Source organism: Spinacia oleracea, chromosome 6 (genome assembly GCF_020520425.1).
Source record: "Spinacia oleracea cultivar Varoflay chromosome 6, BTI_SOV_V1, whole genome shotgun sequence".
Lineage (NCBI taxonomy): Eukaryota > Viridiplantae > Streptophyta > Magnoliopsida > Caryophyllales > Amaranthaceae > Spinacia > Spinacia oleracea.
Window position 1 is genome coordinate 98231787 of NC_079492.1, and position 72089 is coordinate 98303875.

The 72089-nt window shown below is 36.7% G+C and overlaps 4 protein-coding genes across 10 annotated transcripts in view; 1 reads left to right on the forward strand and 3 right to left on the reverse strand.

Annotated features, from left to right (window-relative positions):
• Positions 1-10464: 10464 nt before the first annotated feature.
• On the forward strand, positions 10465-42459 carry LOC110804279 (probable cytosolic oligopeptidase A). 5 transcript variants are annotated; one of them, XM_056833644.1, is made up of 19 exons: positions 10488-10933; positions 11033-11200; positions 12828-12951; positions 14849-14925; positions 15692-15835; positions 15994-16224; positions 16295-16385; positions 21671-21792; positions 24372-24482; positions 24566-24811; positions 26791-26847; positions 26996-27084; positions 27166-27283; positions 39785-39944; positions 40048-40079; positions 41377-41442; positions 41625-41696; positions 41807-41908; positions 42322-42459. In XM_056833644.1, the coding sequence occupies exons 1-18, from the start codon at positions 10490-10492 to the stop codon at positions 41885-41887; spliced, it is 2433 nt and encodes an 810-aa protein (XP_056689622.1). In that variant the 5' UTR covers positions 10488-10489; the 3' UTR covers positions 41888-41908; positions 42322-42459. The 5 variants fall into 5 exon arrangements, with proteins under 5 accessions (XP_056689623.1, XP_056689622.1, XP_056689621.1 ...); XM_056833643.1 differs by lacking the exon at positions 42322-42459 and adding an exon at positions 42010-42110; XM_056833646.1 differs by lacking the exon at positions 42322-42459 and adding an exon at positions 42010-42110 and having other exon boundaries at positions 24375-24482.
• On the reverse strand, positions 30848-32230 carry LOC110804280 (uncharacterized). The gene is made up of 2 exons (XM_022009851.2): positions 31576-32230; positions 30848-31473 (listed from the first exon to the last, which is right to left on the reverse strand). Exons 1-2 carry the CDS (start codon positions 32213-32215, stop codon positions 30848-30850), a joined length of 1266 nt encoding a protein of 421 aa, XP_021865543.2. The 5' UTR covers positions 32216-32230.
• Positions 42460-44970: 2511 nt separating the features above from the next.
• On the reverse strand, positions 44971-45946 carry LOC110804291 (ethylene-responsive transcription factor ERF021-like). The gene has a single exon (XM_022009866.2). The coding sequence runs from the start codon at positions 45615-45617 to the stop codon at positions 45081-45083; it is 537 nt and encodes a 178-aa protein (XP_021865558.1). The 5' UTR covers positions 45618-45946; the 3' UTR covers positions 44971-45080.
• A 24801-nt stretch (positions 45947-70747) lies between these two features.
• Positions 70748-72089, reverse strand: part of LOC110804289 (protein BRICK 1) — a 2475-nt gene continuing 1133 nt past the window's right edge. For all 3 annotated transcript variants that reach the window (XM_022009864.2, XM_022009863.2, XM_022009862.2), the window contains exon 3: positions 70748-71051. In XM_022009864.2, coding sequence (XP_021865556.1) covers positions 70930-71051 — 122 coding nt within the window. In that variant the 3' untranslated portion in view covers positions 70748-70929. The remainder of the gene's footprint in view (positions 71052-72089) is intronic.

A 72089-nucleotide genomic window follows, 5' to 3' on the forward strand; every position in this document is an offset into this window, starting at 1 on the left:
TCAGTACCAGCCAGAGCCTCGCACCTACTTCAGGAGGGGGCGTCGAGACACGGGGAGGCCCCAGAGTGGCCCGGTAGTAGAGGAGGAGCAGGGCTCCATTGATGAGCGACTGAGCAGACTTGAGCTCGGGTTCCGGGAGTTCGCAGCTGATTACCAGAGGACCATGTTCCCATTTTATGATCAGTATGCCAGGCAGGGCTATATTACCCCAGATTACGAGCACCCTACCTGGTATACCTATCCCGCGGAGGGATATGGAGCTCCGGGTTCTATGGGCACCTTCACACCCACCCAGTACGGAGGGTGGGGAGCGGGTCCTAGTGGGCATGCTAGCCGAGATGATGGTGATGATGATGGTGATGAAGGCCAAGGCCATCAGTGATGCCGAGATGATGTTGATGATGAGGTTCGATACCCTTGAGCCAATGAGGACATTGTCTGATTTGGTTTGGGGGGGGGGGGGGTTTCACACTACTTATACATTGTAGGTATGTCTTTCTTTTATTATTGCATTTCTTTATTTTGGTGTGTTTATTTTGGTGTGTTTAATGCTTTCTAGATTAGTTTATTGCTTTGAAAAAAAAAATACAAAAATACAAAAATACGTTCCGATGAATACAAAACCATGCTTCCCTGTGCCCCTTGATTGTAAACTGTTTTGATTCTTGGTTTTTGATGACGAGCATTGTTGATTTGTTAACCATGATTTGAGATCCGATTACTTTGATGCCTTGACATGAGTCAACTCTGACCAACTACTTGTGGACTTGGTGCTTGACTAGTTGACTTGGTTAGGATGTGTGATAGCTTCCTGGTGTGCCATTGATTTTGAGTATTGGTTTGCAACTATTAGTAATGTTTTATGACTCATAAACATGCACATTGTGGAGGACGAAGGCATTTTTTCTATTTAGGTAGCCTTCAGATGAAATTGGATACGTTTGTTCCCTCTTTTTCTACCCATGTTGTGCCTGTGCCATTTATTCGGTGACTAACCACATTACAAGCCCGTAAATTCCCCGTTGGTTACTAGTCCCAAGCCTAGCTTGGGGGAGCTAATAGTAGTGAGGTGAGGGAGTTGCAGTGTGGTACATTTTGAGCATATTGAGTATTGAAAAGGGAAATTCTTCTTATCATGATTGTTGTTGAAAAAAATGAAATGAAAGAATGAATGAGATGAGGAGAATAAAAGAAAAAAATCGTGTGAAGGTTCCAAAAAAAAAAAAAAAAATGAGATTGAGCAAGAAAAAAAATAAGAAGGAAAAATCGTTATTCTCAAGAAAATTCAAAGCATTGTTTCACTCAAGTATTGTAATTTCTTATCTTTATGAGTGATTGATTTTAATTGTGAAAGAAAGGCAAGAAAGTATAGTGTGGCTTGTTTGTTGTTTCATCATGTGTTGAGTGGGAAGTTGTGGTTGTGGTCATCATTTGTGGTTGACCATGGTTTTGCTAGGATTTATGCTCCCCAAAGCCAAGGCTTTAAGCTCACATTTTACCCAAATTTACCGCACCCTTACCTAAGCCTAACATTACAAGCTTGAAAGACCTTCCGACCTTTGTGCATAGAGTTGTATTAATGTGAAAGTAGTTGTTTATCAATGCAAGTTATGACATGACACATTTCGAGTCGACTATTAGGTTGAGTGTATGTTTTTCTAGACACACGAGTGTTGTGAGTTTGGGAGGGCATTGTTCACTTATATGTTGGGAGGAGAGCGAACGGGTACATCTTTTATCCGCCACATAAATGAGTGACGAGTATGTGAGCACTAGTCTTGAATTCCAATGTGCATTTTGGTTCGCTTTGCGTGACGATTGTTAAGGCGGATTAGCGATTGGATGGATTTGATTGGTTGACATTGATGCATGCTTGTTGGATTTTGCCTTGAATCGTATCCATTGTTTTAAGATGTGTTTGGGGTGAAGTTGATTTATGTATTCATCGATGATTTCTTTGCTTAGGGGCAAGCAAAGATCTAGCTTGGGGGAGTTTGATATATGCGTTTTATATAGAGTTTTTACCCCCGTCCCTTAGTACTTTTATGTATCAAACGTGCTCTTAGGAGCCGTTTCTAGTACTAATGTGTGTTATTGAGTGTGCCTTGAGTTTCAGTTTTGATTATGAGAAATTGGTCGTTTTAGACCCGTTTCATTGTTGATCAAGGCCACTATATGAGTCCGAGAAGTTCGGGACTTCCATCGTCGACTTTCGGGAGCCTTAGATGCTTATGGTTGAGCCCCGGGAGTTAGACTTGGTGATACGGGCGAGATACATTGAAGATTGCAAATCGCCCTGGAAGCTGAGGGCGAAATGCAACCATCGGGCGGAATTATAAGCAAGCCAAGTTCATCAACGCGCGCCCGATCGGGCGCAGCTCGCCCGATCCGGATCGGGCGGTCAATCTGGAGGCTTTGTGGAGATTTCGCAATCCGCCCGATCGGGCGGATTTTGGACCGATCGGGCCGACTATCGAGTGATTCGCCCGATCGGGCGAAGCGTCGCCCGATCGGGCGACGCCAACCTACAGCAGTTTTTCGCGTTTTTACTTCCGTTTTTAGGCCTTATTTTGGCAAAACTATTTAAGCAAACTTGTTTTATTTTTTAGGGACATCTTATTTTCCAGCACTAAACCCTTAGTTTATTTTTCTAAGTTTTATTTCCTCTCTACATTAATTCAAACACTTAGTTCGATTTATACAAAAACACAAGCTTTCAATTTCCATTGTTCGAGAATTAGGTACTGCTTCTTACTTTAATTTATTCTATTGCTTTGATCATGTTTTCCATTATGTTAATCGCTTTGTTATTAGTTATCATGAGTGATTAGTTTAATTTCTAGGGTTTAGGGGATCCATGAATGCATGATTGGGATTATATGTGGACTTGATTATTTGGTCGATTAATTATAATTTCTATAGCTTATTACTATTGCTCGTCAATTCTGTTCGGCCGGACTATTTTGATTTGAGTTTGATTAACCTTAGATTATGCGCCGAGAGGTATAAATCTGATGTTTTTGGTCTGTGGCTATTAGATAGGAATTATTTCTAGTACGTAGCGAGAGCCCGCTAGTTATGCTATCCTAAGGAATTCATAAGATTCGAGAGATGCATGTTTTCCTAGTTATGATTGTTAATTAATTGTTATTGTCCGTTGTCCAATCCTGGTCTGCATTTGTGGTGAACCGCTGCCCTAGATTCCCTTAATATTGTTATATTCCAGTTTGATTATTTTCCTTAGCTTAATATACAAACCAATCCAATTCTTTGTTACCAGTAGTCTAGATTAGTTAATTAATAGTAGAAAGAACATTGTTTCCCTGTGGATACGATCCCTGCTTCCCTTGCTATATTTTTAGTTGGTGAACGTTAGGTTTATCTTTGATAGGAGTGCGATTTAGCCTGTCACAATCCCACGCAACGCACGCCCATGGGCCACACGCACACAACCATCGCTGGCCCTGTGCGCGCAGCCCATGCGCTGCGTCGCATCGCTGCTGCTCACCATCGCAAGGCATCACGCGAGCTGGTGCTCGCTGCGCGCGCCAGCGCTCGACGCAACAAGCATGCTGCCGCAGCCCATCGCTGGGCGCAGCGCTCGTCGCACGTCGCAACAAGCAAGCTGCTTGCCATCGCTGGGCGCAGCGCTCGTCGCACGTCGCAACAAGCACGCTGCACGCCATCGCTGGGCGCAGCGCTTGTCGCACGCACGATAGTGCTCGTTGCGCGCGAGCGATCGATGCTGGGCGTAGCACTCGTGGCACGCGAGCTTGCGCTCGCTGCGCGCGAGCGATCGATGCTGGGCGTAGCACTCGTGGCACGCGAGCTTGCGCTCGCTGCGCGCGAGGCTCCACACGCTTGCGCGAGGCAGTGCGCGCTGTGGCGAAGCTCGCTTGCTGCCCACACGCGACTGCTCGTGCCTTGCTCTCGCCCTCGCCCATTCGCCCATCGCACACAGCCCACGACACAAGGCAGGGCTGCTGCCTTGTGCTCGTGCACCATGGCCTTGCTCATTGCATTCGTACCGCATGGGCGACGAGCTCCCTTGCTCGTCGTCACATGCCCGCACTATACAACACCCCTTAAGGGTAACACGTAGCGTCCATTGCTTTGTGCGTGCAAGTTATATGAGCGAATCGCATAAAAATTTAAAATTTATATTCAAAATTAATGACAAATTAATAAATAATATTAATTTCATAATTTTAGGGCGAAAATCGAAAATTTATTATTTAATTGATTTCCGATTAACATGGATTCAAGTCTAGGTCATAAAAATTTAAAATTTAACATAAATTTACAATTTTTATGGTGGTTTTTAATCATAGGTATCTAATTAAATTATAACTAATTATGAAAATCAAATTAATTCTAAATTATTCCAATTTTCAACAAATTAATCATAATTACAAATTAGATTGCATAATTAACAAGGCTAGGCATTCAAACTTGTTAAACATATACAGTAGGTCAATCAAAAATTCAAGATTTATCAACAAGAATCGCAAATATTTAATTTAACATCTTAAATTTACGAAATTTTGCATTCGAAAAACTAAAACCTCCGAAAAGTCATAGTTAGGCTTCGAATATGAGAATTCTGGGTTCGGCCGAAAAATACTCCTTTTGTCAAAATTTTAGAATGCCTTTTACATGCGGAATTGACACAAAAATCACTTGATTTGGATGAGTAACGAAGAAACTGCCGAAAAACTGCGTACGTATAAATAAACGCAATTTGCAATTAATTAACAATTACGAAAATTAATCACCCCTTTTAATTCTTGCAAATTTGTAATATTTAACCATGTTCATGCAATTTAGATTATGAAAATAATAAGAGGCTCGTGATACCACTGTTAGGTTATGATACATATGACAATACATAAATCATGCGGAAAAACCATAAAGCCAGGAAAGCATATTATTTACACATAATCATTTAGCATAGTTTAGATGCATACACTTTGTTGCTTGCCTTCCCTAGCTGCGCCCGAACCGAACAAGAACAAGTCTTTAGGACTCCAAGCGTCGTCCCTCCGTAGATAGTCCACAGCACGTCCGGATCCGCCTTAAGCTTGACCAACTAGGATCGCCCTTAAGGTACTTAGAATTTTCGGCTAGTATAGGCAATTATATGACTGAATTTTTTGCTCTCAAAAATCACTTTGAATACTTGAATACTCTATACAAAATAATGACCCTAGGCCTTTATTTATAGAGGTATGGAAAGGGAATCGTTATCCTATTAGGATACTAATTAATTAAACTAGAATCCTAATAGAATTCTTATTTAATTAATTCATCCTTTTAGGTTTAGGAATTTAATCATTAGTCGAAACCTGATAGCTTTAGGATTCGTATACCACACCAACATACACGCACGCACAGCAGCCCACGAGGGGCGCCATGCGCGCGCGCAGCCCGCGAGCTCGCAGCCCATTGCTGCGAGGCCCACACGCTGCCACAGCGTTGGCGCGCGCTGGGCCTGCCTAGCGGTGGGCCTGGCGCAGCCTTGGCTGGTGCGTTGTGGCGCGCTGGCTTGCTGGGCGATGGCCCGACTTCGTGCTGGGCCTTCGTCTGGCAGGCCTCGTCCGATGCTAATTCGTACGATACGCTTCCGATAAATTTCCCGATTCCGGAATTCATTTCCGATACGAACAATATTTAATATTTCCGATTCCGGAATTAATTTCCGTTTCGAACAAATATTTAATATTTCCGTTTCCGGAATTATTTTCCGATTCCGGCAATATTTCCGATTCTGACAATATTTCCGTTTCCGACAATATTTCCGATTCCGGCAATATTTCCATTTCCGATAATATTTTCCGATACGTACCATGTTTCCGTTTCCGGCAACATCTACGACTTGGATAATATTTATATTTCCGATACGATCCATATTTCCGTTTCCGGCAATATCATCGTTTCCAGAGCATTCATTTCTTGCCTGTGACGATCTCAGCTCCCACTGAAACCAAGATCCGTCGATTCCGAATATCCATAGATGGAGTATTTAATGCCATTAAATACTTGATCCGTTTACGTACTATTTGTGTGACCCTACGGGTTCAGTCAAGAGTAAGCTGTGGATTAATATCATTAATTCCACTTGAACTGAAGCGGTCTCTAGCTAGGCATTCAGCTCACTTGATCTCACTGAATTATTAACTTGTTAATTAATACTGAACCGCACTTATTAGACTTAACATAGAATGCATACTTGGACCAAGGGCATTATTTCCTTCAAACAAAGCTCCAGGCATTGATGGCCTGAATGGTCTCTTCTTCAGGAAAGCTTGGGATATAGTGAAGGAGGAAGTGTATGCTGCTGTTATTCATTTCTTTCAGACAGGGAATATGCTAAGGCAAGTGAATAATACTGTGGTTACTTTGGTTCCAAAGATTCAGAATGCAACTCAAGTTAAAGATTACAGACCTATTGCCTGTTGTACTATGATTTACAAGCTGATCTCAAAAGTTATGACAAATAGAATGCAGCCAGTCATTGGGGAAGCTGTGAGTTCAGCACAATCTGGTTTTATACCAGGGAGAGTCATTTCTGATAATATCATCATGGCTACTGAGTTGGTAAAATGCTATTCCAGGAAACATGTGTCCCCTAGATGCATGATAAAAGTTGACCTTAAAAAGGCCTATGATTCCCTAGAATGGCCTTTCTTGAGAAGTATGTTGCAAGAACTGGGATTCCCTGATAAATTTGTCAAATGGATTATGGCTTGCATGTGCTCAGTGTCTTATTCTATTCTGGTAAATGGTTTTCCTTCCAAGCCAATTCCTGCTCAGAAAGGGTTGAGACAGGGTGATCCAATGTCACCATTCCTATTTGCAATAGGAATGGAATACCTGTCTAGATGCTTGTCCTTACTTGGCAAATCAAAAGAGTTCAAATTTCATCCAAGATGTAAAAGAATAGATCTGACTCACTTGATGTTTGCAGATGATTTACTAATGTTTGCTAGGGGAGATGATGCCTCTGTTTCTCTCCTTTTTGAAGCTTTCTCTAAGTTTTCTGCTGCTTCTGGGTTGGAAGCTAACATGATGAAGAGTGAACTGTATTTGGCTGGTGTACCTGAGTCTGCAGCCCTCAGTATTCTAGCTAAGATTGGCATACCTAGGGGTTCTTTTCCTTTTAGATACCTTGGTGTCCCCCTCTCAACTAAGAAACTGAGCTTTACAGACTGTAAACCCCTGATTGAGAAGACTGTAGAAAGGGTAAAAAGTTGGTCTGCAAAGCTTCTTAGTTATGCTGGAAGGTTGCAACTGATTAGATCAGTTTTATTTGGCATCCAGTTGTACTGGTGTCAGATATTCATTATGCCTAAGAAGGTGTTGAAAGAGATACAAAGAATTTGTAGATGTTTCTTATGGACTGGAGCTGAAGGGAATTCCAGGAAAGCACTAATTGCTTGGGATCAGCTGTGCTTACCTAAAATCTGTGGGGGTTGGAATCTTAAAGATTTACCTTTGTGGAACAAGTCAACTGTTGCTAAACATTGTTGGGCTTTGTCTTTGAAAGCTGATAAGCTGTGGGTGAAATGGATTCACACATACTATGTGAAGCATAATGATTTTTGGACCATGCCAATCCCTAATGGACTATCTTGGTCTTTGAAGAAGATTTGGCAGCAAAGGGAGACACTGAGTAGCTCTGGTGATTTGCAGAAGTTTGTAACTGTAGGGAAATTTAAGATTCAGAGAATGTATAATCATTTAAGACATCAAGGGGAATCTGTGGGGTGGAAGAGAATTGTTTGTAACAGTCATGCTAGCCCTAAAAGTGTGTTTATTGTGTGGCTGGCCCTGCAGGATAGACTTGCAACTAAAGAAAGACTGAGAAGATGGAATGTTATAGCAGATAGTGTGTGTTGCCTTTGTCACAACACAGATGAAAGTAGGGATCACCTTTTCTTTGATTGCAGTTATTCAACTGACATATGGAGTCAGGTTCTGCAGAGAAGTGGCATACATAGACCTGCTGGAACTTGGAATGAAGAGGTGCAGTGGGTGCAGAAAGCAAGCAGGAGTACTAGAAGCAAAGCTAGAATGTGTAATAGTTTGTTCTGTGAAACTGTGTACTCTATCTGGCTAGCTTGGAACTCTAAAGTTTTTTCGAACCAGTTAGACAGTAGCTTAAGTATTGTAAACATAATTCTTTTTAGGGTAGCTTGTAATAGCTAGTTGTTGCTTGGCCTGTTGTGGCTGTGGATTGGTTGTACTGGTGTTAGGGTATTTGCCCTCTTGGTAATTAATAAAATCTTATTACTTGCCAAAAAAAAAAGATTAGTATCAGACAGACCTATTAAACTTTACTGTAAGAGATGAAAATATGTCATAAGTAAATTTCATTATCTTATTAGACACTAATCCTCAATACCTGAGTGATTTTAGATTACTTGTTTGAGAATTGATTACTTTGATGTTGTCAACAATCGCACCATAAAAGGAGACTATAACGGTAACACTCGGGTAAATACCTATCAAACGAACTCTAACCTCAAGATCTCAAGGTTGGGATTATCCTCCCATAAATCGGGATGAGATGCCAAAAGTTGTACAAGGCCACTCGGAGAGCTAGAAGCTGTAAAATGCATGGCCGTGCTCAGATGAATCATACACTATGATTATCTGTTTATTTGATCAGTTGAACTCTTACACCGAGAAATACCTCTGGACGTAATAAGGATGACCAGTCTTACCTTATGTTCATGAGCAGACATCAAGCGACAAAGGAATTAGTAAATGCACATTTGTCCCTAAGGACAAGTGGGAGACTGAAGGAAATATTCCCTTGGTCCAAGTTTGCATTTAATGTTAAGTCTAATCAATGTGGTTCATTATTAATTAAGAAAGTTAATTATTGAGTGAGATAAAGTGATCTGAATGCCTATCTAGAGGCCGCTTCCGTTTACGTGGAATTAATATGCCACAACTTGCTCTTGACCGAACCTATAAGATCACACATGAACGGATGAAGTATTTAGGTGAATATTATATTCAGTAAATACTATAATTATGGATATTTAGAATGATGGATGTTGAATTCAGTGGGAGCTAAACAAATCATCAACAGGAAAAGAAAGAATATTTTCTGAAAATAAAGATATTGCAGAAAACAAAAATATGGTTCATAACAGAACTATAAATTTTATCGAAGTCGAAGATATTACCGGAAACGAAAATATGATTCTTATCGGAAAATATTACCGGAAATAGATATATTGCCGGAATCGAAAATGTTGCAGGAAACAGAAACATTAACGGAATCGAAAATGTTGTCGGAATCATAAATAATTGTCGGAGTCGAAAATATTGTCAGAATCGAAAAAATTATCGGAATCGGAAATATTGTTCGAGTCAGAAATAGATTTCGGAATCGGAAAACAAATCGGAAGCAAGACGAGCGACAGGCCATCGAGCAAGGTCGGCCCATCGCTCGACGAGCCAGCCCACGAAGTGAAGCGTCAGTGCCGAGCACGGCCCAGCGCCATCGCGCAAGGCACAAGCCCAACGCACAACGCCATCGCCTGGTCCATGGCCCATCCTGCAAGCCAACGCTCATGGGCTGTGCAGTTTGTGCGAGCAAGGCTTGGGCGCCAAGCTTACTTGCGCGACAAGTAGCATGGGCCACAAGTTGGCCGATTTTCCTAAATCCTAGGTGTTTGGGATTATCTCAAACTTCCCTAATCATAGTTGGATTTGACTACCTAGGTTTTCCTACTTTCCTATAAATACGTGACCTATGGTCATGAATTTAATACAATTATGCTTTTGCCTACCACATAGAGTGAGATCCGAATACAAAACACCTTAGATTATATCCTAGTTGGTTGAACCCAAGACGGATCTGAACGTGCTGTGGACTTTCTACGGAGGGACGACATTATTCGTTCTAACTTGTTCGGTTCCGGAGCAACTAGGGAAGGTATGCATCACAAAGTATGTAATCTAAATTGTGCTAATTGATAATGTGCAATGGATTCCGGCAATTTATGATTTTTTCGGCATGACATTAGATTGTTCATAACCTAATATGATTATGTTCTAGGCTTTTAGTATGAAAACTGAAAAGTAATACTTTTAGATATAGATTGTATAATCAATGAGGTTTTGGCCTAGTGATTAAGATTGAGAGTCTGGGTATGATATGTTTCAGGTTTGAATCTAGCAACCCCATTTGTAATTTGTATTGCCTTTATGGCTTATAAACTCAACTGAAAAGGAGCGTAAACAATGGTTTTGATGTAGATAAAGAAACTAGCAATGAGCCAATGACATAAACAAACGATCCCAATTGATGAATTTCATCGCCATTAGTATGTTACTTCAATACTTTAACCAATTAACGTAGTGACATGAATAATGTCCTTTGCATCGAATGGCTGTCATGCCAAAAGACAAAAGGTCCCTAATAAGCCCAAACAAAACACACACACAAAAACTAGAACACGAAACCACGATGATGCGAGGCGTACCGTCCAGGCCAAAGCAACAACACCAGCTCAGATTTGCACCAATACTTATTATTATACTCAACCTTTTAATGGCGTCTTCCTTTTCTCTCTCACGCACTCTTTCACTTTCTCTCCTCCGCCCTCGTCCACCCTCACTCTCTCTCCTTCGCTGCCTTTCTTCTTCGTCACGAAACCATTTCCGCAAATCCTATCCTTGTCCTCTCTGGTCTTCTTCCTTTTCCTTCTGCCTTGACCATTCTCGCCGTCGCACCACCTCTCTTTCTCTCTCCTCCTCATCTTTCTCTTCCATGTCTACCACCGCCTCCTCACCAATCGCTGCTGTTGTCGATGATTCGTCGAATCCTTTGTTGATTGAGTTCGAATTCCCGCCTTTCGATTCGGTCAAACCCGAGCATGTTCGTCCTGGAATTCGCGCTGTGTTGAAGCAAGTGGTATTGCTGTTTGTTTACTTTATCCTTGATTTTGTTGATTTTTGATTTTAAGTTTTTCTTTGGGTAATTTATTCATTTTGTCACCTCTAACAATTGCAGGAGAGTGAATTAGATGAATTGGAAAAGACTGTGGAACCTAAATGGGAGAAATTGGTGGATCCATTAGAGAAAATTGTTGACAAATTGAGTGTTGTCTGGGGACTGGTCAATCATCTTAAGTCTGTGCAAGATTGCCCGGAACTTCGCTCTGCTATCGAAGAAGTTCAGGTTAGATTATTGTTTATCCGAAACTTTTAAGATAATGTTATTATTACAACCTGCTATTCTATAATTGATTTTTGCCATACAATAATACTAGTCCGAATTGGCAACGAGTTATACATCAATAATTCAAAAGGCCAAATAAATTGCAACACGAAAGGTTAAATAGATACGGAGTAGATAATACTTGTTGTATGGAATCAATGGAGTGGAAAAATAACAATAATGCCAAGAAAAACAAACGGATAATACTTTACTGATATCTGATTTTTAAGTGCGGAACACATAAAATGATGATGAATAAAAATGTTGGTAATACAACAATGTGGTATAAAAGAGTCCGGATATCAGATATAATGATAACAATCTCATACTCGTAGTCTATATCTTGGCTTTGGTGTTACTTTTCTGATGGGATGGGGAACTTATGGGATCACGCGAGAATTTTCTCAGTCTCAAGCTGTCTCTTTGAGTGGCATATTATATATCACTCGCAGACTCACTTGACCTTGATTTTGACTTCTTTGCTAATCGCTGTTTAAAGGCGCTAAAGGAGACGAGTTGATCAAGTGTACCTTATTTCTTGTTGCTTCCCGTCAAAAGGATTTAGCCATCCTTGGATGAGAGAGCATCAGCTAGATTTCACCCTCTACTTTCTAGTTCAATCTATTTGTTGTGGTGTTTGTGCAGTATTCTTGGAATTGGCATCTGTCATTACATGTCCGTCTCATACGTGTCATACCAGTTTCTTAATTTAGTTTGGCATGGAGCACCTTAGTTGCATCCAAAGCTCTTTGCTTCACAATGTTAAGGCCTCAGCATGCACAAGTTCCTCTCCTCTATAGGTTTCTTGGGAGCAAATTGTCCAATGTTTCTGCTCGCTACCTACTTCTAGCTCACAGGTTCTTTTTATTCACTTCACATTGTGGCATGACTGGCATCGAATGTCTAATCTTAATACTTTGTGCAACTTCCACCACCTTACAAATGCTAACTACTACTTACTTTTATTCGTCAACACCTCCACAACAGTTAGGTGTGGCTTTTGGGTAATTGAATGTTAGCAAATTGAGTACACTGATTATGGGCCTGTTTTTTTGCCATAAGTGTCTTGAGACTCTTTGACTCTTGAATGATTTTGATTGGTGTCAAAGAAGATGGAATACTTGTAACTGAAAATAGCAAAAAGTCAACTGCTTTTGAGTCTCAAACCTCGAGTTGTTTTACCTCTGGTATTTTCCAGCTATGTTTCTGGTTGTTATTGCTCACACCCTTACAATAATAAGTATTATGAATGAAAAAGATAAGTCACTAAAAAACTCTTATTTTAGTATTCTTGTAAGTTGTAACTTGGAAAGACAAACTGTGAGAGAAGGTGTGAGATGGAGTGACACATTGAGGGGAAGTTAATGTCTTTAATCATTGTGTATTGCGTTGATTGATTTTTTTTAATGGTTTTGCATTGAGTTTTTTATTTACACTTACGTGCTTATTAAGAAAAGAATAAATTGTTGATCAGTTGGTTTCAGAGCTCCCTTCATTGGACCATATACTGTATTTTGATGGAGAGTCCATGCAATTAAGCTTGGGTTTAGGTTTGGTGCTAACTTTCTTTGTTATTCCGTATTTGCAGCCAGAGAAGGTAAAACTTGAGCTGAGGTTGGGCCAAAGTAAGCCACTCTACAATGCGTTCAAGGCTATCCAAGAGTCCTCTGATTGGCCGAAGCTGAATGAGGCTCGTAAAAGGATTGTTGAAAGTGAGTACCTAATTTCGCAGTTTTCTCTCATCTTAGATTATGCTTCCTCCGTTTCTATTTAGTTGATGAAGTTTAACTTTAGCACTATTCATACACCCTCCTTTGGCCGGGATTTTGTTATTTATGCGTAAAGTAAAATATAGTCGTGTGAGATCGTGTTAAAATATTCTTGATAAATATTTTAAAAATAAAAAACTTTTTTATATTTTTTCTTTGGATTTTTTGGTGTTTACTACCTTAAAAATACACTACTTTTGTATTTACTACCTTATGAAACTTTTATTCTAAATTACTACCTTAAAGTTCCAATTTGTTTTTATTTACTACGATTTACAGTTTTCTCATTTTAAAACTAAGATATCTCTTTCTTTTCTTAATCGTTTAAAGTGATTCAAAACCCATTCTTCTCATTTATGTGTAAGGATTCCATAGAGATCTTTCTTTTAACATTTTGTAAAAGGTAAAATGAATTAAATATTATTTGTAAAATTTTGAAATATTTATGAATTATCAAACGAATTGTTTTGAAATGTCGTTCTCAATGAAATCCCTATAGAAAAAGGAAAATAATGAACTTGAATCCCTTTAAACGATAAAGAAACGAAAGAGATATCTTAATTTTAAAATGAGAAAATTGTAAAGTGGTAGTAAATAATTTTTCTTTGAACTTTAAGGTAGTAATCTAAATAAAATTTTCATAAGGTAATAAATACAAAAGTGGTATATTTTTAAGGTAGTAAATACCAAAATTTCCTTTTTCTTTTAACAGAATGAAAGATATTAATGATAAAAAATATGCATTGGAAAACGTGGATAAAGAAATGTGTCGACTAGATAAGAATGGAGGACGTAATTCGTAGGTTCAAGCTAAAAGTATGAGTGGCCTTAAACTAGTAGTTTAATAACTAGGGACGAATTGGAATTCTGATTCATTAGTAACCTTTAAATGCTCTAGTTCAGGGTTCTTGATATACAGCTCAGAAATGCAAAGGCTTGGAGTCCTTACATAACCAATTTTTTTTCCTTTTGTGATTCTTGTGTTACATTTGGCGTGTTTGTCAAAAGTACTAACTATTGTTTGTTATACTAGGGTATGTTTGTCAAAGATGTGAACTATTGTTATATGCAATACCTATGGTGCTCTAAACCCTAATTGGTTACTACTAATTTGCTACTGCCTCCGTATTTTTAGTTGAACCCTATTGACTTTTATATTTACCAATACCCAACTTTGACATATAGAAATATAAATTGGGACTAATCTAACAACATTCCACATTACTTATGTATAAATAAAAAAGATGGTCAAAGTACGTGAGTAGTGCAAAAAGTCAATTGGTTACAACTGAAAAAAGGGAAATAGTCACCTTGGGTCGTTATTTTGATGAAGAGACCTAAGAAAGCAATCTTTCTTTGGGGTGCCGATTAGACCAAAGTCAAACTGAAATGTGTTGAGAATGATAATCCAAATGGACTAGACACATCCAAAGTTCAATTGAGTGAAAAATGAAAACCAGTACAAAGTGCACTGAGTATTAAATTGTTGCTTGCTTCAGAATTTGACGAAGTATTATTATACATAGAATGGATAAAATAATACTTAATGCATTACAATCTAACAATGTTAATTCATTACAATGGCCTAAATAAATACCAATGTCAATTCTTGCAATCTAACAATGTGTAATCTCATACTTGAAGAATATGAACTATGTGGTTCACAAATATTTTTGTCCTTAATGAAAAAGAAGGCTTTGCAAACCAGCGGTCCAAAAGCTTTTGAAAGGAGTTAGGAGTCTTATCCAAATACCAATAAACTGGGCCAATTTGGTTACTCTCAGGTTAAATTTTGATTTTGATTTTGTTCTGATGTTTGCTCCTAATTTTCTGATCTCAGATCAATTGAAGGAGGCCGTTCTCAGTGGTGTTTCTCTCGAAGACGACAAAAGAGACCAGTTTAACAAGATTCAGCAGGTGTGCTCTCTTTCTTGTCCTGTTCTCTTCTCTTTATCATTTACTACATTTGGGGACCTATAACGTTTTTGTGGGTAGTGGAGGGTCTAGCCGTCTAGGTACTGGGTAGCCAGTAGCATGAGGTAATTGGACTGTGATTGATAGTTGTGGGCTATTTTCTGTCCTGCATTATTGTATATTTGTCTGATTTTCTATCTCCGGTTCTTCTGTTCTTGGTTTTGCGAACTTCTGTCCTGTTTACTGTTTTATTCCTTTCACTGTCATTGCCACTGATTTGTATGTTCTCTGAGTTTGCTATTAAATTCTCATTGCTGATTTTGCAACACCTTGCAAAATATTTAAAAGGGTTTAGATCTGAAAGTTGATGATTATTGCATGAGAAAGTAGCTTTGCATTCCTCTTTACTGCAAATTCTTTTTTTATGATGCTTCGGTGTAGGATGTAGAGTTGGTATACTTAACACCAATCTGGTTTGTTCCAGAGTTCTGGTCTTTACTGGCCCCTCCAAACATATTTCCGTCCTTTAAATTTGACTTATTTTGTTTACTCTTCTTTCCTCGCTGGTGTTCCAGTTTTGTATCCTTTTTACCCATTGATCTATCCAGGTTGAAGGTAGCAGGTGTTCTGTAACCAGTGTCCATTGAATCTCTCTAATCTTTCCTATTCCTTTTTTTTGCTTCGACTGTTAATACGGAATTTACGACATTTTTGTTTTCTATGCTCATAGTTTTATTATGGTGATTTTATCTATGCAAATTGATTGCAGGAATTGCAAAGACTCTCTCAAAAGTTTGAGGAGAATGTTCTGGATGCAACCAAGAAATTTGAAAAGTTAGTCACTGACATAAAAGAAATTGAAGGATTGCCCGCAACTGCTTTAGGGTTGGCTGCTCAAACAGCTGTGTCCAAGGTATTTTGCTTGAAGATTAATATTTCAAAATTTTGTTGTCATTGATTTTCCATTGTATTATATTCAATGCTTGAGTTAGGGCTATAGTGAAACGTCATTAGGCACTATCTTATTTTCATCGTCTTATATCTTCTAATTCTTGTATAATTGTGTACTAGGGACATGAAAATGCTACTGCTGAAAATGGCCCATGGATTATAACATTAGATGCTCCAAGCTTTACGTCTGTTATGCAACATGCTCGAAATCGCTCTCTACGTGAGGAAGTATACAGGTCTTATTTGACCCGTGCTTCAAGTGGTGAACTTGATAATACTGAAATTATCAACCAAATATTGAAGCTTCGGCTGGAAAAGGCGAAGCTTCTTGGATACAACAATTATGCAGAGGTATTTGTTTGTTCAGGAAATTCGTGTAATATTCGGTGTCATTTGAACTTATTTAGGTCCATTCTGCTAGGTGAGCATGGCAATGAAAATGGCAACGGTTGATAAAGCAGAAGAGCTCCTAGAAAAGCTACGTGTTGCTTCCTGGAATTCTGCTGTTCAAGGTAAATTTTCAAAACAAAATCTTTCTTAAGAAGGTCCTAAGTTAATTATTCATTTATTAATTATAACATTATTGTGAGGTTCACACACTACAAACCTGTTATTAGTGCAATATTGGACTTTTCATTTCAGACTTCTCAGGTTTCTACTTTGTCTTTGACCAACACCCTTTTTGTGTTTTCCCTTGGTACAGTATAACATTGTCTTATATTATCCTAATCTCTCTTTCTATTGTTCCTCTTGTTGAGTAATTGGTGAATAATGACTTTTCATTTTGTGTTTGTCTTGGTTATATCTCTATTCTATAAGGGAAATCATGAGGTCAATTTAGTAATTGTACTTTTGGTGTCCCCTACGGAATAGACTATAATACCCTTAATGATAATTTAAATTAAAAGAAAACATAAAACTAATTTAATTAATCATTCCAATCATGCAAAAACATATAGTGCTATAAATGTTATATTCATCCTTTTCCTATCAAATATTCAATCACTCCATTATGTTGATTAATTATCCTAATCACGCACAAAACTCACCTATAATTCCCAATAAGTAGCAAAAAATTCCAATCAAATAATAAGTGATTAGGAAAGAAAACAAAAAGGTTTAAAAATATCCCAATAATACCTCAATTTTTCCATATCATCCTAATCACATATCTCAATCACGATTAAGTTGTGACATCAACAAAACACAGAAACTTAAGTAAAGGAGGGTGAAAGTATGAGAAGAAAAAAAAACAAAGAAGCTGCAAATCGTATCAAAGAAAAATGCCTCAACTTACTTAAGGAAACTACAATTATGCAAATCATAAATGTCACCATAACGCTCAGTCAATTAGTAATTCAAATAATTTTCCATGAACTTCAGTGGTATGCATGAGAACATTCAAATCATATATGGAAAATTTCTCGGAAGTCAATTAAAACAATCTTACTCCCAATTACACCCAAAAAACTTGAAATTAAAATAATGTCATATTAAGTATCAGCACACAATATTAACGGAATATGTAAAATAATAAACGCACAAAATCAAGAAACATCCAATATTAAAATAAAAAAAATCAAAGCATAAAAGGCTTGCCATTTACTAAAAATAATCTTTTATTTTTAATCAGCTCAAATTGTATTTCAAATAAAAGATAAGTGTTTACAGTTTTGCAGCCGAAGTAACGAAATGGGTCACGAAAAAAAAATTATCAATCTGGATACAAAACTTTTTCGTGCGTGTTACCTCTTTATCTAGAAAATTATTATGTTGTTGGTTATTTGTTTAAATCGATTCGACTCAGAAGTGAATGCGGTTAGCCGAACATGTTGCAGGAAATATAATAAAAACAAGTGAAACACTATTTTTTAGCTTTATTTTATTTGTTCGGTATTACATTGTTAAACTATTTCGATGTTTGCTACATAGATAATATAGATCTGATCAAAAGGCGGGTGGGTTCGTGCCTGGTCGGGCCAAGCTTTGGGCCGATTTTGTGTGCCCAAAACCCCCTATTTCGGGCCAAAAAGTATTGGCTTTTCCGGCCTTTTTTGGGCCGGGCCAAAATTTATAAGTAAACATGTAATTTTTTGTTGTCCAAAAGCTGCCAAAATTTTTAAAAATTCGGGTCGGGTCAGCGGGCTGAGCCCATGTTGACAGCTCTAAGATAATGTCTACTTTTTCTCTAGAAGAACTTTGCGAAACATTTTTTCCCCTTGCATATTCTTTGATGTTATAAGATGCATGTAGTATCGCAATTTTGTTTTCTATTTACCTTCACGCGCATCACGTGCATATAAGACTAGTAACGTAATATTGCATGTTTCTAGATGTATTTTTTTTAATTTTTTTTTTGAAATTTACCTCTTTATATGATGAATTCTCAGAGGAACTCTCACTCTCACATGAAAATGTGAAAAAAACGGGAGAGGTTTATAATTGTAGTTCGTCCATCAACTTAATAGCTCAAATCTATGATGCTTGGACATCATTTAAAAACAAAAATGTTTTCATTTATTATCTTATGATTTTAAAAGTTGTCTATGATATAAAATGCTCCTTTGTCTCAAGTATGTAAAACAATATCCTCTTTTGGTTGTTGACTTCAAAGTAAATTAAACTTTTCCTTTTTAGTTTAGATAAATCAAAGATTCCATTCTCTATCTATCTTTATCTTCTTCCTTACTAAGTGTGTCTAGACTCTAGAGCAAGTTTTTTGTTAATTTTTTAACGGATGGAGTAGTTAGTTACTAATTAGAATGGATATTGGTACAAAAAGAAACTACACGTTTCTGACATTAAAATATGAAAAAAGAAGTAAATTTTAAATTTTAATATTGGCCTTTGTGACTAAAATATTAACATTAAAAGAAAATGTGAAAAAAATGAGATAGGTTTATAATTGTAGTTCACCCATCAACTTAATAGCTCAAATCTATGATGCTTGGACATCATTTTAAAAAATTGTAATATTTGTATATTTTCATTTATTATCTTATGATTTTAAAAGTTGTCTATGATATAAAATGCTCCTTTGTCCCAAGTATGTGAAACAATATCCCCTTTTGGTTGTTTCAAACTTCAAGGTAAATTAAACTCTTGCTTTTTAGTTTAGATAAATCAAAGATTCCATTCGCTATCTATCTTTATCTTCTTCCTTACTAAGTGTGTCTATAGCAAGTTTTTTGTTAATTTTTTAACGGATGGAGTAGTTAGTTACTAATTAGAATGGATATTGAAACAAAAAGAAACTACACTTTTCTGACATTAAAATATGAAAAAAGAAGTAAAATTTAAATTTTAATATTGGCCTTTGTGACAAATTGACTAGCCCCCCCCCCCCCCTCCCCTTTTTCTCTTTTCTTTGGTGTAACTTTGTGTGGTTTTCATCAGTCACCTTCCTCTCTTCTTCTCCTTAATTGCAATACACTAAACTCTTGTCCATTTATCAACCACCCACCCGCTTAGTTTTAAAAAGCGCGAAGCGCACTGAAGCGCAAAAGGGCCCTGGAGCTTAAGCGCAAAGCGCAGGCGAAAGCGCACGCTTTTCGTAGGCGAAGCGCGCCCGGAAAGAAATAATAAAATTTCAAAAATCCTGAACATACAGAGAAAATATGGAAAGAAAAGATGAAAAAAATAGATAAATCAAAACGATGAAAGAAAAATTCAGAATCCGACGGGAGAAATCCGGCGAGAAGGCTAGAGAAATCCGACTACGGGAGAAAATTGCACTAGGGTTTTCAAAAACTTCCCAAATATTCGCTTTTTTAAAAAAGAAATCACGTGATACTTTAAAAAAGAAGATTAGAGTCACGTGGCTTTATTTTTTATAAAAAAGGAGGGTCTGAAGTGCCTAGACTACAGGAATCGCAAAAGCGCTAGGAAGCGCAGAAGCACCGAAGCGCTAGGAAGCGCACGCTTCTTGTATGTCGCTGGGCTTCGGCTGGTAGAAGCGTTTTGGTTTGAGCTTCTGAGCTTTAAGCGCAAAAAAGCGCGCTTTTTAAAACTAAGCCCACCCGCAATAAGTAGATTCTCCCTAGGAAAGGCTTTTGTTGTCCCTTTCTTGTCATTCGATGGTTAGAATTTCAGATTTAGGATTATCAATATTAACCATGGATCTGAAATTTGAAATGTTGTTGGATGTTGCTTCAATTTTATAGAGAGGTGTGTAAGTCTGATTCACTAGTTCAAAAACGTTGAATGCTTTTCTTTCCCCCAAATGCCTTTATCGTTTGCTCTTATCTAGTTCATGTTTTGTTGAAACGCTTATAACATAGCTGCATGGTGAGTTTCGTTCTCAAGATTTGGTTTGAAATGGGTTTAGCTCATTATCATGATTGGCTATGTCCTGCCTAAGAAGTTGCAATCTTAGTAGTCCAAACAAAGTAGCTTTTCATTGGAAGCAAGTGATTGAGATATGTTAGTAAATAAGAGAGCAGTAAAATAAGATCTTAGATTAAATGCCAAATAACTTTACTCGGATTGAATCCCAAATAACTTCGCACTATTAGGATTCGACCTTGAATGATGTTTCTAAGGTAGACATCTTAAGTATGATCACCATAAATTTTGTTGTCCCAATCAACCACAACTGCTCATTCTTTTTTATTTTACTTTTATTTTTTCACAAAAACCATTTAAAATAGAAAATTCATTTATGAAAAAAGTATAACAATATCTGATTTTGGAACCTAAATGTTTAGAAGTTCAATAATTAAGATAATTAGGTTAATTAATCAATAAGTAACTTAAATTCTCTCATTTTTCCCAAGCTAACCCACGATGAAATATGTACACATGATTATTTAGGCTCTGTTCTATACTTTTATTCACCTTATTTTCACTTATTTCAAGTCTAATAAGATAAGATAAAATAAGGACCAATAGGTTTTGATAAGATAAGATAAAATAAGGGTCAAGTTCAAAATGCACCTTCTTATAACTTCCAATGACGGCCAATAAGATAAGATAATATAAGTTCAGGGCCAATAAGATAAGATAAGTTTATATAAGTGAAATTTAGGCGAATCAAACGGTACCTTCTACAAAAATTCACACTTGTAATTGTTTTATGGTTGAAAAAGTTAAAACCCTTACATTGAAAAAAATGTATATGACTATTTAAGTGAAAAGATTAGTTAGGGACAATTGGGACTTAATTTTACCACTAAGGAATTACCTTAAAGTGAAGAAGGGCGGTTTGTTAGTGTAATAGGAAGCAACATTGGCTGTCTGATGGGTTGCATGACATTAGTTCAAGATTGCGAACCAGGGTAACAAATCTAGGTAGTATATAGAAAATGATTAGTTAACTTCTTGACAGCAACTAATGTTTCAAAGTAGTTTTAAAGGCGTAGGCAGAATGTCACTGGCAACTATCCATCCACCTCTTTGGCTTCGAAGTTCAATTTTTTTTTCTTTCATATTTATTTATTATTTTGGTATCATCTAAAAGAAAGAGCAAGCCGATGATCTATCGGTCTGCATCTAAACTCAGAAGTAATTGTTTTGTGGTGAGACGACTGTTGCTGGTGGAGCAAGCCAATGAGCAAGCTTTTTTAACCTTGTCCTGTTGGTAGACAGCTTTAAGAAAAAGTATTCTTGACTTCTGTTCTTCAAATGTATCTTACAATCTCACTGAATCATTTGGTATTCTGGTTACAATTGTGGGCATCTCCATTTTTATTTTGTTCTGGTGTGAGCTGTTGGATAGTTTATAATTTCGTTTGTTATATTGAGTAAACCGGATATACTATGACTAAGTTAGAATGTATAAATTTTTTTTTAATCTCAGATTTGGAAGACATTAAAAGTTTCTCTAAGCAGCAGGATGCTGCTGAGGCTGACAACTTGACCCACTGGGATATCAGCTTTTGGAGTGAAAGGCTTCGTGAGTCCAAATATGATATAAACGAGGTTGGTATTTCCTTGTGAATCTTCGACTATGCTCTCATTTTCTTTTTGTTTCTTAGAAGTGGAAATTCTTTCATCTGGAATTGGCTTATCCTTTGTGGTGTGTTAAGATATTTTGGCTAGCTAGGAGATCTTGAATTTACAATTTTTTTTCCTTAAGGGTGTTTCGGTACTCCATTTCCATATAAATCTGTGAATCAACCATTGTCTTGGTGAATTTCAATTATGGATTTGGTCATCAAGGGTGTTGTGAGATATTTTATTAGAATCAAACATTTTGTATGCAAGTCTAAGAATTGCATGTAAGGTGCTAAAAGTGGAAATATTAAGCATGAATCAAACATTAGTAATTTTACATTTTATTTTTCCCCTTAAGGGTGTTTCAGTACTTCCATTTCCATATTGTGTTGTCGAACTTCTATTGTGCATCTGGTCATCAAGGGTGCTTCTTAGATATCTGATAGTTCAGTAGGAACACTAACAAGAGGGGGGGTGAATTGTTTTGAGGAACTTAGTACGTTTCTTGCGGAATTTAAACGTTAAAGGAACAACGACAAATAAACAAGAAGAATGTGAAAATGAGGAACCTCCTTGACATAATCAAGAAGGAAAACCTCAACCTCTTTATATATTGTAATGCCTCGAATACAATACACTCAACAACTCGAGTTCCACTTGAACACGAGTTCCCCACAGCAATCCCCGTTGATTACTGTGCTTGCTCCTTTCACACTCTCTCGCTGACTCGACTCTAAGTCACTTTAAGGATCACTCAACCCTTACACTCAAAACTCAAGGATCACTTGATCCTTAACCCCACAACTCAAGGATCACCCGATCCTTAACCCCACAATTACAACTCGAATTATGAAAACTCTAGTATTTAATAAAGCTTATGTACAATAAAGGAACTTTAGGAACACGCTCTTTTGCAAACTGACTTTTATAAAAACTCTTAAGTTCTTTAGAAATATTGCACATTGTCGGTTGTATTTTGAGAAATGAAAATCCTTTTCCTTTTATAGAAGAACTTTCTTGGTCAGTTTCCCATGTTCCCATCAACTGCCACTAACAGTTACTGGGAGCAGTAACGTGCGTTGATTGAGAGAAACAGGGAGACTTCTTCAAACCACTTTTAACACGTTCAATTTCAGAGAAAATAGTTGGAGTAGTTTTAGGAACAAGTAAAAATCTTTTCTTGGAAAACAAGGAGTTCTGAATCAGAATCCAATGTTGATTTTATAAAAATCGTTTTATTTATTTTCCAAAAGATTTTTCCTTTATAAAACTTTATTTTATTTACAAAAACTATTTTCTCAAAACGTATTAAAACGCACGTGTTCCTTTTGTTCCATATTATGCATAAATAATATTAAAATACTTACACAAAACCTAAACATAAACTCATATGTTGTAGCTTTCATGTTGGCACCTTTTGAAGCTTCGCTTGAACGCTTCATGCATTGTTCCTTCACTGGAACATTGATCATTATAATATATGAGGAACACCCTTAATAACTTGTTTAGGATCAGCCGTTGAGGATCAACCTTCTTTAGGATCAACCATCTTTAGGATCAACCACTTTGAGGATCAACCACCTTGAGGATCAACCACCTTGAGGATCAGCCACTTTGAGGATCAACCACATTGAGGATCAACCATCTTTAGGATCAACCACTTTGAGGATCAACCATCTTTAGGATCAACCACTTTGAGGATCAACCATCTTTAGGATCAACCACTTTGAGGATCAACCATCTTTAGGATAGACCACTTTGAGGATCAACCATCTTTAGGATCAACCTTCTTTGAGGATCAACCATCTTAGAGGATCAACCTCTTAGAGGATCAACCTCTTTGAGGATCAACCTCTTTAGGATCAATCTCTTGAGGATCAACTTCTTGAGGATCAACCATTGATAACATTTGCAAACTGATATTTTCTTTAGGAGCTCCTTATATTGCTTGGTGTTTGTTCCACATGCTTAGTTTGTCCTACTCAGGCACTCCCTAACTTAGCATTACAATAACACACTTAAACAATAATTAGGAAGTTTGCGTTATCATCATCGAAACTCAGAATCAACAATATCTTTTTGGGAGCATAACTTATGTATGCAAGCAGCAAGCCTAGGAATTGCATATAAGGAGCTAAAAGTGGAAATATTATGCAGAAATTAAACATACTAATTTTACATCTTTTCCCCTTAAAATGAATCAAACATTAGTAATACTGATCGATGCATGATTTTGTCATGCATTCATAAATTAATACCATTTCAGGAAATGTATTTAATGTTTATATGCATCTCTTATGGGTTATTAACCTATTATATCATAACCATTCTTTTTAAACATACTGGTTAAAATCTTGTTTTGTTATTGTATTATGGTGTGGTGATCCCAATATTGTTATTGGTTCTCTTACCTTCTTTCTCTCAATCTTTTCTAAATATGGTTGGCTTACTAATTTAGTTATATGTACAACTCGATGTTTTTCTTTTTGGTTATGTATTGGTAGCTGGCATATTTTAGTTGTGTAAAAGGGTACATATAATTGTTTTCAATTTTGTTTTTCTAGGAGGAGGAGCTACGTCCATACTTTTCATTGCCAAAGGTGATGGATGGCCTGTTTTCCCTTGCAAAGAAGTTATTCGGGATCGAAATTGAGTCTGCTGATGGTCTAGCTCCAGTAAGTCGCACTATTTTTGTACTGGCTTTTTGGCCTTCAAAATGTTATACTGTATTGATCCTAACAACATGTGGTTGTCACAGGTGTGGAACAAAGATGTTAGATTCTATTGTGTCAAGGATTCCTCTGGTTCTCCATTATCATACTTTTATTTTGATCCATACTCTCGTCCTTCAGAAAAAAGAGGTGGTGCATGGATGGATGAGGTTGTTTCTCGAAGCCGTGTATTGTCCCGTGATGGTTCCTCTGTAAGGCTTCCGGTTGCACATATGGTTTGCAATCAAACTCCACCATTTGGCGACAAGCCAAGCCTTATGACATTCCGTGAAGTAAGTTCAATGTCCATTGTTAACTCAAGTTTTCTTATAGTAAATTGGCTGTAAACATGCATTGATTATCCATTATGTCAAAATTTTGTGTCATAATCAACCATATTAATCCGAAGGTAATACTAATGTTATTACTGGCGACCATAATATTGTGAACTATATGGAACTCTTTGTGTAAACATCTCAATTACCTTGTTTTATCGTTGTCTGACGTGTAGCCATCAACCTGTAGTGGATATCGAAAGTTGAGTATGATCTTTTCAAATGATAGTAAAACATAAAATAGTTTCATTCTTTGCTGGATACTTCAAAAAAAAATATGACACCGTTGATGAATTTATTAGCAAAGGTTGGAAGTGTGTCCTCGTTCATGTATCCTTATATTTTACTCCATAGAACAGTGGAAGCCTTGTAAAATTTACAATTTATCCTTTTACTCTGAGAATACTCTTCATCTTTTCGTAAGAGAATTTTCACTTGTATTCTATTCTGCTGTTTCATGCTTGGTGAACTGGTAGAATTAGGCATAAAAGGCTTGAGATGTGTCTTAGAGGTAATTTGTGGTAATTTCTAATATGATAATAATTAGTAAAACAGCGTTCATTTGGTTGGCGGTAATCTCGTGTTGTATGACATGTGAGCAAATTGGGAACCAAAGCTCCAGTAATTCCACAGTGGCAAGTAGGCTGGGTTGACAAATGGTTTATTATCTTTTATTTGTTGCAAAAAGCTACACCTTAACGAACTTATGTAGGTTAACCCTATGAGTCAATATCCCAATTTTCTTTCTCTTATCAATTAAGGTGAATAGCTAATTGTTTGATTTTTAGTTTTTTTTTATTGTTTACCACTGGTATATAACCCCCCTCCCCCTTTTTTATTACTATTACATTTGCAAGAACAAAGGCTTTTTACATCATAAATTTCAAGGATTAATAATGAAGATTAGTGAATAACATGAAGGTAACACAACGAAAGATAAGTAATTTAAGTTGGACATGAAAGAGAAATTTATTCATGTTCAACTTATTAATGTGTGACATTTACGACCCTTTTGATAGGTGATAATCAATGGCTGAAATGGGAATTAAATTTGCAAGTATCATGCTGATGTCCATGGTCATCTTACCCCTCCCGAGCCATGCTTTTTTCTTCAGAAATCACTGTAACCCCTTCAAGTGGTGAATAGGGAATGGATGGTAATTGATGTTTATGAAGGAAACAAATACTTTTGGGGATGAACTAGCTTTACCATGACCCATGGGCATTGGTGTAGGACTTCCCTTACAAATTTATATACAATTTATTCCCATTACCATCATATATTATTACCACCTACCAAACAGGATCTTAGTCCCATTACGTTTTTGAAATAGTTATATTGCTTTTGTTATTAAAATAATTAGCTATTCTATCATTAATCATTTCCTTTGATAAATGTCTTTGGTCATTTGGGTAAACCAGCTTCAACGTGACTCAATCTGAGTATTTTTGGTTTACCAGATTGTGTCTAAATTCATTAATTTGAAATAAAACAACATATTTCACGATTTGCATCAAAATTTCTTCAATTTTCATCCATACCTGTAGTCACACATGACTTAGTTTTTTTTAGTTGGACACGGAAACTCATGAAAAAGGGTACATGACTACATGTCCAATTATTAACTCGGCTATTCTACGAAAATGTGCCAAGGATCCGACATTGGTACTTTAGGTAAAATGAATAGTCTGAATAACATAGTCCTTTGCTGTATGTAATCTTCTTTGTGCATTTATCAAAAGAAGGGCATGTTACTTAGATTCCTGAAACTAATTGACTGCCTAGAAATAGCAATTTTGCCTATTCCCTTTTGCCATGAGGAGTCTGCTTTTGAATGACTTGTTGTGTAGAAATCTATTCCAATCTATATAATAGATTCCATTAAAAGAATGCACGATTGCTGGATTAATGGTTTTCCTTCAATGTCATGTTGCAGGTTGAGACTGTTTTCCATGAATTTGGTCATGCACTTCAACATATGCTTACCAGGCATGTTCCTGATACTGTTCTCTATTGTCTGTGTTGTATTGTACTTATTGGGGATGTTTTCGATATGGAAACCACATGTACATTTGCGCCACTACTTGTCTATTTAACTAGTAAATATTGATTTACCTGTAACAAAAGTACATAACAGGCAGGATGAGGGTCTTGTGGCTGGTATTCGAGGTATTGAGTGGGATGCGGTTGAACTTCCATCTCAATTCATGGAGAACTGGTGTTATCATAGGTAAAATTTGTGGATAGGTCACTTTGGCTTGTGCTTCATAGATCATGACCAATAACTGGTAAAGTTTGTCTGCCGCTGCAGAGACACTTTGTTGGGCATTGCAAAACACTATGAAACTGGGGAGACACTCCCTGAAGATATTTTTAACAAAATTCTGGCAGCTAGGACCTTCCGTGCTGGTTCTATGAGCCTTCGTCAGGTTAGCTTTTACTTATATTTCTCTCATATTAAGCCTCCATTCAAATCTTCGGACTTTTAAGACATGGACTTTTATTCAAGTTCCTTTAGTTCCATAGTGTTAGAATCCAACCTACCTTGTTTTGTACTTTTCTTATCTTTCCTTGTATTTTCCTTATCTAAGCTTTCTAGGACTTTTCTTTTAGTTTCTAGGATTCTTAGTTTTAAAAAGCGTGAAGCGCACCGAAGCGACAAGGGCGCTGGAGCTTAAGCGCAAAGCGAAAGCGCACACTTTTCGTAGGCAAAGCGCACCTTAAGTGCCAAAAACCTATAAAATCATTTCTAGAACGTATTTTGTACTTTAAACAACGTGATACTTATATCATACAACATAAATTAACAAAGGAAAGCATAATTCATTACTAGACAACAAACCGGATTACCTCCAAGAGGCTAAAGTACTAATCAAAGACTTAGAGTAAGTCACAGGCTAACAAAAGTCACAACCAATCTAAAACAAATAAGTAGAAAGACAGAAATCCTGGAAAAAATAAATTTTAAAAAAGAATTAAAAGACAAAATTAAAAAACGAATTAAAAAATAGAATAACAAACCAGAATATAAAAAAGGAGTAAAAAACTGAATTAAAAACTAAATAAAAAACACGTCAAGAAAACAGATAAAACTTATCCTATAAAGGCATACATCAACAACAACAACAACAACAACAACAACAACAAAGCCTTAGTCCCAAAATGATTTGGGGTCGGCTAACATGAATCGTCGTAGGAGATCATCATTGTCACCAATCAAACCAGAAAGGAGCAAGAAGTAATAAGAAAAGTAATAAGAAAAACAAAGAAGAGAAAGTGGAATTAATGAAAGTAAGATAAGAGAAAAATGTATATATATAAAGGCAGAATTAATAAAAAAAGTAAATAAAAAAGTAAATGTTAAGCTTATCCTAAAAAGGCAGAATTAAATGAATGAAAAAAAAAGTAAATAAAAAAAGCCAGAAACCTAACGCACATCCCCCAAAAAGTAAAAACTAAATAAACCCACCTGGAGTCTGGAGAGGCAAATGAACAGAGCGAGGAGGAGAGAGGAGAAAAATCGAAAAAAAGAAGATCGAGAAGATAAGAGAAGGTGAGAAATCGAAAAAGAAGAAGAATGAAATATTGGAAAAGAGGAAAAAAAAGAGAAATCGAAAGAACAATTAAACTTACATGGAGATGTGGAAATTTACGGCGAGGAAGGTGGTTAGATGAGCAAAGTGGCAGCTCCCAAATGGTAGCTAGGGTTTCTCCAAAACCCCCAAATTGCAGGTGGGGATTTCCCCCTCTCCTAGACACAGTATTCTGCCCGTTAAATCACAGCAAAACCCATTAAAAATGGGTCATGTGATACTCACGTGGTCACTTATTTCATTCAGGCTGTTTTCTTGCCCAAAACACAAGAAGTGTGCGCTTCTACAAAAGTGTGCTTCTCCAAAAAGCGCATAAAGCGCGCACACCTTGTAGCTCGCTACGCTTTTCCTTCCTGGCGCGATCCCAGCTGGGATCGTGACCCCGGTCACCCACGCTTTTAGCGCGCTTTTTAAAACTAAGCTAGGCTTTAGATAAGATTATTATGTTTTCGTCAATATAGTGTTCACTAGAAACTTTTAGCTAATGTCAAAATAAACCTCTATGAGGCAGTGTATAAAAAAGCACAAAGCGCACTAAAGCGATATGAGTCCTAGAGCTTAAGCGCAAAGCTCAAGCTCAAGCGCAAGACGCGCACTTCATCGCAGTGAAGCGCACTTTTTAAGAATTAAAGGTTTTTTACTATTATGCATGCATATATATCTTACTAAAATAACCACAAAAATATATAAACATCAGATTTGCTTCCAAATATATATTAGTCTTTGGTTTGACAAAATAAAGCATATAACATAGTGTTTATACAGAAGGTAGGGTTGGTTGCTGTTACTGTTGTCTCCTTCTTTTCTTCTTGTTCCCTTTCTTATGGACTCTTGGTCTACTTTCTATTGTTAATGATTAATAGGGAGTGGTTCAAAACACAAAACCAACGTATAAAAATAAAAAAATAAAAAAATTTCAATGAAGTGCCAAAAAGCGCGCTTTTTGTGCTTCGCGGGCTTCATGCGCTTAAGCGCGCTTCGGTGCGCTTAATCACAAGAGTTTTGCTAAGTCTTAATTAAGCGCTTTTCCCTAGAGCTTCGAGCTTCAGGGCTTAAGCGCGCTTTAAGTGTGCTTTTTGAAACACTGCTATGAGGGATATGAACCAATACCTCTCATCAGAAGCTGCCTTTGCTTAATCACTAGTGTTGTTGTAAGGCTTTATTGATATTGTGCTATCGCTTGCTTTTAAGCTTTCTAGACTCAACAAAGTCTGCTGCTCGAACAGATACACTCGCGTCGTCGACCCCACTTGTGACGGTAGTGCGCACACAAGTGCTCGACCGACGCTCGCGTCCCTCTCTTGTTGCCAATAGACAAGAGTGCTCCTTTCAGAAACCTTTTCTCACTCGTGCTTCACAAGCCCTTCGACTTCGTTCCGCACAAGGCTTGCTCCCTTACTGTCCATTAGGTTTGAACGCGCCACACGATCGGGTCCCCATAAAATAACCTTAAACTCCGTATTACTTTAAATTAAAAAATATATATTACGTTAACTATATTTTAAAGGAGTAATAATAATAAATATGGAGTAGAAAACAGAAAAGTTGTCTTTTAGTAAAAAATATCAGTGGCCATGTGGGTACCACTTCCCACCTTTTTCGTTTTTTGATTTATTATAAGTGGTACACTCATAGATAAAAAATGCGGTATCGGTCACGGTTGCAGGATCGGTCGCCGAGTTTCGGTAACGGAACTGATGCGTTAGTCGCGGACCGTGTCAAGGTTGTCACGTAGGAATTTGAAATTTGAAAAAAGAAGCCCCATGTTAGCCCCACTCACTACCTACCCTAATCCCCCTCCCCTAAACCGCACACGTGACATAATTAAATGAATTCCTTTGTCCACCTTCTCTCTCCTCTCTTGTTTTAGATCTTAAAATGGAGTTTTGTACTCCATTTCAGTGGAGTTTCTCCATTTTTTTCCCTTTTCCCTTTCTTTTTGTAGAAAAAATGGGGAATTCGGCTGAAAATTGAGTAGCTGTGAGGCAAATAACGTTAATACGGACAAAATTGGTTTGGATCGGTTGTACCCTTAGTTTTAAAAAGCGCACAAGGGCCCTAGAGCTAAAGCGCAAAGCGCAAAGCGAAAGCGTGGGCTTTTCGTAGGTGAAGCGCACCTTAAGTGCCAAAAACCTTTAAAATCATTTCTAGAACATATTTTGTACTTAAAACAATATGTTTCTTATATTATAAATGCATAAATTAAGAAAATAAAGCATAATTCATTACTAGACATCAAACCGGCATACGTCTAAGAGTCTAAAGTACTAACCAAAGACTTAGAGTAAGTCACAAGCTCACAAAAGTCACAACCAACATAAGCAAGTAAGTAGAAAGACTAAAAAAAGGAAAAAAGAAAAGCAAACTCGGTTTTTCAAGCTTATAGTCGCCCCTATGCTCCTAGAGCTCATTATCATCATCATAATCTTCATCATCATCTATAGCATCATACTCATCCTCATCATCTAGATAATCTCCATCTTCACCAATATCTTCTTCCTCATCCTCTTCATCATCATCCACAATCACAACTCGACGAGAAAATTTAGAAGTGGAGGTAGTAGCCGAACCTTTTCCTTTATCAACTCTAGATGAGGATGGCATGGACTCCCTAGCAACCCTTGTTGCTCCTCTAGTGCCATAGATTGGATCATTGGCTCCGGCGGCTCTACTAACACTAGCCCATGTCAAGTCATCACCCTCAAATACAAGATCACCTTCATCATCCGAAGAATTCTCTTCCATTCTCCCAAGTAACCACTCATTACTCTCATCAATCTCTCTCAAAAGAACGGGATCAATGGTGTCTTTTCTCTTATATCGACGCTCTAAAGCTCGATTAGCTTTCACATACACCATGTCATTCAAATGACTTTGTGCCAACCGATTCCTCTTTTTGGAGTGAAGTTGTTGAAAAACACCCCAATTTCTCTCACAACCCGTAGCACTACAAGTTAGGCTAAGAACCTTTATGGCAAAATTCTTGAGGTCGGGAGTTGAAGATCCATAACTAGACCACCAATCCGCTACAAAAATAATAAAATTAAGTTAGTGATCAATTAATTTCAACATAAAACAATTGATATACTTAAAGTTTTATAAACTTAGGGTAGTTAGTTAGTTATTACCTGGGGATTTGGTCTTTCTTTGTCTTATAGCCATATAATGACCAAAGAGACCGGTGGCATTCTTAAATGAATCCAATTCCAAAAGAATCTTCTCTTGAGTTTCAACATCCGGAACTATCCTTCCAATACAATCATACAAACCCAACATCACTTCTTCACATTCGACATTTTCAACATTATCATAATGGATCTCGGGGTTTAGATAATAACCGGCCGCATGCAAAGGTCGATGAAGTTGACAATTCCATCTTTTATCAATGAACTCAAAAGCTTCTTTGTATTTCTCCTCTTTCATTCCAAAACTCTTAGAGATAGTCTCCTTAGCCCTATCCATGGCTTCATAAATATATCCCATAGGAGGCTTTTTCTCTCCATCAACAATTCTAAGCACCTTAACTAGTGGACCGGTCAACTTAAGAGCATATAAGACATTTCTCCAAAAAGTGTCTCGCAAAAGGTATGTTGCTATTTTCTTTCCTCCCACATCCTTTGACCACTTAGAGGTATTCCACTCTTGAGAAGTAACCATCTTCCTCAAGTTACTCTTTTGCTTTTGAAATTGAGCAAGAGTAATGAAAGATGTAGCAAATCTTGTAACCGCCGGCCTATGCAAATTCCTTTGATTTGTGAATTTCCTCATCAAGTTCACAAGAGATATATGGTTATATATATAACCATTCATGAAGATGCATTTCTTCAAAGCATTCTTGACCTTAGGAATTTTCCCAATATCTTCCAACATCAAGTCCAAACAATGTGCGGCGCAAGGAGTCCAATAAAGATGTTGTCTTTTAGCCTCCAACAATCTTCCTACAAATTTATAACAAAAGAAAAGGCATTTAGTTAATTAGTTTCAAATAAATGTAATAAAATATAACATATAAAGTAAGAAGAAGATCTATATCTCTTACCTGCCTTAACATAATTGGATGCGTTATCCATCACCACTTGGATTACATTTTGTTCTCCAACTTCCTCTACCATGTCATCAAGCATATGAAACAACAAATCCGCATCTTTCACAACATTGGAAACATCCATGGATTTTATGAAGAAAGAGCCTTTTGGAGAGTTGACAAGAAAGTTCACAATGTCTTTTGAGGCAATCGAATCACGCCATCCATCGGACATAATTGAACAACCTTTTGTTGCCCACTCTTTCTTGTGCTCTTCCTTTAGTTTATCAATCTCCTCTACTTCACTCTTGAGGAGAGGAACTCTTAGCTCATGCATGCTTGGTGGCTTGAATCCCATGCCATATTGTGCAACGGCATCAAGCATGCCTTTGAAACTATCATAAGTAGCCGCATGAAAGGGTATCCCCACATCATAAAACCACTTTGCAATCTCTTTACATGTCTTGTCTCTCAATTGCTTTTCACAAGCACCAAAGATATCTTTTCTATCTTTTCTACCTTTCAAGACATTTTCGGAAGGAGTAGTGACAAAGAAATCCATGGGACCCTTGACTTTTGGTTTTTTGCGTAGTGGTTGGCTACTTTTTGAATTCATGATTTCACAATCTTGTTCTTCCTCATCATCATCATCATGATCAAATTGGTTAACCCTTGACATCATTTGACTATCAATTTTAGCTTGTGTTTTCTTGATCATGAAAAGTTTCACTTCCTCCCTCACATGCTCGGGACAAGTAGGACACTTGGTCACATTTCTAAAACCTCCTACCAAATGTTGCTTCATTCGTAGAGCCCCTTCTTTTGTTACTTTACCACAAAAGCTACAATGCCAATTGGTCTTATTAGTAGGTTTCGGTTTACCATACTTTCTTGCCGGATCCACGGTGTCTAAAGAAGGAGTGCTTGAACCCCCCTCATTGGTAGCCATCCTAATATTAAAAGGCATGAATTAAAACCAATTGAAAAGAAAACAGAGCAAAAAAAAAAGCTAAGAAAAATAAACAGAGCAAAAAGCTACTGGAAACAGAATTTCAAAAGCACAATAAAAAAAAGTACTCCCTCCGTCCCGGAATACTCGACCCGGTTTGACCGGCACAGAGTTTAAGGGACTTGAATTGACTTATTTAATTTAATAGGTAGTAGTTGATAGTGGGGTTTTATTTTAATGTAGTTAGTGGTAAATGTGTAAAGGGGTGGGGTTGGGGGAGAGTAGGGGTTGAATTTTTAATTATTTTTTGTGTGGAGTAGGGGGTAGGTGGGTTAATAGGGGTGGAGTGAGAAATAATATAATATTGTTAGAATATTTCCATTTTTAGAAACAGGTCAAGTATTAAGGGACGGCCCGATAAGGAAAACAGGTCAAGTATTCCGGGACTGAGGGAGTAGATTTTTTGGTTGGTTGCATTACATGCGCATCCCCATTAAATGGGAATTTTGATGGGGCCTAAACAATTATTAATAATTTTAGTAAAATTATTATTAAATTGGTCATGGATCACTATCATCAATCAAGTAGTCCCACACTCCCACTACTGCAGTACTGCTATAATTTTTTTAAAAAAAGCAACATGTGGGGGCAGAATTAAAAAGCTAACATAATAAATAAAAAAAGCAGAGTAAAAAAATCAATACGAAAATAAATAAAAGAGGCAGAAATCCATAACTCCTCAACTATATAATCCCCTCAAACAGAGATAAAACCAAACCCCTTAAAAAACCCAGAAACAGTTCAAGCCCTGAAACCGTGAATAGAACAGATATCTAAGAAATAAAAAAAAAAGGATGGAGAAGAACAGAGATCAGACTATCAGAGAAGAAGAATCGATAAAAAGGAGAAATCGAAAAAAAGAAAGAAGATAGAGAAGAAGTGAAGAACAGAGTAGAAGTCTAGAAGATAGAAAATTAAAAAAGAGAAATTAAAATTGAAATAAAAATCAAACGTACCTGGAGATTGGGATCCTCCGGCGAGACGGTGGCTGGAAGAAATCCGGCAGCAGCAACTAGCAAGGTAGGTCTCTAAAATCGCAGCTAGGGTTTTGGAGAAAAACCCCCAAATTTTTGGAATGTGAAGAACTTAGTTTTCTCTCTCCAAAATTGAATTCTGCCCGTTATTTTCAGTGAGCAGCTAATTAAAATTGGTCACGTGAGAATCACGTGATCAATTTTTCAAGTCAAACAACTTCTTTTAATTTCATGCGCCACACATACAAGAACCGTGCGCTTCTAAAAAAGCGCGCTTCGGTAAAAAGCGAAGAAGGCGCGCGCACCCTGTATAACGCTACGCTCCCCTTGTCCGGCGCGATTCAGGCTGCGCTTTTGTTCGCTCTGCGCTTTATGTGCGCTAAAGCGCGCTTTTTAAAACTAAGGTTGTACCATAGATAAAAAATGCGGTATAGGTCACGGTCGCGGGATCGGTCGCGGAGTCTCGGTAACGGAAATGATGCGTTAGTCGCGGACCGTGTCGCGGTTGTCGCGTAGGAATTTGAAATTTAAAAAGAAGCCTCATGTCAGCCCCATTCACTACCTACCCTAGTCCCCCTCCCCTAAACCGTACACGTGACATAATTAAAATGAATTCCTTTATCTACCTTCTCTCTCCTCTCTTGTTTTAGATTTGAAAATGGAGTTCTCTACTCTATTTCAATGGAGTTTCTCCATTTCTTTCCTTTTTCCCTTTCTTTTGTCGAAAACATGGGGAATTCGGCTGAAAACCGAGTAGATGTGAGGTTTATAACGTTTAATCCGGACAAAATTCGTTTGGATCGGTTGAACCGGCCGAGATCTCGCCGTTTTTAAAAACACCTTTACAACTCGGGATATCTCGTATCGCCAGCCTCCAAAACCTTGTTAACTCGGGCGATACGAGTTAACTCGGGCTAGTTTTTACACAATGGGTTGTACCGGCCTAAATCTCGCCGTTTTTAAAAACACCTTTACAACTCGGGATATCTCGTATCGCTAGCCTCCAAAACCTAGTTAACTTGGGCGATATGAGTTAACTCGGGCTAGTTTTTACACCATGGGTACACTACTACACTGGTACAGTGGTACTGGTACTCTGGTAGGGCAAAAGGAGGCCACGTGGGTACCCACTAACCACTTCCCACCTTTTTATATGTGAATGATACTCTTATTTAAAACAAAAGGTAAAAAGAAATGCAAATTCCCCACTCACCATCACCAACAACTCAAAACTCAAAGGAAGAAAACAGCAGCCATGGCAGATTGTCTGGGCTTAGTCAAATATCAATCAAAACAAAAATCAAAGGGTGCAATCAGCTCGTTTTTTCTTCAACAACAAAAGCCCCAATATAGTTGTTCTTCTCCCGCCTTCCTCTGCTCTCTCAATTTCTAGATCTAGGCCTTCGAATTCTTCAAGATCCAGTTTCTTCGTTTCCGGGTAAGGCCTAGATCTGAGAAAAAGAGAGGAAGAAGAGAGAAGGATACGTCTTAAGGCTTTAAAATCCGTCCCCAAAACTTCCCCATCAACCTCCCTAGCCATCCCCTACTGAACCTAACGTCCCCAACATTCAAGAGTCGTCCCGGGGACGTATTTCCGGCGTATCCGTCCCTTACCCGTACCGTACCCGTCCCCGGTACGGGAAACGACACTCCGGGGAAGTACCCGTGCTTCATAGATGGTAGGTAAAGGTGTCACTCACAACTTCGTAACTGAGAACGAAGGAAAAGGCACGTGATTGAAATTTGTGCGTGAAGGAGGAAACACTGTGATCTATAGAAAGACACTTGATAAAGTCATTGAGCATCTGAGACAGGTGTTCGAGAAGTTGGGAGAACATCACTTGTTTGTGAAGCGAGAGAAGTTCGCTTTCGCGCAAGCAGAAATTGGTTTCCTTGTACACTTTGTGGGGCTGGACGTATCAGAATAGATCCGATGAAAATTCAAGCTATCCGTGATTGGCAAGCTCTGAAAAATGTTTCAGAATTACAATTACGTTAGTTCTTGGGACTAGCAAATTACTATCGACGATTTATAAAGGGGTACTTAGAGGTAGGTAGCCCTCTCAAAGACTTGTTGCGAAAAGATAACTCCTGCAATGCTTGGAAACCCATCAAACGATACTTCGCAAGGTGAAATATGCAGTGATGAAGGAATCAATGCTATCTCTACTCGACATCGGAACCCATCAAACGATATTTCGCAAGATGAAAGATGCAGTGATGAAGGAACCAATGCTAGCTCTACCCGACAGCAACAAACCTTTTGTAGTGGAAACATATGTATATGTTTTTTCTCTAGGGGGAGTGCTCCTCCAAGAAGGGCATCCGGTCGCTTTTGAGAGTGAGAAGTTGAATGCGGTGAGTGGAGGTGAGGGGAAGTATCCTGCACAAGAGAAACAAGAGAAAGAGCTGCTAGCTATTGTTCATTGCTTGAGAGGATGGGGACACTATTTGCTGGGCTCGATGTTCATCGTCCGCACGGACAACACAACAACCAACCACTTCCTCACTCAACCCAAGTTAACGGGAAAGCAAGCTCGATGGCAATGCAGAGTTTGATGTGGAGTTAACATGTCGAACTGGAGTGAGCAACAAGGTTGCAGATGCACTAAGTTGACTCGCCGACTTAACTCCCTTGTGTAGACTTTCTCCGCTATCTGCTAGCAACATAACAACATCTGTCAAAGACCAAGTCAAGCAACACCATGTAGGAGATCCTATAGCGGAGACCATAAGAAGATGATTGAAGAGGGGAAGACCATACGATTTTGGATAGAAGATGATCTAATCTACACCAAAGGCTACAAATTGTTCATCCCAAAATCTGGAGGCCTTCGCCGGATGCTCTTGAAAGAATATCTTGACCCCTTGTGGTATGACGGAGAACTCTCTGCGTGCTTTCCCTGGGGGGATATTATTAGCCTGGAATGAAAGATGTTATGGGCAATACGAAGACTTGTCTCGTGTGAAGTCTTCGTGTGGCAACAAGAAAAATTGATAAACATAAACCCTGAGGTCTACTAGGCCGACCATGGGAGAGTGTCTCAATGGACTTCATCAGTGGACTATCAAAAGTGGACCAATGTGCTGTGCTACGGTAGTAGTTGACCGTATTCAAAAGTATGCCACTTTTGTGCCGATGCATGTAAGACTTGTGGTGCTGCTGAAGAAATCGCTGCTCTATTCTTCAAGCACATAGTGAAGTATTGGGGGTTGCCGAAGAACATTGTTAGCGACTGAGATCCAAGATTCACAAGCATCTTTGGTCGGAGTTGTTTCAAATAATGGGTTCGGCACTGAACATGTCGTCAAGCCACCACTCTCATGCGAATAACAGAGAGATTCAACGGACTCTTGGAAGAATATGTACGTCACTTTGGGAGTGCTAACCAGAAATATTGGGCTAGACTCCTTGATGAGGCAGAACTCTGCTCAGAAGTTCTGCATCCAATAAAAGCCCCTTTGAGTTGGTGACAGGTAAACAACTACTTCTACCACACACGGTAGCGGGAATGGAAGATGGAAGAAGTCGTCAAGCTGGAAGTTCACAAAAGAATGAGAACAAAATACTGAGATTGCTCGTGCATACCTGGAAAGAGCATCGAAGAGTATGAAGAAATGGGTCGATCAGAAGGCCAGTTGAGTTCGAATGTTCGATGTGGGAGATATGTTGATGGTGAAGGTGTTACCGGAACAACTAAGATTCCTCAGAGGCAGAGATCGAAGGCGCATCAGGAAATATGAAGGCCCCATACGCATCACTAAACGGATTGGGAAGAGTGTACACAAGGTTGAACCTCCTACTTGGATGAACTGTAGACTCAAGCCGTACTTTCTAGATGAAGATGATTCTAAAAGGAATATCAGCACCCGCGCCAACTCAAAATCAAATTCATTTAGTGCGCAACCACCTCAACCGAAGACTGAAGCAGCTCCACTATATTTATTTTCTTTTATAACCTCGTAAGTCGCCGTGGACGTCGACATCTTTAGTGGGGGAGGATGTTAGAATCCTTTCCTTGTCTTGTACTTTTCTTATCGTTCCTTGTATTTTCCTTATCCAAGTTCTTTAGGACTTTTCGTTTAAGTTTCTAGGCTTTAGATAAGATTATTATGTTTATGTTAATCCAAAGTTCCCTAGAAGTTTTTAACTAATTCAAAATAAACCTCTACGAGGGGTATGAACGAACACCTCTCACCAGAAGTTGCCTTTGCTTAATTACTAGTGTTGTAACTTGTAAGCCTTTATTGATATTGTGCTATCGCTTGTTTTTAAGGTTTCTAGACTCAATGATACACTCGCGTCGCTGGCCCCACTTGTGACTGATGTGTGCACACAAGGGCCGGTCGGCACTCGCTTCCCTCTCTTGTTGCCAATAGACAAGAGTGCTCCTTTCATAAACCTTTGCTCGCTCGTGCTTCACGAGCCCTTCGACTTCGTTCCGCAAAGAGTTTGCGCCCTTACCACCCACTAGGTAAGAGCGTGCAGCACGATCCGGTGCCCAAAATATTTGGTACTTGACACATAGTCCCTAGTTCAAATTAGACTCTGCAAGACACTTGCAAATCTGTCACCTCAGATAAACACACAAGAGATAATAGAAAGTGGAAGCTTTGATTAATGATTATAAGAGTAACACAACAGCTTGAGGCTACCAATCTCAATCAGTAACTTTAGGTTACAACTCTCTAAAGTTACTCAATACAATTCTCAATGCCTTCCTCTCTTTCCTTCCCTTACTTATATACTCAAGGTATTCCTCAAGTACATTACATTATTACTACTTACTACTTTTGTCTGCTTGTTGCCAACGGCTGCACCACCCCCTCCCACCTATTGTTGTGCCTCCTTACTTGTTCTCCTGCAGGACAGTTGCTGACTGATCTTGTCTCTTTCTGTGCCTCCTGTTGTAGACTAGGTTAATAGGTGGCCTGGTTGTACGGATAATGGTGCGGTCCATTACAGACTCCTGTAAACTTACATAGGATTATAGAAGCCTATATCTTTCTCCTACCTATTAGACTTCTTTCTTGTTTAAACTCAGAAACTCCATGCTTGGTTCATCCTTTGTCAAAATATCTTTGGTGAACTATGCTTGCATAAACACACTTCATTGATCATTAGTAAATAGGTTTGCTTTTGTTTTCATCAAAACCATAGGGAGAAGCAACAGTACATATAATGTGTTTGAATAATGTGTTTTATTGGTCATCTTTATTCCTACTCTTGTGCTTTAGGGCTGTACTTTATAATTCTCCAATCGATTACCTAAAGCAATTAATCAAAGCTGAAATTTTATTGTTTGCTAAGTATGTGTTTTCATGTTCAGTTAAAGTTTGCTTCTTTGGATTTGGAGTTGCATACACGGTATGTACCTGGAGGTTCAGAATCCATCTATGATGTTGATCAAAGAATCAGCAAGAGAACACAAATTATTCCACCATTACCTGAAGATCGGTTCCTTTGCGGTTTCAGCCATATATTTGCAGGTTCGTATCGATTGTCCTATAAAACCTGACTGTCTCCTGTAGTCCTGTGGTCTGGTGGATTATATAAATTGTTTGACTAAAATAACTCCCCTTTGATTGATAGGGGGATATGCTGCTGGATACTACAGTTACAAGGTAATTTATCTCTTAATTCCTAAGCATTGGTCAGATTAATGTACTCCCTCCGTCTTTTAACAAGTGCAACAAGTGTTTTTCACGGTCTTCAACGAGCATCTTTGACCGCTAATATCAATAATTACGTATTAGTAAAAATTATACACCTATTGGCCTTACTTTAAAAAAAAAAGGTGTATAATTTCAACGTGCGAAAATCTATTGAAGACCTATCAAACAAGATTCCACACGATTAGAAAAAATCATATATGAAGTAATAGTAAAAAATGTTGTCAAAGTTTATTAAGTACAACCTCTAAAAAAGAAGTGTTTAAAACAAACGGAGTATATTTAATGTTTTTTTTTCACTCACCAATTCTTATATTTAATGTAAACAACAAAATCTAAGCTGTTAACTTTATTTACTAGATAATATCATGGTTCACCAATACCACAGCTAAGTGTCACGTGATGACTACCATCCGTGACTTAAAGGTACCATTCCAAAATATGACAATTCACCGTTTAGAACATTATGGACATAAAAGTTCAAGTCAACCACAATGCACTGTAATAGTCATCTAAGTTGCAAACTAATAATCAAACATGAAGCCTGGAAATACCTTTTATCACTTCATTTTAATGACACTTTGTATTGCTTTGAACCATCCATTGGGTTTAGAACTTTAGATTGTGTTTCTCTGTCAATTTCAGTCTAATTCCAGAATTTTGTCTGTTTTCAACTTTATTAGTACTCCCTTTTTCTGGATTAGTCTGTTTTAGATTGGAATTGATCATTTTAGAGAAACATATTTGGTCTTCGAGGTCCGTTTTTAAATTGCCTAATACAATAGTAGCTAAAGTTATAGAGTATAATATTTCAAGAATCTTCTATTAGAGACAATTCCAACAAGTATAGTTGGCACACATTCGATCGACATATGTTTTATATTATTGTTGATCAAAGTTTACAAACTGACTTTTAATTTGGGAGGTCTAGACAGTCAATTTTGGAGAGTAATTGGATTTCAAATTGATCCTGTGCCTACTAAATTGAAATTGATATCATTCCCTGCAGAGTTAGTTCTGGCAAACCTTGTTAGTATTTGGTTGGGAAGATGCACTTTCTTTGGGTTTTATGAAATGTGCAAGCCATATAATGTGTTCTCTGCTCTCTTCATTGTAGTGGAAGAAGTTTGAGCCATGTGAGGAGGGAGTGATTTAATTATTTCTGATTCCGTTATAGTTGATATTTTCATGACTTTGCTATGCATCTTCCAGCTAAGTTTAACTTGAGTTAATTGTGCTTGTAATGCAGTGGGCGGAAGTGTTATCGGCTGATGCTTTCTCAGCATTTGAGGATGCTGGATTAGATGATGATAAGGTACGGAGTGACGAGAGATAGCTAGATCGGTGCTATTTCTTTTTGTTTGTTTGGGGGGGGGGGGGGGGGAGACTCAGAGGGGAGCCTTTCTCGGGACTGGCCTAAAGAATGTTTAATCATTGCTGTCCTGAGTGTTAGAAGCAAAACTGATTTTATCATGATATTTGTTTTTGTTTTATCAGGCTGTCATAGAAACAGGACGCAGATTCCGAGAGACGATTCTTGCTCTTGGAGGTGGCAAAGCACCTTTAGAGGTAAGCTGCCTTTATAGCGAGGATCTCAAACATCTTCTCTCTGTTTCCGAACGTTTTTCCTTTATTCTGTAAAACTGTTCCTACAGTTCTTTTGGTTGTCTTCATAACAGGTGTTTGTAGAATTCCGTGGACGCGAGCCATCTCCGGAACCACTTCTCCGTCACAATGGCTTGTTAACAGTTCCAGCATGATCATGTCCATTCTCTTGTTTGGTAGGTCTGAAAATATATTACCCATTTGCCAACTTAAACCTAATCCTTTGTGATTACAGTTGAGAGTTGCTTCTATATCTCATAAGGGACTTTTAACACAGGGCTAATGTTTTTCCTTCTAGTAGCCTGAACTGGTCAGGTTCCGCTCTCTTGTAACTATTTTTGATTGGTAATTTTGTCTAAAGATTTTAGTTTCCACCAATGGTTGTGTTGCTTTACTATTTGATTGCAAAAAGGGAAACCAAGTGTCGCGTGCAATTAGTATCTGATAAATGTTCGCGAAACTTGGTTTCCTTATTACGTTTATGTTTCATTATTTTACATTGTGTAAGCATTTGTTATTTAGCCCTTTTGTAATAGGAGATAGATAGCTGCACTCTATAATTGGAGTTCTACTCCTGTTTCTGATACAGTGAGAATCATAAGAACTTTTAGAGGTGACAGTTGCTGCTCCGTAGTTGAATAATCAGCAAGCAGGTATGTAGTCCTATTCTACACATAAAATATTGGAAAAGAATTGACGAAAAAATATTGTTGTTATAGCTGTGGTATCCGCATTTCTCTTACTCTTAACAATATTTTGTGTTCAAGTATTTCTACATAATAATAATAATAAGAAGCAATTATTGAAAGTATGTTCTTAAACAAAACAAATGATCATTTCATTTTAGACAAGTAATTCATTGTTAGACAAAGGGTGATTGGAATGTATAGTGTATTGTTTCTTGCGAACTTTTGTAAAACTACAACCCTGCCACTTGATTACTTTTTGGTTACCTCAAGTTCTTATTTTTCCGTGTACAAACAAAAAGTTCATAAATGTTTTTAGTCTTTCTTTGGATTGGAAGGTTCCTGTGAAAGATGAAACCGAGACAAAATATCAAGGATAATGGTTACATATCTTGTATAATAATCCGTGTCCACCTTTTGATAGGTTATCTAGTGCCTTTATCTAAGAAATTTTAGGAGAGCAATTGATGATATGCTCCCATGAACTCGATTATCTTATGGGGGTGTTTCAGCGTGTGCACCTCACGTGCCAACGTGCATTAAGTGTTGTGAAGGTTATTGAAATCTTGAGAAGGGGTAGTACTTCTTTGTTGCGAGTCCAAGCAAGGTACAGGTTATTAAAATCGAGGGTGTAGTCCTAAGGTTTCTTAAGGGGGCATCTAGAGCTGTCAAAAACTGACCCGACCCGAAAACTCGACATGAACCAAACGAACCCGTGACCGACCATGACCCGAAATTATGGTAAAAACAGGTAATCCGAAAATCGACTTGTACCCGACCCGAAAAAACCGATAATCGGTTTTAATAAGATGCTACACCCGACCCGATGATGACGATAACCGAACTGACCCGACCGAATAATGACCCGAACCCGATTCGATACGAGACCCGATGTCAACCCGAAATGTAACTCGATGAAACCTGCTATTGACCCGATCTGTGATAATCTGATTTACCCAACCTGTTCATAACCCGACTTGTCATTGACATGACCAAATATTAACTTCAACGATAAATCTATTTTAATTATTTATTACTAGATACTGAAAAATTAAAATGCGAAGAAATTAAAACGTGTTGAACAACTTAACGTTTTTGTATAAATAAACAAAAGTAAAGTAAAACTTGTTTTGTTTTTACAATACTTTTGAGTTATTTTTTGCAATTTGGATGAGATGAAAGGTAGGAATTGAATCTAACATCCTAACTGACAATCTTTCTCTTTGTCTGCGCGATCTATGTCAATGTGCTCAACAACGAGAAAAATGGTTACACTATCACATAGGAGACTCACATTGGCTCGAGACCCACTCACTTACCCCTCATTCCATAAATGAAATTCGAGTCGCAGGAGTAAATGTTTTTCACTTTCACATTTTGAGATGACCAAATCGATCAATGGTTCGTAATCCATATTCACTTTATACATCTATTGACTTGACAAAACACGCGGTTATTTCGTCTATATAAAATTTAACTCTAAAAATAAGTTAAACAATATTTTTTACAATATAAAATAATTAAAATGTAAAAGTTAATCACCAGACCCGAGTTTGACCCGTTCCCGAGAGTGACTCGACCTGAATTCTATCTGATCCGATTATTATCCGTCCAATCCAAGACCCGAACCTGAAAATAATTGTGTTGCAAACCGACCCGATAAGACCCGACCCGATAAGACCCGAACCCGAAATTACTTGCTACAAATCGACGTAAACCCGACCTGGTAAGATCCGAACACGAAATCAAACCTGATCGAAATGTGACCCGATCCGAACCCGACCTGAACCCGGGATAGGAAAAAACCTGACATGATTCGACCTGAAATCGATCCAGCTGAACCCAAACTCAACCCGGATGAAATATTGACCCGAAACGATCCGATCTGATCTGATCATGACCCGAGACCCAACCAAACCCGACCCAACCCCAACCCGATGACCTGCTTTAATTGCTTGGCTGGTTTCACTTTTCAGCTGATCATATTCCCTGCACTAAAAGTCAGTACATCTAAATCGAGATGTAGTACGTATGTAGATTTGTGTTAGGCCGATCACTTTTGTAATGGACTCTCTATTTAGCACATAACTGCGCACCATAAACTGCCTTCACTCCCTAAATAAAAATTAGCCGCTTACCATATACAAATGGAAATGTTTGCAAAACTCAACTTATATAATGTTTTTACTACATTGATATTATTACCAGTTTTGGAAATTACAGTACAATAATGGAACAAACACGTTCCTAAAAGTATACCACTACAAAACTCACAATGGACCAACACAAAATTGATCGATTAGAATATAATGAATGAGAAGATTATATTAAAATACAAGCCACTTTAATTTAACCAAAACAAAAAAAAGAAAGAAACAAGCTAGTAGACAAAGCACTCCGGAAATATAATACTACCAGGAGACTCATGTGAGCGTTGCATCAGTTGCATTGCATTGCATGAGATGAACAATATTGGTACTTAGTACACTTATACAGTAGTAGAAATCAACGTTTAAATTAGCATAACAAGATATTAATTGCATTAGTTAAAATTGAAGCATTAATGGTATTAGTATTTGGTATCCAGTTGCAGTAGGTGAATAGCACAAAAATTTGCAGTTCCCACCTGATTACATGGTGTACGGTATGACAATTGAACTTGTTAATCCCATAGGGAGTCATCAGGGACTTCTTCCTCCCACCCGGCATTCATGTCGACGTCGTTAGAGTAGATGAATGAGTCATCGAGCATGAGAGTGTCTGTCATTGTTGACCACATTTGTGGTGATTCCAAAGGTGACTCGTTAATAGCCTGGATTTGTAAAGGCGATAAACCAACCCTAGCTGGAGAGGAGTATGAGGGTTGGACAGTCGTTTGAAGGTTACCCCTTGATTGAAGGGAAGCTGCAGCACTCTGAGCCGCTCTACGAATGTCTTCTGCCCCAGAAGTAGCAGGGCAAGGTAGTTCGTTTACAAGCTCTGGAAAGTTGAGGTGAGCTCCACACCCTCTAAGATGAAATGCAGCCACGTCATATGCAATAGCTGCCATCTCTTGTGTATCAAAGCTTCCTAACCATATCCTTGTCTTCTTCCCTGGTTCACGTATCTCTGACACCCACTTACCCCATTTCCTCTTCCTTACTCCCCTGAAAGTCGAAGCAATGCCACCCCTCCGACCATAACTGTTATTATCTTCCATGGATATTAATTAATATTATACTAGTAGTATTAGTATTAGTATTAGTATTAAGTTTTATCTCAAATTGATTGACATAACATTGACATGTATTCATATTTATAGTTACTTAAGCTGTTTAAAATGATAATGATCCTCTTAATTAGTAAGTGGAGATTCAATGTGGGGCACTAATTAATGTAGTCTATACACTAACAGAGTGACCTTCCTAGCTGCTACATGCTTAACTATGGATTATAGATGTATGGCATTCTTCTGGCAACCAATTGGCCAACCCACACGTCTGAATAATCTTTTCATCTTTCGTCTTCTGTCTTAAGCGTTGTACACGGTGGCAGAACCAGTGTACAGTATGTGGGGTCACATAACCCCATACGCCTTAAAGTTAATTTTAGTAAGTTTCATTAATTTTTATTGTAAATACTTATTTTTTGTTAATTTTAGTTACTTTTACATAATTTTTTATTATGAATACTTAATTTTAGTTAATTTATCATTCATTTTTAAAGTGATTCCATTCCCGTTATATATAATTTATGGATCCGACAGTGAATATACTTTGGAGTGTTGTACTGGTACATGAATCATAACAAAGATTAACATTTTTATTGCTCAGACTTGGCAACTATTGGAGCATTGAAAATATAGTGACACTGAAAATAGCCAATAAGATCCCCTGTTTAAGACGCGGTTTAATCTTAAGTGGCAGAAGTAGAACAGGTTTTTGGAGCCTGGCCCTACTACTAATCTATTTTACCTACCTCTAAATATTTGTACCACATTTTTGTCTTACTTTTGTGGGACATAAGTTATACCTGGGAAATTCAGAAAACATATAATTTTTTATCCAAAAAACAATCCGGATCGGATTGATTTTTAAAAAAAATCAGACTGAAGGGAGTTTAGAACTTTAGATCCAAATAAGCCCAAAAACCCAAAATTTTATTTTTTAATTTTTTTATGTTTGCGTTAGGCCATGTTCTTTTTGTTGAATTTTATTTCGGTTCAGTTCAGTAAAATTCAATTTAATTTTTTTTTTTTTACATACAGTAAAAGTACTAAATTAAATACATGAAATAAATCTAGCCAAGTTTTAGTGCAAAGCTGGCGTATGTAATGCCTCCATTGATAGTTGTTTGTGCCAACGCATGTGCAGTACTGACATGTTCTCGGTCAACTTTACGAATGTCGTAATGCTTGAAATCCTTTCCTCGTTGCAGAATAGTGGACATTGTCCAATGAAGTTGTATATCCTGAGAACCTCTCGCTATGAGATTAACCACTAAATTCGTTGAGTCAGTGAAGATGGTAATATCAGTCATCGAACAAGTGAAAGCCCACTCCATTGCCTTTAAGTATGTTGCATGTGTTGCGGAGTAGGCCATACCTAAAGTACAACCACTAGTGATATTTCGAATGATGAGGCCATGTTAAGTTAACCCCCATCCCATACCTGCACTTTTGTTCGTTTCTTCCATGCTCCATCAACTTCAATGCAACTAAGGTTTGTCACACCTTGTAGTTGGCCAATATGATATCGTTGTAAAGCCTCATTGATACTTGATAATATTGAAGCAATATCTCTAGTCATTCCTGGGAAAATGTGATTATTTCGTGTAACACACATACTCCATAAAGTAGCAACGAAGTATGTCAACCTGTTCCGATCCTTTCCATCATGACTCCAAAAGCCGGATATAGTAAAGAATCCAGTCAATAATACTTAGATTCTCATTATGATTTGAGTAGATATCCAAAGATCCACTCTTCCAAACACGTTGTGCCAACGAACAAAACCGAAGCAAATGTTGAGAATCATCCATCATTATAGAGCAAGTATCACAAGTTAAATCGATCTCAATTCCTCGAGATCAAATATTCTCCTTTATGGCCAGAACACCCTTGAACATTTTCCAAATAATCCATTTTGGTGGAATACCAAGAAAAACATCTTGGTATCTTATGAGAGAGAGGGAATTTGATCTTGCTTCGTGATCTAAGCTAACACCAACAAATGGATTTCATGGTTTGAAATTCTAAGACTTTTCAGTATTCAAACACATATAAGGTTTTAGAAGACAGTTCGAGGGAACTTTCTGTTAGGATATATGTGTGGAGAGAAGCACAAACAACGAGATAAGGTTGGTTCTTGAGCTTGCTTGTAGGTGAAGAGCATGGAGGATGTGTTGTTAAAGCCTCGCCAAATACCCCACCCTGACATTTTATTTGAAACTTCTTGGCAAGTTTCTGTGATCTGCTTTTTTCCGTTTTCCCCTTTCAATGGTACATTTAAATGTTGAGGTTTAATATTGACCATTGGTTGACTTTTGACCCGTAGACTACGCATACATGTTTATTAAAACTTATGAGCCCATAATTAAAATATTATAATCAACTAGAATTTGAATACTTTAGATAAACCAGTCCAAACACTTAAATCGTTCCAAACACTTAAATTTCATATTTTTATCAAAATTGGTTTAGGTGATTGATTAAAATTAACGAATCTAATCAAAATTTTAATCCTTGAATTTTTAAATGAACTATTTAAACATGAAATCATATTCTCATACTCGCCTAAACAAATTTTAAGATCTAACCAATTAATCTAATTAATTTTCGGTCGTAAAAATCAATAATTTAGGGATTCCGGAATTAGAGTTTTTTTATTAAAATTTATGAACGAAATAAATTTTTAAACTTCATAATAATTATAAACAATTAGTAGGATAAATATCAATTATTAATGTTAGTAAACCTCAGGTGTTTCTCCATGATGATGGCTATTTCATAGTCAAATTCGGTTCCAAGAAGGACAGAGATGCAGTTCTGGTGGTTGGTCCACATACCTTTTTTGGTGCACAAAACCATGGACTGCAAGTTTCAATTTCAAGGAGGAGGTACTTAGAGTTATTCCGGTTTGGGTGAGATTACCTAATCTGCCATTGTGTTGTTGGGGTCCTGATTCCCTTAGCAAGATTGGTAGCTTGATTGGTGTTCCTCTCTTTGCTGATGAGTGCACTTCCAAGTAGCTTAGGATCTCCTTTGCTCGAATGTTGATTGAAGTAGATGTCACTAAAGACATGCCTAAATCAGTGCTTATCCAGGATTCTACATGCCGTTCCTTCACACAAAAAGTGGATTATGACTGGCTTCCCCCATTCTGTAAAGACTGCAAGGTGATTGGGCATGATTGTCAAGTGAAAAAGAGTAATTCTACTAGATTCCAGCCTGCAATTCATATGCCTAAGAAAGTAAAAAAAGGTGTGGAAATCAAAAAAAGTCCAAGCAGATGCTGTAAAGCCTAATCATGATGCTCCAGTGATTGATAGAGTAGTGGATGAGAAGGATGCTGAGACAGAACACACTCCTAGTGGTCAGAATGAGCAACAAAATGTTCAAGATGATGGATGGAGGGATGTTTCTAGGAGGAGGAGAGAATCTAGAACACATGAAAGTTCCCTTGGTCTTGCTCAAGTGCATACTATGGTTGGCATTGCACCAGAGTTCTCTCTAGATGAGGATGGAGTTGAGGGGGGGGGGGGGGAGAATGAATACCCACCATGATAATCTGCTCCTGGAATGTGAGGGGTCTTAATGACCCTAGTAAGGTGGTGGAGGTTAAGAAGATTTTGAGTCATCATAATATTAGTGTTATGGCTTTGGGAGATGAACTATACTTGTTCTCCTAAAGGTAGGATATGGATTGGATGGAAACACAATAAGGTGAACTTTCAGTTGATTAGGAACACTGATCAGACTATCCATGGAGATCTGAGTGATAAAGATGGGTTGTTTAGTGTGTGTTTTACTGCAGTGTATGGGCTCCACACCATTGAGCATAGGAGACCATTGTGGAATGAGTTAGTGAATCTTAGTGCAGTTTTGACAAAGCCATGGCTAATCATGGGAGATTTCAACTCTGTGCTGTTTTCAGGTGATAGGGTAAATGGAAATCCAGTTCAGATTGCAGAAACAAAAGATTTTGAAGAGTGTATTCAGGCTGCAGGGATCACTGAACTTAAAAGTTGTGGTAACATGTTCTTCTCGAGTAATAAAGGCCAAGGTGATCAAAGAATATCCTCTAGAATTGACAGGGCCTTTGGGTGCTGTGATTGGCAGAGTATCTTCACTGAAGTGTGTGTGGACTATTTGAATCATGGAATCTTAGACCACTCTCCCCTTTTACTGGACTGTAATATTGCTCACCATCAAGGTAGCAGACCCTTCAAGTTCTTTAATTACATGGCTTCTCATGTGTGTTTTAGGCAGGTTGTACAGGAAGGGTGGGATACTCCTGTTGTTGGCACTGCTATGTTTCAAGTGTGGCAGAAGTTGAAAGCTGTTAAGAAAGGCCTTAAGCATCTCCATCATAAGGAATTTGCAAGACTGGAGGAGAGAATTGATTTTGTTAGAGGGGAACTTGATGATTCTCAAAGCTAGCTAGCTCACTCTCCATCTGATGTTAGTTTACAGGAGAAGGAGAGGGGTCACATCATGCAACTAAAAAAATTCCTCAAAGTTCAAGAGTGTGCTTGGAAGCAAAAATCAAGAATCCAGTGGCTGCAAACTAGTGACTCAAATTCAAAATTCTTTTTTAATGCTATGAAAGAGAGACATACCAAGAATAGTATTGATATCTTATATGATAGTCAGGGGGTAAAGCTAATCAAGTCTGAAGACATTAAGAAGGAGATCAGTACCTTCTACCATGATCTAATTGGCTCTGCTGGTCCTTCATTAGAGGGCATTGATATTTCAGTTGTGAGGAAAGGGAAACAATTGTCTGCAGATTCTGCACAGGCTCTAGTTCTACCTGTAACTACCTTGGAGATAGATCTAGCACTGAAAGGTATTGATATCAACAAAGCTCCAGGATTAGATGGGTTTAACAGTCAGTTCTTCATATCTACATGGGATATTCTGAAGGATGACATATATAGAGCTGTACAGGAATTCTTTGCCACAGGGAGAATGTTGAAACAAGTCAACAACACAGCAATTACTCTGATTCCTAAGGTGCAGAATGCTACTAATATCAAGGATTTCATACCTATTGCCTGTTGTTCAGTTGTGTACAAATTAATCTCAAAAATTTGAACTCACAAAATGCAATCAGTCATTGGGGAGGTGGTGAATAATGCCCAAGCTGGCTTCATTCCTGGCAGGAATATTGCTGATAATATCCTGTTAGCTACTGAGCTAGTGAAGTGTTATTCTAGGAAACACATTTCTCCTAGATGTATGATCAAAGTGGACCTAAAAAAGGCTTATGACTCCCTTGAGTGGCCTTTTCTTAAGTCTATGATGCAAGAGTTAGGTTTTCCAGATTTGTTTATCAAGTGGGTGATGCAATGTCTCAGTACTGTTTCTTATTCAATTTTGGTGAATGGTTTTCCAACTATGCCTATTCCTGCAAAGAAAGGCTTGAGACAAGGTGACCCTATGTCCCCATACCTTTTTGCCCTGGGAATGGAATATTTATCAAGAAGTCTTGCTGTTGCCACTTCAGAGGGGAGGTTCAATTTTCATCCAAGGTGTAAAAAGTTGGGGATTTCTCATATGATGTTTGCTGATGATTTGCTGATGTTTGCTCGAGCAGATGTGCCTTCTGTTAACTCCTTGTTTGGTGCCTTTTTAAAATTTTCTGCTGCTTCTGGTCTTAGTGCAAATTTACATAAAAGTGAATTTTATACTGCTGGTATCCCTGCTGATGTGGAGAAACAGATAGTTGATGCAATTGGTATCCAAAAAGGTTCCTTTCCTTTTAGATACCTGGGGGTTCCCCTTACCACCAGGAAACTGAGATATGTTGATTGTAAGCCTCTTATTGAGAAAACTAGTGCCAGAATTAGAAGCTGGACTGCAAAGTTCCTATCTTATGCAGGGAGACTGCAACTGGTTAAATCTGTTCTATTTGGTATGCAGCTATATTGGTGTCAGATTTTTGTCATGCCAAAGAAAGTGATGAAGGAGATTCAGCAGCTGTGTAGGTGTTTCCTGTGGACAGGCTCTGATCTGGGGTCTAAGAAAGCACCTGTAGCTTGGGATGACATGTGTCTTCCCAAAAGTTGTGGAGGGTGGAATTTGAAGAATTTGGTAACCTGGAATAAAGCTGCTGTGTTAAAACATTGTTGGGCACTTTCAATGAAGCAAGATAGGCTCTGGGTGAAATGGATCCACACCTACTATGTGAAACATCATGACTTCTGGACCATGCCTGTCCCTAATGGGCTCACTTGGTCTCTGAAGAAGATTTGGCAACAGAGGGATATTTTGGTGCAAACTGGTGGGGTGGATCAGTTCATTGTGAATGGGAAATTCAAGATCAGTAGAATGTATAAGGCTCTTCATACTGGTGGCACTCAGGTTCAATGGAAAAGAATAGTGTGTAATAGCAAAGCCAGTCCTAAAGCTACCTTTATCACTTGGCTGGCCCTGCAGAATAGGTTACCTACTAAAGATAGGTTGTTATCATGGAACCTCAATATTGATGGTGTTTGTGAATTCTGCCAGGTGCAGGATGAAAAGTTGTCTCATCTGTTCTTTGAGTGTCACTACTCTCAAGATATCTGGAGAACAGTGTTGGTGCAGTTGGGTATTCAAAGGAACATCAAAAGCTGGCAAGAAGAGGTACAGTGGGCAGCAGTCAAAAGTAGAGGTACAAAGAAGAAGGATCAGCATTGTAGTGTAGCTTTTATTGAAACTGTTTATGCAGTTTGGCTTCAGAGAAATGCTAGTGTGTTTAGTAAGAAGCTTGATCCTGTAGACAGTGTTGTTAGAAGGATTCTTTTCATTGTAGCTTGTAGGAATCAGTAGATGTCCTGATTCTGTGTAGTTTTGTTGTGGTGTTCCCTTGAGGGGGAACTGCTGGTTGTTGACTCTATTGTGAGGGTGTTTCTCTCTTTGGTAATATAATTCACTATTATTTGCCAAAAAAAAAATATCAATTAATAATATGTTGATTAGCAATCATAAATAATTTTTTCAATCGTTTTTATTCATGATTTAATTGTTTTTAAACGAAAAAGTCCAACTTAGAGACAGAATCTCAAAATTATGGGTGGTGGCTCAGAAGCCCAGATTAGAATGTCGATTCCAATCAAAAAAAACTCAAAAAAAATGAAAATCCGACACTTTTGAAAACAGCACTTTTTCACGATTCATCCAATAATCCGGAAAAAATAACAGAAAACTCAACCAATTAAATAATATGCTAAAAAATACTTTAAAACATGAAGCTCATGATACCACTGCTGGGATTTACAGTTAATCGAATTAACCAACTGGAAACAATCCCGAATCCATGATCCATGTAAAAGTATAAATTAAGCACACTTACATTCGATGTGTGTACTCCCCTTTAGTCTACGAACACGAACAAGAACTCCACTTGTAGTTCCTCTACAAACGTCCACCGACAACGTGCAGATCCGCCTTGAATCCGATATCTTAGATCTTGTTTCAAGGTAGTACGCTATTGGGAATATTCAACAATGGAGGCACAAGAGAATTATGGTTCTTGTTCTTGTGTTTAGGGTTGAATGAATTAGGTTAGTATATGGAGAACTAAGGACTAGGGGCATTAAAATAATCCTTACGTATTAAATGTGTTAACCCACAAAAGGCCTAAGGCCTTGGCCGGCCAACACACACACCCGCACAGCCCAGCGCTGGGGCTTGGGTCGCGCCCAAGCCAGCTGTTGGCGCTGTTGTGTTGTTGCTAGCCGGCGCGCAGCACGGCTTGGCCATGGGCCGACTGTTCCTGCTGCTCCTTCGCACACATCGAGCTGCCAACCATGGGCCTCGAGTGCTTCGCGCATTCGGCTCGTGGGTTGCTCCTCGTATGCGATCCGATGGCCTTTCGTCCAATGCTTATCGTATAGTACTTGACGATCCAACATCATACGATACCATTATTCATTTCGCCTAGGTTACAAATATACGCAATGCGATATACGATTATAATTCGACGACTTATCGTATATTTACGTTTTCCGAACTAATTTCCTGAATACCAATTATGAATTTCTGATTCATTTAATCCAGAGATTTTTTTTATGTCATTTGTGTGACCTTGTAGGTTCAGTCAAGAGTAAGTTATGATCCTAATAAGGATTAGAACTCACTGATCAGAAACATTGTTTCAGCTAGCTGTTCGGATCACTTGATCTTACTGAATTAATTATTCGTAATTTATCTAAACCTTGGTTATTAGACTAATGCAGGTTGGGTGAAGGACACATTTCCTTCGTTCCCCGTGTGGCGATGACCATTCTTGAAAGTGGTAATCTTCTCGAGTCGGTCCAGGTGGGTCACAGAGCCCTAGTGTTAAGCTCTTCTAACACACAATTCCTGCATTATCTCCTATATTTGGACATGTGAATATGATAAACGGAGAACATTCTCCACATTAACACTCATGCCTCTAGATATAATTATCGTTTTTATGTAGCCATATTGACCACAAAATTGAGGTAAATTTCACAATCCTATGTCTTCTCCATCCTGGTTAAAGAAGAGATTCAAAAAATTCATTAGTCGTTGTTGAATAGGAATATTGTTGTGGTTATTTGATACAAATCCCAACACGCTTCTCCTCCAAATCCTCTTTGTTACTTGGCAAGTAAGAAACAAATGACCTTATATTTCTTGATTGTCCTAATAAGACACACTTTTTTTTGGGTGCGAATGAGCCACAAGGGCAATTAAATTACAATTGTTGAGTGTGAATGATTCTCCTTTTCTATAGATTTTCCGCAGTAAGGAGGGAATGTAGATTTTTTTTTTTTAGTAAGGAGGGAGCGTGGTAATATTCTCCATAATGAATGCTTCCATAGGGGATAGAAGTTACTACAAGAAAGAATTTCCAGAATTTGAAGTATTGGGCTTGAACTATTGATTTGGTTATCCTCCAATTGAAGAGCTCTCATCATAAACCAATAATCACTTTTGTCTTTCTTTATGTGTTACCAACACAATTGATCCTCTTGCTCTTCTTCGGGGATATATGTTGCCAAAATATTAAGAGCATCTTGGGTATTGAACGAACGTCATATGTCTTGTATATACAAGAAGTTGAGTGGGAGTAGTATCTCTTTCATGGTCTTGTATTAGTGAACTTGGTGTAGTTCCTAGCATTGAAAATGGCTTTGAGTTGTATTGTAACAATAATGGTGCCATTTCTCAGTCCAAGGAACCCGGATCACACCAAAAGTCCAAACATGTGCTCGGGAGATTCCATCATATTCGAGAGATCGTTGAAAGAGGAGATGTGAAAGTAAGCAAGGTTCATGCTGAGGATAACGTGGCTGATCCTCTGACTAAACCGCTTGCTCAACCTAAGCATGAGAGTCATACTAGGTCTATGGGGCTTAGGCATATGGGAGAATGACTTTAGGTTGTTTACTTCGTGTTCACAATTGTAAAGACATTTATTATGCTTTGAATGTTTATCAATAAAAGTTCATTCTTATTTAATTATTTGGTTTAGTATTAAATAAAATGTCCAAATAACTTGTGTTTTCAAATAGGATTATCGAAAACATTGTGATAATGGAACCCTATAAAGTGAACTGAAATCACAACTTATTAAAGTCCCTAGTCTAAATCACTAAATTGGACATAAGTGATTTATGTGAAGACTAGCATGTAATTAATTGATAGTGCAGTTCCATGGGCTATGGAGACATAGGGATGTCTAATTGATTATATGGATGTATACTTGATGCATTGAGACTTGACCTAACTAGATTCTAAAAGTAGAATCAAACTTCTATATTTAGTGGATTCCTTAGACATGAGTATGTCTTAATAACCACGAGACAATTAGTTTAACCTTGACGTTGTTAAACGCCGCGCCATAAAAGGAGGTTATAAAGGCAGTGATCAGGTGGGCTAAGAATTGAGTGGGAGTTATGGTCATACAAGAGTGAATAAGTCCTCCTATTTGATAGGAATGGTGTCTGGGCCTCTTGATGAGCCAGAACTGAAAATTGTATGGCCATGCGGAATGGGATTAAAATGTTAATCTTTATTTGAACAGTTCGAACTCGGCGATCAAGAAACTAGAATTTGTGAATAACAGTGTGTTATCAAATTTTGGCATTAAGAGACTTAAGGAATTTAGCATTGCGTTCTTGTCTTCGGACAAGTGGGAGATTGAAGGAATTATGTCCTTAGACATTTCCGGCAATTACTAAATATAAATAGGAATTAATTATGAAGATAATAAGTTAATTATTTTAGTAATCATATTTGCTTGCTAGAGAATAAATGTGATTAGTAGAACAATATTGATTGGACCTACAACTAAAATATATTAATCCTATAAGGTCACACATATAAGCACTAATTGGAATGGGCCCAGAAGGCCCTATGGCAACCGGTCTATTAAGGGAAAGCATGTTGGGCTTTGTTTTTAATTAAATGCATCAGCAACAGCAAGTCTGCAATTTACCTCCCAACACCCTCGACATTTAAGGCATAACGATTAAATCTAACATTCTCACGTCATCACACGACAATGAACACTGGCCTGAGGCACACCGGCTGACAATCCCAGCTCCGGTTGACCCCAGCCACCAGCAGAAGGCGGCAGTCAGGCCAACCATCGAGCGTCAATACGTAAATGCAGCAGTAGTGCAGCGTCGATACGCCACCTCTCCTGCCGCCCGTTCGCCGCCCGTATGCCTGCCGGAAGTCCGCCTTGATTCTCCCTCCACCGTGGCTCCACCGTCGCAGGTGGTGGCCACCCAGCCATGGAGGTTTTTCTTTTAATTTGGTAACAATTACCTAAATATGAAATCTTTATCCAACTTTTGTTTAAAGATTAACAATTTAATTAGGGTTTAATTATCCGAAAATTATGCTAGAAATTTTGAATAAATCAACAAAATCTAAACTGAATTTTAGGTTTGTTGAGATCTAGATTTCACTATTAATCTTTATTAAAATTAAATCTAACAAGAATTGGCATAATTATCTCATATTCAAAAAATTCAGAAAAATAACAATTATTATCCGAAAAATTCAAAATTAATTACCAGGTTGATCTATTGAATTTTCTTAACAAATAAAATCAAGAATTTTAATTTTTATTCTTAAATTTTATGATTAATCGAATTAAACATAAAAATTAACCAAATTCAATAATTAATATACAAAAATTCCGAAAAATAGTTAAAAAATTACCAAAAAATTTTGGCTTTCATATAAAAAATAGGGGATAATCAGTAAATTTATTTAACAAATTAAAAATTAAATATTTAATTGTTAACAAATTATTTTATTGATTAATCTAATTAACCAAAAAATAATTTAAAATCTAACGAAATTAATTTTTAAAAATCCGAAACTTTTTGTGTGAAATTAACAGTTTATTTCGGCCCTATATTAAAAAAATTCGGAATTTTAAAAATTTATTTTGAGCATAAATTAATTAAATCACGATTTATGATTTTCAATTAATTAATATCATATATTTATTATGCAAATTCAAGCCATAAATAATTCTTCCCTTAATTGAATCAAAATAATAATATTTCATACAATCATGATCATAAAAAATTATGCAAGAGGCTAAAACTGATACCACTGTAGGATAATATAGATGCATAAAGCGGGATTTCAGGAAACAATTTCCTAACATCTATCACAGGATCACATGCATAACAATAGTATAGATCAGATTAAGACGAAAGAATAATCACCTTTGTAGCGTGTTCTCCCGTTCGTATGCAAGCTTCGAAGATCTAAGAGCTCCACTCGTTGCTCCTCTACTTAGTCCAAAGGCACCAACTGAATCCCACGTATGCTAGGACGGAAGAGAATGATCACGATCAATCTCTTGCTTTGTTTGGGAAGAACGACGTTTAGAGAATGAGAGTTAGGGTTTTGTATTTTTCTTTTGTGTCAGATATTGAATGAACGTTATTTCTAAATCCCTGACATTATAACTATTATAATGTGAGAGTTTTAGGTTAACACAAAAAAAACAAAGCCCGACATGCTTTCCCTTAATAGACCGGTTGCCATAGGGCCTTTTGGGCCCATTCCAATTAGTGCTTATATGTGTGGCCTTATAGGATTAATATATTTTAGTTGTAGGTCCAATCAATATTGTCCTACTAATCACATTTATTCTCTAGCAAGAAAATATGATTACTAAAATAATTAACTTATTATATTCATATTAATTCTTATTTATATTTAGTAATTGCCGGAAATGTCTAAGGACATAATTCCTTCAATATGATACTTGTGTTACACGACCTTCGTGATGTCATGATATTCGAAACCTTGGCATTCTTATTGAGACAAGCCAAAGCTAATACGAAAGTATTTCATATCCGAGTGTCAGAGATCTGACACAACGTGAGAAATGCCCTTCAGTAAGAGAGTTTTATGTCACAATCTTCGTGATGTCATGATATTCGAAACCTGTTGTAATAATAGAATAAGAATAAGAACGTGTTTAGGAAATCGTTGCGCCGTGGTAACCAAACCACTTCCTTGAAAACAAGATTCGGTGCAACTGGGGTGCACAATTGTATTCACGGATTCGTTCCCTAAGGTTTACACAACTCTCATCACACAAAGGCACTTTTATGTGATGAGATGGAGCCACATAAACTTATGTCCAAATGAATAAGGAATAAAAAAAAGCTTGAAGAGATATGAGTAATCATGTATTAATCGTGGCAAGAGGTTTACTCATAAAATACAAAGAAGAATCCCAAAGTGATTTTCTATCTCTCCACCCAAAGAAGTGAGAGAATATATATATAAAGGATGAGTGGGAAGATCAAACAGTTAAAGAACTCCAAAGATCAAGAGTGATCAATGACAATCAAGAGTTAATAACTCAATATAATAAGAGATTAACCAAAATGGAGAGTAACCAACAAATCCACTCACCAAAATCGAAGAAGAAGGGAAAGCATCAATTTGTAACAAGCAAAGATGATCAAAGGCCACAAGAGACTAATGTCATTAAGAGAGTGTAATGAGATCTTTAACTCAATAACATGAAAGGCATCTAACCCCCAAACCATAAAAGGGAATCACTTATGATTATAATTATCAAATGATTAATGCAATTAAGATAACTAAATAAGTTGTTACACAAGAATCTCGAGGAAGCAAACAATCACAAGGAAAACCAACCGTTGGCCTTGCGCCCGGTCGGACCACTCCGCCCGGTACTATCTGACGAAGCACTTTTCCAAGCTTTACTTCCAATAAAACCTTGGCATTCTGATATGAAATACTATTATCATACTCATATCTGAGTGTCAGAGATCTGACACGAGTATTTGCGGGAGATAAAAATTTGAGTAACTAACTAACTACATTACTACCAGCAGATGCATATCATAGCAAAAGACAAAATAGGTAAAAGGGCAAAAAAGAAATTGAATGGTAATTTTTTAAACAATAATGGTACTTTTTTAACATATTAGTACTTTTTTCAACATGAATGGTACTTCCTTTTTTTCCTATTTTGTCTTTTAGCTATTTGTCTATTACTCTGATATATGTGTTGCCATACATATCAGATATCCGAAAATACTTAAATTGCCTTACACTACTACATGCATATCTTTAGTTTTTTAAAAAAAAATGAAAAAGAATATCTTAAGAGAAAGCCCTTACATGCCGACAAATGGGTTTTATTTCATCGTCAGAGAAAGTTAAGTAAAAACTTAAAGTTTGGTAACAAGATTCATGATTCGAAATACTAACTCAAGTCCAACTACAAAAAAGTATTACTTGTATATAAGTAGATAGTGAAAGTCATGAATTGAACCAGCACAAGCACAAGCTCCTTTGTGGAATTGTGGATATTAACTTGAGGAAACCAGCTGGATCACTAAAATAAAGAAGAAAGAAACTTTGGAACTTTGACTGGATATTAGTTTAAGGTTTGATTATGAAATATCATTATTTATGACTTTAAAACATTTTTCAAACACGAAAATTCCTAAAAGATTATAATTCTTTACACCAACTTATGGTAGTTTGCCGGTACAGCAAGTCTTACGCGGCCTTTACCCTTAACGAGTTAAACGGTATTGGTTACTTAATGACACTCGTACCCAGCTACATATTCTTATCTTGCACTCGGCACTAGGGGGTGTCAAATCGAGTCATCGGTTCGATTTCGATTCGCATTTATCGATTCGGGTTGAAATTGGTTCATTTTGCTATCGGTTCGGTTCGGATTGAGTTAAAAAAATTAACGGTTCGGTTCGGATTCGGGTTATGTGGTACGGGTTCATATCGGATCGGGTTCATGTCGGGTCAGGTTCATGTCGAATCGGGTTCATACCGGTTCGGGTCATATTTGGTCGGGTCATAAACGGGTTATGTCGGGTTCATATTGGTTCGGGTTATAATCAGGTCGAGTTCATATCGGGTCTGGTCGGATTGTAGTTGGGTCGGGTCAATTCGGTTCGGTTTGTTAACGGGTTTAGCCGGATTGTAATCGGGTCGGGTTCATATCAGGTCGGGTTCATATCTGGTCGAGTTCATGTTTAGTCAGATCAATTCGGATACAAATTACAAACAATGTCAGATTAGTACTTAGGTTATATAAGGTATTGAATTAGATCAATTTAGTTTAATGATCGATTAGATGATTAGTCAGTTGAATACGAGTCAATAAAATAGTGCAAGGCTAATAAAACAATACAAATTCATGAGTTTATACCTTTATAACATTGTCAAGAATTAAGGAATATAACATTCTACATTTTATTACTCTAATAAACTAATAACTGATGAATTGATGATCATAATTAGTTTAAACAGTTTGAATTAAACGGGTTGTAAACGGATTACGGGTTGTAAACAGTTCGGGTTGTAAACGGTCCGGGTTGAAACAGTTCGGGTTGTAAACGGTCCGGGTTAAAACAGTTCGGGCTGTAAACGGTTCGGGTTGAAACAGTTCGGGATATGAAGGGATTTTTCCCGGGTTGAAACGGTTCGGATTGAAATAAATCGGGTCACTAACGGTTTTCAGTTCCATTCGGTTTGGGTAGAAACGGTTCGGGTTGACGCATGGCGGTTTGTTATCGGATATCGGATCTTAATCGGTTTAATATTTTCGAGACCGTTCGGGTTCGGGTTGAATGTAATCGGTACGGTTAGTTTTCGGTTCCAACTAATGGGTTATTAACGGTTCGGGTTCCTAACAATTCGGATTAACCCAACGGGTTCAACAGTTCTGGTTGAGATTTAACAACCCTATATGCACCAAAGAGTGTTTTTTTGTCCATTTGATGATCGGCTCATTTTTAAAAATGGGCCTAAACTATCAAATGGACATATATCTTTAGGTTTGCAATGACTTGACTTTATAATATTCTATTTTAATGATTTTATTATGATTTATATGTAAGAAATAAAAGGCAAAGGATAAATCCAAGAAATCATTTCACTTCTGTTAAGGAAATCAACTTTAAAAAACGAGAATTTTCTTAGATAAGTAAAATTTCCCTTGATTTTATCACTTTTCGAAATAAAACGTAGTTATATGAACATGTAAAATATTGTTAAATTAGTCGGAATGTTCAAAATATTAACCTCTTATAATTTTACTTATTGATAATAATGATATGAGTAAAAGTCGAAGCATTCCACATGGAGCACATGTATAGGAATTGCATTAATGTCCTAATGGGTAAGTCTAAATTCGGAAGCCCTCTTATCCAACCATTTCAAAGTCATTCGAAATATTCACCACAAAGAACCATATAAAGTATCAACACAACCATTTAAATACCAATACTAGCATAAAATGACGTATAATTCAAATCAAAATCATATTACACCCAACAATAGCAACAACAACGTGTTTATTGTGTTTATGATTTCTTATAATCTCATTTATTACTATAAATACAAGAATTTTCAACCGATCAGGTTCAAAACGGGTTCAGTCGTATTTTGATTCATTACTATTCGGTTGTTCGAAATCGAATAAAATCGGATTACAGGTCACAAAATCTTATTCAAAAGTCAAAACCCAATATTTTTGATCGGGTTTCAGATCTAGTCAATTTTTAACGGGTCTAAACACTACCATACTTGTTCAACACACCACATTGTTCCCGGATACACCTACCCCCAAGGCCCAAGGGTACCTATTTTTGGCTCATTAGTTCAATTTTACTCATTTTAAATTATCCAAATCGGCAATAATATGAATATTCCCTATATGTTCTGCTTGAGATGGTAACAGATTGGCTCCCTCTTCTCCATCTCTTTTGCAAAGTATATAAAAATTATGGTTTCTTAAGTTGGAAATTGCCAAAAAAAATTGGAAATTTGGTTATTTTCGACTATTTTTTCTTCAATTTTGTTTTGTTGTTTGTGTTTGATTTCAATAAAGTTACATATTTTCAGTGTAGTAAATTCCTATAGTGAGTTTGAATTTTCTGTATTATAAAGTAGGTCGATATTTTGACTACAATCAGACGAATCAGAGGAAATACATATTTATCACGGTTATACTATATATAGGCCCCCTCGTCGAAGAAATGTTAAATTACAGCGGTATAAAAAAGGTATATAGAATGTTTGATATACTAGTTCTTACCTAGAGTGAAATGGAGCTGGAGATTTTATTTTATTCGATTGTTATGCATTTGTTAGATTTGAATCTTTATATAGATATCGTATGACTTTTTATTATTGAATTAATTTGATTATAAAAATATAAAAAATCAAAATCAGCAAAATTGAGGATATAGCTACCGTAAACCAAATCCAAATCCAAATCCAAATCCAAATAGGTCCCATCTACCGTAAAATCATTAGCATTGTTCCTTTCCTATAGGTAGACATAGGATCTATCGCATGACTTTTTATTATTGAATTAATTTGATTATAAAAATATAAAAAAATCCAAATCAGCAAAATTGAGGATGTAGCTACCGTAAACCAAATCCAAATCCAAATCTAAATCCAAATCCAAATAGGTCCCATCTATCGTAAACCTAATCTCATATTCCTTCTAAATGGAACTGCCCCTCGGACCTTATGAGGATGTAGGCGTGTAGTTGTTGATTTTGCTACCAAATGAATGGGTAGGAAAAGAATAATGCTAATGATTTTTGGAGGCAGAATACACCACTGCTCCCAACAGATTTTTCTCCATGCCCATGCGTTGAGAAGTCAAATAAAGTACTAAATATCGACAAAAATAACAGTAATTAATACAATAACGAAAATATTTTAATACACCAATTTATGAAAATGATGACAATACATATAAGGGTGGGTTTATCCTCATACTCAACTCCAATCTTCAGACTCTGCCACATAAGCTTTCCACTAACTTTTTCATTATTCAAACTTACATAAAACGAGTTCGTTTTTTCGCATATCTGATATGTGTGGAAACACACATATCAACTAAAAGACAAATAGCTAAAAGACAAAAAAGGAAGTATCATTCATGTAAAAAAAGTACCATTCTGTAAAAAAAAAGTACTATTTGTGTTTAGAAAAGTACCATTTAATTACTTTTTTGTCCTTTTTCCTATTTTGTCTTATGTTCTGATATGTATTTCCCCATACATATCTGATATGTATTTGTACTTCCTCACATAAAACTCCCCCTATTTTTACACATTATTCTCAGACTCACCTCAGACTCACCTAACTCATATTTTACGTATATATCTTTTTTTTGGTACATTTTCTAAATAATATTGAAATTATGTTTTTCTTATATACAAACAAAATAATTTATAGTTCGAGAAAAAAAAATGAAAAATAAAACAAAAATGTTAATTTCGAAATTCACATATATTCCGTACAAATTAGAAACAATAATACAACATATTAAATTAAAATGAACTAGAACATAAATTTAAAGGCAAATGAAACAAAATAATACAAAAATCATCAATAATTTAGTTGGGTGAAATAAGATAAATTAAGTTTGATGATTTGGCATGATTTTATTGGAGTGAGAAAAAAGTAGAGCTTTAAGTGAGTATTGAGTGAGTCTTGGATTTTCAAACTCACATCAAGACTTGGTGTAGTCTTTTACCACATTATCCCAAGACTTAAGCTTGAGACTCATCTCGAGACTTTCTTCAAGACTAGGGATAAACTCACCCTAACACTTTGTATAAACACTTTTACCCATTTATTTAATATGTAATAGTTTTACCCATTCATTATGTGGTCCCTTGACTTTTTCTATTTCATTTCAATATATTTTTTTGGGTAATTATGACAGATTTTAATACAACAATGACTATATATATATACAACAATGACAATACTTATATAACCATTGACAGTTATAACAAGTTAGCAACATTTTTACCCATTTATTTAAGGAGTGGGTCACTTTTTTCCAAATGTTTTTGTTTTTTTTGGTTGGGTATGGAAGTAAATCGCTGGAGGACAGCGTTGTATCTAGACCTCGTTATCGGACGGGGCGGGTCAGGGTCGGTGCGGGTCAAAAGAGGGTCGGGTATTGAAAGGGTCGTTTTTAGCGGGTCGATAATGGGCGGGTCAAAAGCGGGTCGCGGGTCAATAGCGGGTCATTAGTGGGCGGGTCAATAAACGAGCAATGAAAAATGAAAAACAAAAGAGCCATGTGCAAGTACAAGTAAATACGAAGCTATACACGTAATTTTTTGTATCATTACTATTTTAATTTTCAAAATAATTGTAGTATAAGTTTGACCCTATAATGACCCTTTCCAATAAAGGCCCTGTCCAATAAGAGCCCTGCCCAATAAAAGCCCTATTAACTTGACCCTAACCCTATATCCATTGGACTACCCTGTCCAATAACCAGGTCTAGTTGTATCCCGCCTCTGGTTTTTGTACCCCGAAAAGGCCTTAATGAGACCAAAGATTAATAAAGCTAGGCCTCATTAGATAAAACGGGAAACCCTCTGTTTAATTATTAATATATAGATACCTATCTACGCATCTATGCGTGCATACTAGATAAAACGACGTCGTTTCTGGATTAAAGACCACCTCCATCATAATATCACCCATAAATTCAGCATATACCCATTTTCTCTCTCCTCTAACCTCTCACCATCTTCTCTCTCATCAACTCCATTTTCTCTCTCCATTTTTTTTTTACTGATATGGCAAATCACCGGCGGCGCCACCACCACCTCCATCATAATATCACCAGCTACATTGATTTTCTCGGTGGTTTCTCCCAGCAATTACCTCCATCGTCGGCGTTATGTTTCTATGTTTCTTCGTCCTTTCCTTTTTCGCTCCTCGTCCTTCTCGCCTCCTTCACCGTGGTCGCACTCGCAGCTAGCTCATCCTCCTCATCTGTAATCTCTCTTTCTCTCTCCTTCTCCGAAACTGCGATTGCAATTTGTTGAGTTTTTGCTAAAATTAATTAGTGGTTTTTGTAATTATTTGTCGGAGTTTGGATCTCTTCCGTTCCGGTTAGAACATTTGTTGCTCTCTCGATCTTTTCAGAGAGCAAGGAACACGAGATTGACGGAGCTGAGCTAACGAATATGATTTGATATTGATTTAGGTCAGATGTTCTTGAGCTTCTGGAGCTGATTCATCGTCGGCGATTTATAAATCTCATAGATGCGTGAATTACCTCAGGAAGCACAATTTTAGTTTTGTAAAGAAGCCAAAAAAGATGAGCAGAGGATGCAATGATCTAATTTTGTGTTCAGCTGCTTTATGGTTCGTGCTCAAGTACACATGGTACATTTCATCCCTTTGTGTTTTCATTTCCTTTTCATTACTATTGTAATGTGGCTAATAGAAGAAAAAAAATGTGGATTCTCCTTTTTTATGGTTTGTGCCTGTCAGAAATTGTTGAATGGTAATTGTCATGTACTCTATGAATTTTGATATTAACAAATGTTACAATAACATAATATATCCCGGTTAATGTTCACGAATAAGAACCTTTTTTGTGTGATGTTCAATTTCTCAGAACTTATGTTCAACTTATAAAGAATCATGTTCAAATAAATTCAAATTGTAAAATTAATATATGTTCAATATTTTTGTGTTATGTTCAGTTTCTCAACTCTCGTGTTCAACTTATAAAGAATCACGTTCGACTAAATTCAACTTATAAAAGTCATGTTCACAAATAATAACATTTTTGTGTGATGTTCAGTTTTTTCAACTCTCGTGTTCAACTTATAAATAATCATGTTCAATTTTACGCAAAATATGATACCGAATAGTTCTTCGATCGTCATCGTCGCTGTTTTTTTGCGTAATTCTCTTGCTCCCAATTTTAACCTTTAAAGATTAAATTAAGCTCTTATTTTTATAAATTCTAATTTGATTTCTCGAGGGTAATTTTAGTTAGGTTTGGTCTATTCCTGTTAGTTTTCAGTATCTTTCATCTCCTTGCTTGTGGTGACAATCATATAGATATATTATTGATCTATTGATAGCCTGGGAAATGCACTTAATGAGCGGATAGCTTTCTGTACACTGTCGATTGAATGCTGCTAATCGCTAACTCTTCAAATTAAGATCTTATTTGCTTTAAAATTTTCATGTTCAAATTAATATTGTCGATGAAATAAATAATAACACTTTTGAGTGATGTTCAGTTTTTTAACTCTCTTGTTCAACCTATAAAGAATCATGTTCAACTAATAAAACGATATGTTCAATACTTACTAATATATTTTCTATACTGTTGTGTGATGTTCAGTTTCTCAAGTCTCATGTTCAACTTATAAAGAATTAAGTATGAGTTTGTTAGGATTGTTGTTATTGGTGGTTGTACTTGTGGTAATTATTGCTGAATATTAAATATGAGTTTGTTGTGTTCAATTTATAATTTATCATCTTTAACTTATAAAAGATGATGTTCACAAATAATAACACTTTTATGCGATGTTCAGTTTTTCAACTGTCGTGTTCAATTCATAAAGAATCAGGTTTTATTTACACAAAATCATGTTCAACTAAATTTAACTTATAAAATTAATATATGTTCAATATTTTTGTGTGATGTTCAGTTTCTTAAGTCTCATGTTCAACTTATAAAGAATTATGTACAACTAAATTTAACCTATAAAACTAGTTTGATATTTTCAAAAGCATTTTTTACGTAGGTGCTCAGTATTCTTTAATAATGTTCAGATTTTATAAGCAGATGTTCATTATTCTTTACTAAAAGATCAAAAGTGGCATTGTCTAAAAATTTCCATGTTCAGTTTATAATTCATCATGTTCAACTTATAGAAGATGATAATTCACAAATAAGAACATTTTTGTGTGATGTTCAGTTTCTCAAGTCTCATGTTCAATTTATAAAGAATCATGTTCAACTAAATTCAACTTATAAAACTATGATATATTCATAAATAAGAAACACTTTTGTGTGATGTTCAGTTTCTCAAGTCTTATATTCACCTTAAACAGAATAATGTTCAACTAAAAACATTATGACTTTCTTGCAGGAAGGTAAATGTTAATAAGAATGCGGCAACGAAAGAAAAAAAATTGATTTAGAAATGGAAGATATGGTATGAAGAGATGTTGTAAGAATTGAAGAAGAATTGAAGGCAGAAGCAACAAGAAAAGAATCTGGAAATAAGGTCGCGGATAGAAAGAGAAAAGAGGCCGATGTACATAAAAAGTGAAAGCCGAAAGGAAGGAAGCAGAAAAATTAGAAGCATATAGAAAGAGAAAATTGGAAGTAGAAGTAAATAAATGAAATGTTCATTTTTTAAACATGAATGTTCATTTGTGTGTTTTTTATGTGTGCTTCTTGTATCTTACTCAAATGTTCAAATTTTTTTTTAGGAAAACAAGTGTGATAAAAAAAAGTTTTTTTAAAAGAAAAATTCAAAAAAAAAAAAAAAAAAAAAGAGGACACAGAATAATGGACTAAAAAAAGAAAGGAGAAATCACACAAAACTGCTAAAACGAAATATTTGTAGCTCATATGCATGCAGAATTGCATGCATAGGTATGCAGCCAAAAATTTGGGACCCTCTGTCATAAAGATGATTCTCATAGCCATAGTTCTTGATTATGTCAATATAAACGACAAGGATAATGTAACTTACAGCCGCCTTAGCAAGAAGCAGGAAAGTGCAACAAGAGAGAGAACGAGGAGTAAAGAAGGCAACTGTAATAATCTAGTGTGTGTTGTGTTCAACTTACAAAAATAAGTTCAGATAAGTTTCAATATTAATAATAAAATAATACTATGATTTTTATTATTATTTATTATTATAAATATTTTATTACTATTGTTATTATTATTATTAATTTTATTTATTATTATGATTATTGTTTGTTACTCCGTATTATTTTATTGCTAGATTTTAGCCCGTGCGATGCACGAATTCTATTAAAATTTTAAGTTAAAATAAAACTCCAATATATAGCAACTGCTATATTTAATATATTAGATTAGATTGATTTTTAATTTTGGATTAAATTACATTTTAGAGTTATTTTTTAATTATTAGAGTGACTGATTTTGGATGAAATTGTATATGCATAATATTAGTAATTAATTAATAAAAATATCTACGTGGCAATCGATTTTTTTAATTCAAATATAATTTTGAAATCTTATTTTTCATTAGCCGAAACCATTATATATAACTTTTTTATAACCTTTGTGTGTATTTTTCGAACTATAAGTGCATTTTTTTTTGAATTATATGTGCATATGTTTTAAGCTAAATTTGCACTTTTTTATGTGAATATAATTTTTTATTCCCCGAAATACCACATATTTTTGAGTCAAATAATATGCACATACAGTTACAAAAATATGCACTTTCAGTTAAAAAAATGTGCATATATGACAAGGGGGTTATTTGTTCTCTTTACAACCATCCGATTGTTTTTGGCTTGTTAATAAAACCCATTCACCCCGCTTTCAACAATTTCTCAACTTTCTTATTAATTCTTTTTCTTAATTTACAAACTTTTAGGTAAGGCGGTCTTACAGGAAAGACCGTCTTGATGGCAATCAATCTGCCACGTGGTTAGTGACATCAGCTTAAAAAAATGGAAAATATATACTTATTTTATTCTCACGCATTTTCTCTCTCTTCCTCATTTCATCATATTGAGGGTAGGGTTTTTTCTCCCTCCTCCCTCCTCCCATCACATTGTCTCTCTCTTCCTCCCCATAGAAGCGGTGACAGCAATGGCGGCGAGGCAATATTAGGGTTTCACAGCGAAAGAGGAAGGAGAAGAGCGACGTCGAATCTGGTGGCCGACGAGTAGCGGCGAATGAAGGAGATGCAGCGGCGAAGGAAGGAGATCGTGCGAGGCGGCGAGACAATGTTAGGGTTTCGCAACGAGAGAGGAAGGAGAAGAGTGACGTCGAATCTGGTGGCCGACGAGCAGCGACGAAGGAAGGAGATCGTGCGATGATTGTAAGTTCGATTTCCGAATTCGATGATTGTAAAATCTCATTTTCAGGAATTAATATGATTTTTTCTTTTGATTTTAATTTTTGTTTTTGGTTCTGTTTCACTGCTGGTTGTTGTTGCGATGTTGGAGGATTTTACGCGGTTGACGGTGGAGATGGTGGTGGAGCAGCGCTTCGACTGGTGGTTTGGTCGTTGTTGTGGTTGCTCCTCTACTCTGGTCGTGGTCTGGTGGCTTTAGGCGCTAGGCTTGTCATTCCGGTGGCTGCTTTGTTTGTGCTCCTTCTGCCGTGTTGCTAGGCGGCATGGAGAGGAGTGAGACAAGGCAGGGTGGAAGAATAGCAAAGAAATGTAATTTAATTTTCAAATTTGTATTGTAAATATAAAAAAATTTATGCATTTATATTAGTCAGGATTAACTTGGTTTTAGTTAAGAATAATTTCATTTAGTTAAAATTTTTTTATATTTAGTTAAAGACTATTTTCGTTTTAGTTAAACATAATCTCCTTTTAGCTATAATTAAATTCATATTAATTTGAAATAATAAGTTCGGAATTTTTTCGTTTTAGTTAAGATTTTTTAAGTTTTAGTTATGATTTTCTTGGTTTTAGTTAAGGTTCTTTGAGTTTTAGTTACATATTTTTAAGTTTCAATTAAGGGCTTTAGTTACAATTTTATGGGTTTAGTTACGATTTTATGAGTTTTAGTATGAATTTTTAACTAATAAGTTAAGCAATGTAACAAATTAGTTAAGCAATATAACCAATTAGTTAAACAATATAACCAATTAGTTAAGCACAGGAACCAATTAGTTAAGCACGGGAACCAATTAGTAAAGCATGGGAACCAATTAGTGAAGCACCGGAACCATTTAGTTATGCACTGGAACTAATTAGTTAACCACTGAAATCAATTAGTTAAGTCTGAAAATCAATTAGTTAAGCAACAAAAATCAATTAATTATGCAACAAACCAATTGGTTAAGCGCTGAACCAATTAGTTAAGCAATGAAACCAATTAGTTAAGCAATAAAACTAATTAATTAAGCATTGAAACTAATTATTTAAGATTTTATGAGTTTTAGTTAATATTAAGTTTGTTTAAAAATAATAACTATTCGACTCATAAGTTTAACTATTTGTCTTTATATCTTAACTATTTTACAAAATCTTCGTTTTGCTCATTGTTTTTATTTATTATTTTTATTTTTTATTACTTATGGAGTATTATGTATATTATTATTGATTTATTACTATATTGATAATATTTCAATATTTTTATTATTATTATTATTTATTATGTTATTTACGGAGTATCCTTTATCATTTACTCCCTCCGTATTTAAATATGAGATACACTTGGCCGGACACGAGTATTAAGGAAAAATAGTTGAATGAAATAAAATATTAAATCAAGTGGGGTTGGGGTAAATATTTTAATCAAGTAAAATAAGTGAGCACCATAAAATGTTGGAGGGGGTGGGATGGGGGGTTTATGAAATTAAGTATTTAATGTGGTAGTGGGTCACAGGATAAATTAAATATATTATTTAATTAGATGGTGAGGTTGAAAAGTTACTAAAAATGGTAAATGTGTCTTTTATTTAAATACGGCCGGAAATGGTAAATATGTCTCCTATTAATACGGAGAGAGTATCATTTATTATTTATTATTATTAATAATAAATTTCAATAAGTTCCAATAAGTTAAGATAAATGAGTGAATGGTTACTAACGAAGTGAGGAGAGAAATTTTGATTTTACAGAACATATCGAACATTAAGGTATTTATCAAGCCTAATTAGAATTTATAGCAGGGAAGATACAAGGATATAATGTTTTACATCTATCCAGCAATCGTAAGAGCTGAGTAGGCATTACAATAAGTAGTCTTTCCTAGATTAATACAATATCTAAGCATATCACTTGAAAACAGAAGGGTTAGCTGACGCAGTACTCACTTGGACTTCAAGCAGTTCAAGACGCCGCTCTAGTGTATCAAGCTTCTCATTCAGTGCTGACAATTTACTCTTTGTTGTAGCCTCTGCCAAAACATAAATGATTCATGAGGGGAAAAAAAAACAAAGTAAACTAGCACAATTTTATTATTGTAATCAAAACTACACCAATGCCACAGGATAGAAACTCAATTAAGATTCCTCTTCCAAACTCAGTAGTAGGATGAGGAATTGAACTTTGTGTACAGGAAGCTGCCAAAAGTAGCAGAAAATGATAACTTGAGCCCCAATCACAAAAATTGGATCAAGTATATTCACCCCTAACCCTCAAGCCCACAAAAATAACTTGAGCATAGAATTTCCTTTGGCGGATGATATTCCCTCGGCAGAAAATATAACATTGTTGTAGTCAAGACAAAGATGTGACCGAATGACGGCAAGAATTAAAATTGAGCTCTCCATAAAAAAGGATTCACCATTGCAAATGACAAAGCCTAATATCAGGCTCTCAGCATACAAATTAATTGTCAGTTTGTCGCCCAACCCATTCAACCACGAAGATAAGTATTACCACTCATATAATTAATTAGTACACTGCATTACCACTCTTATGTCCAATCTCCTCTGTCCTCTGTGTAGAATTGCATGCATTGAAATTTCAAAATCATAACCCTCATGAAGAAACATTGACATGCATATACTTCGAAGTTCGAACTGAGACCTAAGATTAAATATAACCTTCACTTTTCTCCTTTAAGAATATGCGGCTTAAACTACTCCGGGAACATGGAAGAACATCTTTTTATAAGATCCTTAGATATTGCAAGAATCTCAACTCGGTTTTCTTCCCCTCGCTTTTCCAGCTACAGAATTCTATGCCCTTTCGGTTTCCATCAATGTAGTTAAAGCTGTTAAACTCTTCTTTTATTTCATACTAGCATTATGCCCTTCACTCAGCATATTAACCTTGCTTCGCAGAAACTAGATGGCAAAATTGGCATCATATCACGAGTCCTGCATTACCACTCTTATGTGTCTAATCTCCATTTCTCTCATCTGTGCAGAATTGCATACTTTGAAATATCATCATAAAAACCCTCACGAAGCAACATAGACATCCGATA

Excerpts from the sequence above, each read along its gene's own strand:
- LOC110804279 (XM_056833645.1), top strand. The coding sequence starts at position 10,487 with ATGATGCGAGGCGTACCGTCCAGGCCAAAGCAACAACACCAGCTCAGA. Across the intron at positions 24,483-24,565 it reads CTGCTGATGGTCTAGCTCCA|GTGTGGAACAAAGATGTTAG; the intron begins GTAAGTCGCACT and ends TGGTTGTCACAG. Across the intron at positions 26,848-26,995 it reads AACATATGCTTACCAGGCAT|GATGAGGGTCTTGTGGCTGG; the intron begins GTTCCTGATACT and ends CATAACAGGCAG.
- LOC110804291 (XM_022009866.2), bottom strand. The coding sequence starts at position 45,617 with ATGGAAGATAATAACAGTTATGGTCGGAGGGGTGGCATTGCTTCGACT.
- LOC110804280 (XM_022009851.2), bottom strand. The coding sequence starts at position 32,215 with ATGAGGAAATTCACAAATCAAAGGAATTTGCATAGGCCGGCGGTTACA. Across the intron at positions 31,474-31,575 it reads AAGAAAGACCAAATCCCCAG|CGGATTGGTGGTCTAGTTAT; the intron begins GTAATAACTAAC and ends TTATTTTTGTAG.